The following is a 72089-nucleotide window of genomic DNA, read 5'->3' as shown; positions in this document are numbered from 1 at the left end:
AAAGAAAAGGGAGATGACCCTAATAGATACAATCATGAATGAAAATGGAATTATTACAACCAATCCCTCAGAAATAGAAGCAATTATCAGGGAATACTATGAAAAATTATATGTCAACAAATTGGACAACCTGGAAGAAATGGACAAATTCCTAAACACCCACACACTTCCAAAACTCAAATAGGAGGAAATAGAAAGCTTGAAAAGACCCATAACCAGCGAAGAAATTGAATGAGTCATCAAAAATGTCCCAACAAATAAGAGTCCAGGACCAGATGGCTTCCCAGGGGAGTTCTACCCGACGTTTAAAGCAGAGATAAAGCCTATCCCTCTGAAGCTATTCCAAAAAATAGAAAGGGAAGGAAAACTTCCAGACTCATTCTATGAAGCCAGTATTACTTTGATTCCTAAACCAGACAGAGACCCAGTAAAAAAAGAGAACTACCGGCCAATATCCCTGATGAATATGGATGCAAAAATTCGCAATAAGATACTAGCAAATCGAATTGAACAGCATATAAAAATAATTATTCTAGGGCACCTGGGTGGCTCAGTCGGTTAAGCAGCCGGCTTTGGCTCAGGTCATGATCTCGTGGTCCATGAGTTCGAGCCCCGCGTCGAGCTCTGGGCTGACAGCTCAGAGCCTGGAGCCTGTTTCAGATACTGTGTCTCCCTCTCTCTGACCCTCCCCCGTTCATGCTCTGTCTCTCTCTGTCTCAAAAATAAATAAACGTTAAAAAAGAATTAAAAAAATAAAAAAATAAGAAGAATTATTCACCATGATCAAGTGGGATTCATTCCTGGGCTGCAGGGCTGGTTCAACATTCGCAAATCAATCAACGTGATACATCACATTAATAAAAGAAAAGATAAGAACCATATGATCCTGTTAATCCATGCAGAAAAGGCATTTCACAAAATTCAGTGACTTTCTTAATAAAAACCCTTGAGAAAGTCAGGATAGAAGGAACATACTTAAACATCATAAAAGCCATTTATGAAAAGCCCACAGCTAACATCATCCTCAATGGGGAAAAACTGAGAGCTTTTTCCCTGAGATCAGGAACACGACAGGGATGTCCACTCTCACCGCTGTTGTTTAACATAGTGTTGGAAGTTACAGCATCAGCAATCAGACAACAAAAGGAAATCAAAGGCATCAAAATTGGCAAAGATGAAGTTAAGCTTTCACTTTTTGCAGATGACATGATATTATACATGGAAAATCCTATAGACTCCACCAAAAGTCTGCTAGAACTGATACATGAATTTAGCAAAGTCTCAGGATACAAAATCAATGTACAGAAATCAGTTGCATTCTTATATGCTAATAATGAAGCAACAGAAAGACAAATAAAGAAACTGATCCCATTCACAATTGCACCAAGAAGCATAAAATACCTAGGAATAAATCTAACCAAAGATGTAAAAGATCTGTATGCTGAAAACTATAGAAAGCTTATGAAGGAAATTGAAGAAGATATAAAGAATGGAAAAACATTCCGTGCTCATGGATTGGAAGAATAAATATTGTCAAAATGTCAATACTACCCAAAGCTATCTACACATTCAATGCAATCCCAATCAAAATTGCACCAGCATTCTTCTCAAAACTAGAACAAGCAATCCTAAAATTCGTATGGAACCACAAAAGGCCCCGAATAGCCAAAGTAATTTTGAAGAAGAAGACCAAAGCAGGAGGCATCACAATCCCAGACTTTAGCCTCTACTACAAAGCTGTCATCATCAAGACAGCATGATATTGGCACAAAAACAGACACATAGACCAATGGAATAGAATAGAAACCCCAGAACTAGACCCACAAACGTATGGCCAACTCATCTTTGACAAAGCAGGAAAGAATATCCAATGGAAAAAAGACAGTCTCTGTAACAAATGGTGCTGGGAGAACTGGACAGCAACATGCAGAAGGTTGAAACTAGACCACTTTCTCACACCATTCACAAAAATAAACTCAAAATGGATAAAGGACCTGAATGTGAGACAGGAAACCATCAAAACCCTAGAGGAGAAAGCAGGAAAAGACCTCTCTGACCTCAGTCGTAGCAATGTCTTACTTGACACATCCCCAAAGGCAAGGGAATTAAAAGCAAAAATGAACTGCTGGGACCTCATGAAGATAAAAAGCTTCTGCACAGCAAATGAAACAATCAACAAAACTAAAAGGCAACCAGCGGAATGGGAAAAGATATTTGCAAATGACATATCAGACAAAGGGCTAGTATCCACAATCTATAAAGAGCTCACCAAACTTCACACCCAAAAAACAAATAATCCAGTGAAATAATGGGCAGAAAATATGAATAGACACTTCTCTAAAGAAGACATCCGGATGTCCAACAGGCACATGAAAAGATGCTCAACGTCGCTCCTCATCAGGGAAATACAAATCAAAAGCACACTCAGATATCACCTCATGCCAGTCAGAGTGGCCAAAATGAACAAATCAGGAGACTATAGATGCTGGAGAGGATGTGGAGAAATGGGAACCCTCTTGCACTGTTGGTGGGAATGCAAATTGGTACAGCTGCTCTGGAAAACAGTGTGGAGGTTCCTCAGAAAATTAAAAATAGACCTACCCTATGACCCAGCAGTAGCACTGCTAGGAATTTACCCAAGGGATATAGGAGTACTGATGCATAGGGGCACTTGTACCCCAATGTTTATAGCAGCACTCTCAACAATAGCCAAATTATGGAAAGAGCCTAAATGTCCATCAACTGATGAATGGATAAAGAAATTGTGGTTTATATACACAATGGAGTACTAAGTGGCAATGAGAAAGAATGAAATATGGCCCTTTGTAGCAACGTGGATGGAACTGGAGAGTGTTATGCTAAGTGAAATAAGCCATACAGAGAAAGACAGATATCATATGGTTTCACTCTTATGTGGATCCTGAGAAACTTAACAGAAACCCATGGGGGAGGGGAAGGAGAAAAAAAAAGAAAGAGGTTAGAGTGGGAGAGAGTCAAAGCATAAGAGACTGTTAAAAACTGAGAACAAACTGAGGGTTGATGGGGGTGGGAGGGAGGGAAGGTGGGTGATGGGTATTGAGGAGGGCACCTTTTGGGATGAGCACTGGGTGTTGTATGGGAACCAATTTGACAATAAATTTCATATATTGAAAAAAAATAAGAGCAAAGCCTGATACTTAGAATGCCGACTACCTATCAACCAAAGATTTCCTTTCGTTTCTATTAGGCTGGTTATGTTATGAGGGGCATATATGGTTATGTCTGCCCCTAAGCTTATTTTGGTGGCCTCAGGCATTAGAAGGGCAGCAGCGGCTATGACCAGCAGGCATGCTGGCCACCCCTTGTCATCATATCTAGCTCCTTGCTAAGATATCCCACAGATTGTTGAGTGGGTCCCCTGGTTTGGGTTACAACTCCAAGAGCTAGTTCTTTTTTTCAGTAACATACAAATTAAATTTTTTTCTTACTGGGAGGCTTAGGGCTGGGGTTTTTAACAAGGCATGTTTGAGTTTATAAAAAGCCTGTTGGGCTTCCAGTTCCCATTGTAGAATGGACATAGCGGGTGACATAGCTATTGACATAGCTATTTCCCTGAACCTGGTTTCTATAGCCTAAAATATCCAATAATTCCTAAAAACCTATGCAATTATTTATCTGTCCTGGAGCTAGTAACACTGTAGTCTCTCATTCAGTTATAATGTCCCTTCCTCACAAGGCAGTGAGGCTCTCTGGCATTATTAAAAAAGAAGGAGAAAAAAAATCAGGTTTTCCCATATGTATCCCAGGGGCTGAGAGAAAAATTAGGCATAAGTTTTCCAAAGATGCCTCTAATCATTATGCTGCATTTGGATAATTGGATGGAGTGGAAAGGAGGACACAAAAGGTGGCTCTGGTATAAAGAAGGAAATCAACTGGTTCTCCTTCTATTCCCAGAGTTACCAGAGGCTCTGGGTTTCCAATAGACAATTGGTCAGGGGAGCCAACCTGAAGAGCCCCAGGCCCCATCAGTCACTTTCAGGGACACTGGTTATCTAGCCCTCATAGATGGAGGTCCCTGAGATCATTCAGATATTCCAGGGTCTCCACACAAGGGGTGTGTCTTATGGGGTTTCGACTTCTGTTGTCCCTTCTGGGGACAGTCTCGTTTCCAGTGACCTGACCTGCCACATAGTGGCACTTGGTGCCAGGACCTGGGCAAGTCTGGTCTGATACAGTTCGGAAGGCCATGAATAAGGCCTCAGATTTTTCTTAAGCCTCCTTTTCTGTTCTTGACTCTCCTCTTGATCTTGGTTGTAATATACCCAATCAGAAGCTCATTGTAAGAGCTCTTCCAGGGTCACTTCTGGGACAACAGTCAATATTTACAGCTACCTCCAAATATCTAGGGCTGATTGAGTGACAAATTTGTCCTTTAAAATCATTTCAGGGGCGCCTGGGTGGCGCAGTCGGTTAAGCGTCCGACTTCAGCCAGGTCACGATCTTGCGGTCCGTGAGTTCGAGCCCCGTGTCGGGCTCTGGGCTGATGGCTCAGAGCCTGGAGCCTGTTTCCGATTCTGTGTCTCCCTCTCTCTCTGCCCCTCCCCCGTTCATGCTCTGTCTCTCTCTGTCCCAAAAATAAATAAACGTTGAAAAAAATAAAATAAAATAAAATCATTTCAGTCTCAGGGCTTCAGGGGAGATTACCATATATCTAATGAGAACCTTCCTCAACCTTTCCAAGAAGGCCACCAGGCTCTCATTCTGTGTTTGTAAAGTAGTGGCTAAAACAGAATTTTAATCTTGTACCAGTGTACTTTTAAAATTAATTTATTTTAACCTTAGTTTTGACCACACATAAAATTTTTTTTAAAGCTTTCCCTTTATAAACCTTCTACAACTTTCTTATGCTTTCAGATTTTGACCTAAGCCCTTTTTCTCCAAACAACCAGTCTCATCTAGGATGAAATTACTTTCTTTTACTTTTAACAAAAATGTGTTCCCCTTTCTTAGATCTTTCTTGTATACCTCCTGCTTTTCTATATACAGAATTGCTTTCCTTATTTCCATCAGTCTTAATTATATTTAGCAGAATTTTAACTCTTAGAAACCTAGTCTCCAGTGAAAACTAAGTAGTAACAAATTGTGAACTGTTATACCAGAATTTTTTTAGATGGAAATTTTATGAATAAGTTAAGGACAAAGCATGATTTTTAACATATTTAAATATCCTTAGTTCTTCTGTCATAAGAAGCCAAAAGCACAAACCTATGTTTAGTAAGCAGTGCTTTAGCATTCCATCTGATTTGGAAAAGGCCTAAATGTCCAATGAATTTAATCCAGTTTAGCACCCAAACAAAACTGTAAAGTTTCAGGTTACCAAAGACCCTGAAAGCTATCTTAACAATTACCCATGAAACTTTGAGACAGACAAAATTAACCATCATTTTAAGTTTTCTTTTGCTGAAAAATTGCAACAGAGATATTCATGGGCTTATTTGACCTTCAGTAAACCTAGGTAGAAAAAGTTTCATGTATTTAATGGTGTTAACTCTAAAGACATGTCTATCTTAATTAAACCAACAAACTTAAATTAGTTTAGTGAATATGTTCCACCTGTGTCCACTTAAAAGTCAATCAATTTGTTCCCCATTGTCAATTTTTATCTAGGGCGCCAGTGAGGAAATCTGAAGTGGGCGGTGTAAGTCTAAGGGGGTGTTCTTCACTCCCTGAAAGCAGGGGAGGAGGGAGAACCCATTGTACTGGAGGCACCCAGATAGTATGGAAGCCAGTTATGCAGGCTGCACCCCAGGTGGTGTAGAAACAGGAGGAGGGGGAAGGTAAGGCCAAAGATGTGTGGTATCACCTAGAAGCCTGAAGGCAGATAAAAGGCCAGAGGACAGAGAAAAAGGTCTCCTGGTCCTAAAGCTTGTCAGCTCGGACATATCAGCAGACGCAGATTTTTTTCACCAACAAGTGGAAATGGGTAGTCCAAGTCACGCCATAGAAGACAGGAAATTTCCCTGAAACAAAAGGAGTTTGCTACTTGGGAATATTCCTTAAAGTCCCCATCCCAAGTGGACTAACCAGAGACAGTTGGCTCTAATTATTATAGTCATTAACCCAAGGAATGAATGAGGGAGAAGCCCCACATACAGTTAACCAGAGTTTATTAGGAGAAACATCAAGAGAGGGTGTCAGAGTCCCCTTCATTAGGAAAGGCCTGTATTTTCTTCAGTAACCTGGGTTAGGTTTTGCAACACTTCTATATGTTGATCAGGCTTGTCTGCAAATTTGCCCAGGTCCTTCTTGTTTGCTTAAAATATTGCAAGGAAAATGGAACCTTCATGGGGTCAAATTCACCAGAAGGCTTTTTGGTGAATGGATACATTCAATGTGCCTTGCTTTCAGGGGGAAGATTTTTTTTTTCAACGTTTATTTATTTTTGGGACAGAGAGAGACAGAGCATGAACAGGGGAGGGGCAGAGAGAGAGGGAGACACAGAATCGGAAACAGGCTCCAGGCTCTGAGCCATCAGCCCAGAGCCTGACGCGGGGCTCGAACTCACGGACCGCGAGATCGTGACCTGGCTGAAGTCGGACGCTTAACCGACTGCGCCACCCAGGCGCCCCAGGGGGAAGATTTTTTATCCCTTGAAATCCTGGATAAGGAGGGCATGAGGGTCTAACAGGTGGCTTTTCCTGAGAAGAGGCCTCAAGGAGTGAGTCTGCAAGTACTCGACCTTCCAGATCTCTTGTAGGGGCTGGAAGATTGGTACCTAATTTACAAGACTTACATAAGTCTTCCTGGTCCTATAAAGCAGAGAAGACCTGTACATAGGGAACTTCTGAACATTAACCCTCTCTTCTACAATATAGATCTAACTGTAACATAGTACTGTACTGAATACTTCCCTCAGGAGGCCAGGATTCTCCATCCTCCAGGCCAAGTCTGGGAGAAAACAAAACAAAACAAAACTTCATGCACTTCTTTTTGAGTGTTTGTAGATCAAATCTTTCCTAATTTTTCAGAACACATTACAGAGAAGTCCTGACTGAGAAAGGTTTCCCATCTCATGATCCTGGTAGGAGTCAGGAACCTCAAGAACCTCTGTATCTGTTATATTTGAGAGGTAACTATGAAGGCGTCCCAATATATCAGCTCTCCCTTTTAGAATCAAGGTGTCCTTTGATCTGCCTTCCCCAAAGTGGGAGGATGGCCGAACACCTTGGGTCAAAGAAGGATTGGGCCAGTGGGAGTAGCCATTCTGACCCACTGCTTTAGCCCCCTTCCCTCCTCTGGATCCTTCTCAATCTCTTAAATCTTAAGGAGTTTGGCGAGGTTAGTGATTCAAGCCTTGTTATTTATAAAAGTTATGGGTGCAAGCAAACAACTGGGGCGATTACGGGGAGGCATGTGCTGCTTATGAACGCTTCCCGGGACCGTGACCTCCAGGGCCAGTTTCCATCCTTTTACCTGTCTTGGGTGCTCAATGGGAACCATAGGGAAGATTCAGAGTGCTGGATTGCCAGTCCTTATGTGCATCCCCTGGATGAACTTTTCATGTAACAGAGAAAGTCCCTCATGACCTCATTCTTCAGAGCCCCCTTGATTGGGTCCTCATTTCTTGGTCATACTAATTTGCTTGCAACCCCAACCCATGGAATCTAGTCCACACAGTCAATTATTTCCTTACCTAACCTCCAAGCATCCTTCCTTCCTGCATGCCTGATGTCCTATCAGCAGATGGGTCCCGATTCAAGGGTGTAATCCTTGAGACCTAGCAGCACTGTAGTTCCTAATTTTTTGTTCTTGAAACAAGAAAGCTTTCACAAGGTATCCTATTAAGGTTCCCACTGCTATTGCACACAGAGAAGGCACTGGTGGTATATCTGTTCTCCCATTCTTAATGTTCAAAACTCAGGGGATACAAAGGGATGACTCTAATATTGTCTGCTGATATTTGAAGCCTAGAGTGCTGGCCACATTTATGTCTGAGTTGTATCTGACAAAAGAAACATGTTTCACCAAATAAGTCCCTAATTGCTGGAGCATATTGATCAGCAGGGGTTGGAAAGGTTTTAAAAGCCATTTAAGGATAGGTGAAGAAAGAATAAGGGAAGAGCAGAAAGTGGAACTGGTTAGAGGTAGGCCAAAGTTCCCTTTTCACAATGGGGGATTGACCAAACCTTTACCCAGAAGCCTATCACCTGAGACTTGAGACAGGTGGCCATGCTACCTGCTTTTAACTGGCCAGCAGGTGCTTGATTTTGAGAGTCTTAGTAAGGCAATCCTCCGTTCAAAAAAGGAGAGGAAAGAGACCGCTGTTACTCACCCTCTGATGGTTCCCGGGTTTTGGCACCAAAACGTTACAGGAGGGTGGAAGAGATGCTGTCCTTGTCTCACCGAGTTGAAGAATGAATCCCATAGACGACAAAAGAGAGTGAGCAAAGCAACAGAATTTATTGAGAGAAAGTATAAAACTTTGAAGAGTCAGAGGGGTCCCGACCGGGTAGTCGCCAAGGATTTTTGTCCCTGATTTTTTATTGGAAGCTTATCGGAAAGTTTGTGAGACTCCATGCATGGCATCTAGCCCAGGCAGGTCTGAAATATGTTTATCCTTTTTTTCTTTCTTTTTTTTTTCCAAACCCCGCTTCTGCTTCAGCCTCTTGCTTGCAGCTGCAGCCTGCCTCCCTGAGGGTCTCCTATCTCTTCCCTGCCTAATGTAAATCCTTTCCCTGTTCAATAGCATCGAGCGTGCTTGGGATTCTCTCTCTCCTTCTCCCTCCCCTTTTTAATTTTTTTTTAATTATTGTCTTCTTAAGGACAGAGACAATTTTTTTTTTTTTTTTAGTTATTGTCTTCTTAAGGACAGGGACATGTTAACATTTCAGTCAGATGCAGCTGAAAGGACATTAATCTCAATATTACAAGACCAAGATGCTAGTTTCTTTTGTTTAAACTTTAATTCCAATATAGTTAACATATGGTGTTACCTTACTTTCAGGTGTACAATACAATGATTCAACAATTCCATACATCATGTAGTGCTCATAACGACAAGTATCCTCCTTAATCCCCAACACCTCTTTCACCCATCCTCCCACCCACCTCCTTTCTAGTAACCATTAGTTTGTTCTCTAGTTGACAGTCTGTTTCTTGGTTCTTCTCTTTCTCTTTCCTGTGCTCATTTGTTTTGTTTCTTAAATTCCACATATGTGTGAAATCATATGGTGTTTATCTTTCTCTGTCTGACTTATTTTGCTTAGCATTATATTCTCCACTTCCATCCATGTCATTGCGCATGGCAAGATTTCATTCTCTTTTTATGGCTGAGTAATATCCCATTGTATATGTATACCACATCTTCTTCATCCATTCATCAATCAGTGGACACTTGGGCTGCTTTCATAATTTCACTATTGTAGATAATCTAATGCTGTTATAGATATGAGGGTGCATATCCCCTTTCAATTATTGTTTTTGTATTTTGGGGGTAAACACCCAGTAGTGAGATTACTGGATCATTGGGTAGGTGTATTTTTAATGTTGTGTGGAACCTCCATACCATTTTCCACAGTGGCTGCACCAGTTTTCATTCCCAGCAATAGCGCATGAGGGTTCCTTTTTCTCCACACCCTCACCAACACTTGTTGTTTTTGACTTTCGCCATTCTGACAGATGTGAGGTGATAGCTCATTGTAGTTCTGATTTGCATTTCCCTGATGATAAGTGATGCTGAGAATCTTGTCATGTGTCTATTGGCCATCTGGATGTCTTATTTGGAGAAATATCTGTCTACGTCTTTTGCCTATTTTTTAATTGGGTTATTTGTTTTTTGTGTTTTGAGTTGTATCAGTTCTTAATAGATTTTGGATACTAACTTTTATCTGATGGGTCATTTGCAAATAGCTTCTCCCATTCACTAGGTCGCCTTTTAGCTTTCCAAGACACTAGTTTCAACTTCGCTATGGTGAGATACTTAAAGAGTTTCTTAACTTTTCTGAGACTTAGATTCTTTTTATAACATACCAAAAGAAAAATATAATATATAATTTATGCTTTCCTAATAGTGCAATGATTGAATAAGATACATGGAAAATAACTTTTTCTCTAAAGTATCATGAAAAGAAATCTTGTTTGGTTATTATGTTTTCACTAACACTTCCTAAAAAGAAAGCAAAAAAGGACAGGGAGATGAGATATATATAGAGAGAAAGAGAGACAGCAAGAAGATGCAACTTATTCCCTTTTATAAAATAAGAGACCATCATAATCCTCTAAATCAGTATTCTAAATTGTCTCCTAAATGGAGAATAGGAGGGTATTGAGGAGGTTGAATACATGGGAGTGTTTTGGTTGTCACATTGTCTGGAAAGTGCTACTGTGTCTCTGGGGGGTGGGTAGCTGGGAGCCTAAACTTTCTATATCTTGCAAGAAAAGAATTATCCTGCTGAAAACCTATACCAAGAAAATATTTTTAAGAAGCTTTTTTCATATTGGGGTGCCTGGGTGGCTCAGTCGGTTAAGCAGCTGATTCTTAATTTTGGCTCAGGTCATGATCTCATGGTTTGTGAGTCTGAGCCCCACATTGGGCTCATTGCTGTCAGCATAGAGCCTGCTTTGGATCCTCTGTCTCCCTCTCTCTGCCCCTCTCCCACTTGTGCTCGCTTGCTCTCTCAAAAATAAATAAACATTAAAAAAAATTTTAAGATTTTGTTTTCATATTTGAGCTAAATAAATTAAATCATATATCAGTACCTATATTTTAAAATTCTGAATCAAAAATCAGCATTTATATTAAACCAACTATAGTAGTACTCATGCTATGTAATAAAATATTTTATGAAATCCAACAAAACCTATTATATATGTATATAATGTAAGAGCTTTTATAAACATTTAATTAATTATTGATGGTGTTATATAGACCTAACTTTATAATTTCAATTATTTCTATTCCATGTTAATTTTTGATATACTGTAGGAATATTTTAACATCAACGTAGTACAAAGTTTTGGGACAAAAGAAATATGTTATTAGTAATGAAGCTTGGTGCCTAAAAAAAAAATTAAGTTTTCTCATATTATTTAGCCCTAGGCAATTGTAAAATTTTCTGTAAAATTAAGAAACAAGCCTATTATCCCCAACCCCAATTCTTTGTTGAGGCAACTTTTAAACAGTGCAATGAATCCAATGACTTGTCTTCACACTGGAAGGATATCTTTGCAAGGAGAATTTAATCCCTCCTCCCTCCAAATTAAAAAGTACCTTCCATGGCTCAGTGCTAAAATCAATGCATTCATTATACATCATCAAGTCATTCACACTCCCTTGCATTTGGACAGTGTAAGATGCTTTCCAAATACCTTTATGGGGATGGTGTTCAGCTTTTGTGATTCTTTAGATAAGAATGGTCTTTAATCCTCTTTCTTGCCATTAACGTGCGTTCTCCCCATGCTGTAAGCAAGTTAAGATCCATACACTCCATTTTATCAAGCTCCATGTTTTCTGGAGACAATTTATTTTGAAAATTTGTGGCTAATGTTGTAGCTCTCTAGCTTCATCCTAATGAAATGTTGATAATAAGATTTCCACTTACAGTTTCCACTACTTTTATGAAAGCAAACCACTAGGCTAATTGGTTTTCTTCTTGGATTTCATTAATGATTTAGGGTTTTTTCCCTACCAGCCACCTTGGAGACAGATACTATTTTTTTGTTTTTCCATTTGTTCACCTAATATTTACTTCAAGGAAAGTACTGCTCATTTCCATACAATTCATACCTACTTATACAATGATTCAGTCCAGAAAGTTAAGGAGTGGAATATAAATATTAAAGGAATATTAGTAATGGTAGAATATGGTAATGTCATCAATCAGGAAAAACTATACTTAGCTTGGCCCTTATGTGCTCTGGAAAAGTTCAATTTAATTGAAAAGGGGGAAATGAATAAAAATTGTAAGCCTTCTGAACAAATACAAGTAGTTTGTTCTTTTATTATGTGACATCTTGGTTAAAATACTTTTATTTCTCCCAACTCCAGCATTACCTAGAGCCAAGTTTAATTTTTTTGTAAGATTTGCTAAATCAATCTTCTTCATTCTGTTCCCTTTTTATGTACAAATCATGAGGAGATAAAATTCAAACAAAATGTTTCTTGACATAGGGACTTGGTCATTTCCTCTTTGTGTTGGGTAAATTAATCTTTCATCTCTCATCACAGAATACAAAATTTCCAGGAAAATGTATAAGAAAATACAACTAAAATTTTATTAAGCTGACTAAATACTGTATGTAGCAAATACATTGAATTATTTTAAAATAATACTCATTCCACCATTTCTGTTGTTGTATCTACATTGCAAGTGCTTGCTACATTTATTTTCCAAATTGTTTCTTGCAATGTGTTTGCCTTATTTGCTGCTTCTCCACTCTGTAAATTCAAAGTCTCCATGTGCAAGAAACACAGTTTCTGAGATGTGGATAGCCCATTCATGGACAGATAAACAACTTTTTAAGATGATACATAACTTCTTGGTGGACATTTTCTTAAAACCATGTCTACTTTCTAAGATTACAAGTTCTCCATCTAAATGGAATTTCCTTAGTATATTCAAGGTATACTAAAGGCATCAACTATAATCTTTGATCTGACAGTTTTATTTTCTCGTTCTGGATCCACCACTAAATGAGTGACCCTGAGAATTTACTTGTCTTGATTGCAGTCACTCCCCTTGTTTCTAAAATGTAGGGATTAGCCCTTGTCTTTCCAGTTTATTTATGTACTTTGTGAGTATGGTTTTGTTTTCTGTTGTTGTTTTTTCTTTTTTTTATTATTGACAATTAGAGACATACACAACAGAAGAAAACAATACACCACCTCCAACCAACTAATAATAGAGAACATATTAAAATACTTAAAGCCCCCTGTGTACCCTTCCTCAACTACATTCCTTCTCTATTCACCATAAGATTTATTCTCTTGAATTGGATGCTTTCCTCCTTGCATTCTTAATACATGGATGTATATCACAAAGCAATATATTGATGCTCATTTTAATTACAATTTCTTCATATCTTCCAAATGCAAGTACTAGAGCTGTTACATAATCAAATATATATCCTTTGCTTCATATCTTCCCAAATTTCCACTTATAAGATTCTTTGTATTATGAGGCTACAGCATATCAGGGATTATCTCTACTGCACTTACTACTAGCAGTATGATCCTTGCTTCTATCTAGCCAGCCTTTGATATGATTCCAAAATTCACTCTTAGAGTCAGCTTCCTAAAACCACTGTCATTATCAAGTATCTTAGTTTTCCCCGACAATAGATTCTGTGATGAGAATTTGAATGAAAGTAGTTTGAATGAAAGTAGGTGAGCCAAAATCTTGGAAACCCTGGTAGGGGAATGAAAATGTGAGAGATGGAAGAAAACAAACCAATAAACAATTTGTTACTGAGCAGCTAACTCATGAGGTTAAGTTGGGCTCAATCTGTATGGGGAACCAGGCCCCACAGTCATCTACTCAAGGATAAAGGAGGCTGTGGTATTTATCCTTTCGCTCTCCACCATCATTGGCAGAGGGAAGATACTACTCTCTGGCACTTTGGACCTGCCCCATGGATGCACTGGGAGAAAACCCTCGGTAGAGAGCTGCTGATGCTTCCTGGAGGATGCCATTGGCATGTACTGAAATGGTGAGTACAAAATGGACACGGGCAAGGCACTGACAGCACCTGCTGCTATCTTCCACTGTCCGTGGACTTCTCTTTCTATACACAGGTCTGATGACATCATAGCCCTGATTAAAAATGCTAAATGGCTTCCCAATTCCTGTAAGAAAAATAAATCCAAACATTCATATGTGAAACTTAAGAAACAAAAGAAAAGAACAAAGGGGCGGGGGAGAGAAACAAAAAAACTCAGACTCTTAATTTATAGAGAACTGATGGTTACCAGAAGGGAGGTGGGTGAGGGGATGGGTGAAATAGGTGTTGGGGATTAAGTACACTTATCTTAGGGTGGCTGGGTGTCTCAGTCGGTGGAGCGTCGGACTTCGGCTCAGGTCATAATCTCATGGTTTCTGAGTTCAAGCCTCTCATCAGGCTTGCTACTGTCAGCACAGAGTCTGCTTCAGATCCTCTGTCCCCCTTTCTCTCTGCCCCTCTCCCATTCACACACACTCTCTCTCTCAAAAATAAACAAACTTAAAAAAAAGAGTACACTTACCTTGATGAGCATTGAGTAATATATGGAATTGTTGAATCACTGTATTGTACACCTGAAACAAATATAACACTGTACGTCAATTACCCTGGAATTAAAGTTTAAAAAAAAACCTAAAAAAAAGAAGAAAAAGAAAAAGAAATCCAAATACTAAAATAAAATGAAGCATAAAGAGATTCTTCAAAATCATTAATCTAAAAAACAAATGAACAAACAAAAATAAACAGAAACAGAATCATAAATACAGAGAAAACTGGTAGTTGCCAGAGGGGAAGGGCATTGGGGGATGAGCAAAATAGGTGAAAGAGATTAAGAAGTACAAATTTCCAGTTACAAAATAAGTAAGTCGTGGGGATGATAAGTACGGCATAGGGAATATAGTCAATAATATTGTAATACATTTTTATGGTGTCAGATGGTGACTACGCTTACCATAGTGAACATTTTCTAATGTATATGTTGTACACCTGAAACTAATATTATCTATCAATTATATTTCATTTAAAAGGTTTTAAAAATCATTTCTAAATCTACTTAAGGAGCTATATTCTAGATGTGCCATTTTTCTCGTCCCTATCCACTTTGGAGTGTGGTATTTTATTTAACTTTTAACTTATTTTTTATTCCAATTACCCAGGAAATTTATAGGCCTTTTTCATGGAGAGAGTTAGAGAAGAACCCCTTATAACAATACTAGCGCAAGAAGATGTGCTTTTACCTGTCAGAGATGGTGTGGGTCCGACAGATTCTCTACACTCTTATCTAATGACCACAAGTAATCTGTGTATACTATATTCAAAAAATTAGAATGTTGCAGGAATCTCAATTTCCACAGTAAATCCAGATATAATATATGATGTGTTTTATATTATATCAGTCATTTCTATAACTTATTTGAATAAAATAGTTTTCAGTTTGTATAAAGGAGAATCACTGGTTCCAGTTCTCCAGAAGCTGGGGATGGGAGTGGGATGGGGAGTGAATGCAGTAAACTCGTCTTCTCTACCCTCATTTACTTCCTCGAATCAGTTTATATGTCATGGTGTGTGAGTTGCTCTTTCAGTTGGTTTAAAATAGTACTTCTCCTAATGTTTTTCTGTACTGGTAGTAGGCACTACTCAGTAAGTCCCTTTGATGACAAGATAGTTCGTGTTTCTTAGATTCTCTCAGAGCACAGAGCCTGCTGGCTAATCATATGATTAAGTGCGCTTAGGCCATTCTGGATGAGTGTGGAAAGGAATAGACCTCATATTGTCCAAATTCATTTACTGCCTGCCCTTAGTACTATTTTATGGAGGTAGAGGTTTCAAATTACTTCTTACTTTCATCTGTGGTTTTGACCACAGTAAAAAAAAGCAATACACTTAAGTCCCTTTGGGAAAGTTGTTTTGTCAATGCACTAACTAGCTTCTTGTTACACATTCTTTTGCATTTTACTTCAACTTTGGATTCCTGAATGCAAGTTTTCTAACAATATTTTGTGCTCTAATAAAATGGAAATAGTCTACATCATTTACATTTTCTTTTATGCATACATTTTTAAAACTACAATATTTCAATTTATATTTGGTAGTGTACAAATGAACTGAATTGAAAATACACAAGAGAAATATTCCAAAAGTGATACTAAATGTTTAGGAGGGAGAGTGTAGTAGAAACCACCCCTTGGGCCTCCTAGTTCTTCAGAAGCTAAACCAAACATTCTCTTTTATGATTTTATCTTTATTGTTGCTACATTACAAACCACAGCACCTTGCATTTCACCTCTTATATTTTCTCTAAAATAAGATCAATAAACACAGTAAAAAGGAACTTCTTGTATAGTTCTTTTGTTGACAATTTTCTATGGATTTTGCAAGTGTATGCTAGCCATTTCTTTAAATGTAACTATATATCTCAATATAGGAAAAACATGTGGAAGATAGGTTATTATTAAAAATCCTTCAGAAATATTTTGGTAACAGTATATTGAAAAATGCTTTTGTGTTTTTCTGTTGGAAAGACATTTTTAAAGGCTTAATACAGGGTTTTATGGTGTGAAGATAAGTACATGTTTATATCTATGTAATATAATTATGTTTTGGAAAAAAATGAAAATAAAAAAATTCTATAGATGCAGGACTTTAAAAACATGGGGATAAAAATAATCTTTCTAAAAGCTCAAAGACAAGGTGCCTGGATGGCGCAGTTGGTTGAGCATCTGACTCTTGATTTCGGCTCAGGTCACAATCTCATGGTTTGTGAGATGGAACTCCACACTGGGCTCTGCACTGATAGTGTGGGGCCTGCTTGGGATTCTCTCTCTTCCTCTCTCTCTGCCCTCTCCTGCTCACATGCATGCATAAGCACATTCTCTCTCAGTCTCCTCAAAATAAATGGATAAGCTTCAAAATAAATAAATAAATTAATTAATTAATTAAAGCTCAAAGAGTATGTAATGGAAAATTTGAATGTTATGGCCAGGAAATAGCAATTAAAAGATGGACAGGCTATTGTATTACTAAGCTGTCTAAAAACAAACTCCCCATGATCTATCTTGTTTCTGATTATAAAGATTTTTTTTAGTCAGTAACTATCTGAAACTTGATTTTTTTTTTCAGTTCTTTGTCTTTAGAAACTAGAGAAGACAGAGAGTGGGAATAAAACTGCAAATAATTATAATACCCCCGTCTTCAGGGACAGACAATATACAGAGATATATAATTTAACAATCATTTCAGTAAAAATGTTAAATATGGAAGAATACAACAGAGGTAGTAATGCCAGCCAGGACAGGAGGATGATATGACACATCAGAAAAGCTAGTCCTGGAAGAAACATGAAGTAGATATTGTGGGAGTGAATAAACCACACTGCTGTGAACACTCTTATCCATGCCTCTTGGTGAATAGATGTAAGAATTGGTGTTGGATAGATATAGATATAGATATAGATATAGATATAGATATAGGTAAATATATAGATATATAGATATATAGATATCTATGGAGAGAGAGAGAGCAACTGAGTCATAGATATGCATATCTTCAGGCTTAGTAGATACTGCCTAAAAGATTTCCAATGTGTTTGTCACAATCCACACTTGAATCAGCAGTATATGAGAGTGTCACTTGTTTTATAAACATGTCACTACTTGGAAGGTAAAAGGAAGACAGGGGCTGTTGGAGGTAGAGTTTGGAGGTGAATAGAATGATCCAGGCTGAGGTACAGAATATACAAAGGCCTAAGGAGAAAGGAAAACACAGCTCATTTGAAGTTATCATGGTGTGTATGTTTGTGGATGAGCAATGATAGAAAATGAGACTAAAAAAAAAGAAAGAAAATGAGACTAAATAGGAATAAGCAAGGCATGAGATCATAAGAGGTTTTGCATGCCATATGCAAAGATTTGAAATTTATCTTTTGTAAGAGACAATTTTATATTTATATAATATTCATTTTATAATTCATATATATATTAATATTTATTTATAAGTCTACTCTAGAAAGCTCATTCCTTTTTTGCTTTTAATTGAAGCATAGTTGACACATTATGTTTCAAGTGTACAACATAGTGATTCCACAAGTCTATATGTTACGCTATGCTCACCATAAGTGTAGCTACCATCTGTCACCATACAATGCTATTAGAATAGCATTGACTATCTTCCCTATGTTGTACCTTTCATTCCCATGACTTTTTTATCGCATAACTGGAAGCCTGTACCTCCCACTCCCCTTCATCCGTTTTGCCGATCCTTCCACCCACCATACTCCCCACCCCAGCGATCATTAGTTTGTTCTCTGTATTTATAAGTTTGTTTCTCGTTTTGTTTGTTCATTTGTTTTGTTCCTTAGATTCCACATGAAATCATATGAAATCATGTGAAATCATATGGTATTTGTCTTTCTCTGGCTTATTTCAGTTAGCATAATACCTTCTAGGTCCATCCATGTTGTTAAGTATAAATGACTAAGTTTAAATCTCTTCTGCTTGTAAGGCCCTTATCATGGAAGGGCCAAGCAGTGTCATATGAAAAGCAACAAAAGAGGATTGGTTAACCAGGACTGTCTGTGGTCTGGATTTCAAAAGAGAAAAATAAAAGAGAGTTTTTGAGATGGGTGTGAGCTGTGTCTTCTTTATCCATTCATCTATCATTGGACACTTGGGTTGCTTTCATATCTTGGCTATTGTAAATAGTGTTGCAGTAAACATAGGGGTGCATATATCTTTTCAAATTAGTGTTTTCATTTTATTTGGCTAAATTGCCAATGGTGGAATTACTGGGTCATATGGTAGTTCTGTTTTTAATTTTTTGAGGAACGTCAATACTGTTTTCCATAGTAGCAATTTACATTCCCAAGGAACATTGCACTAGGGTTCCTTTTTCTCCACATCCTCACCAACACTTGTTATATCTTGTCTCTTTTAAAAAAAAATTTTTTAATGCTGTTATTCATTTTTGAGAGAGAGAGAGACAGAGCATGAGCAGGGGAGGGGCAGAGAGAGAGAGAGAGGGAGGCACAGGATCCAAAGCAGGTTCCAGGCTCTGAGCTGTCATTACAGCACCCCACGAGGGGCTGGAATCCACGAACCATGAGATCATGACCTGAGCCAAAGTCAGACACTTAACCAACTGAGCCACCCAGGTGCCCCCTTGTCTTTTTGATACTAGACATTCTAACAAGTGTAAGGTGACATCTCATTGTGGTTTTGATTTGCATTTCCCTGATAATGAGTGATGGTGAGCATCTTTTCATGTGTCGGCCATCTGTATGTCTTCTTTGGAAAAATGTTTATTTAGGTCTTCTGCCCATTTTTAATTGGATTATTTATGGGATTTTTTTTTTATGTCGAGTTGTACAAGTTCTTTATACATTTTGGATATTAACCCTTTTTTGGATATGTCATTTGCACATATCCTCTCCATTCAGTATGTGTTCTTTTAGTTTTATTGATGGTTTTCTTCACTGTGTAAAAGCTTTTTATTTTGGTGTAGTCCCAATAGTTTATTTTTGCTTTTGTCTCCCTTGGCTGAGGAGAACATATCTAGAAAAATGATGCTAAGGCTAACGTCAAAAAAATTACTGCCTATGTTTTCTTCTAGGAGTTTTATTATTTCAGGTATCACATTTAGGTTTTTAATCCATTTTGAGTATTTTTTGTGTATGGTGTAAGAAAGTGGTCCAGTCTCATTCTTTTGCATGTAGTTGTCTAGTTTTCCCAGCACCATTTACTGAAGAGACTGTCTTTTCAAGAGATTTAACTTTTATCTTAAAAGTAACAAGAAACCAATAAATATGTACAGATTTTCAAATGTTAATTAAACTTCAATAAAGCAATTTAGAATAAAAAGGAATGAAGGATTTTTGAAAGACCACAGTAGCCAACCTTAAGGAGTTCCTAACAATCAAAGCTGGACTATTTTGTGGGAAAAAAAGAAAGATGGCATTGGATTTAAACCCATAGGATAAAACCCATAGAAAAATATAAAAATATCCTTAAGTCCATACGGATATAGATAAATCACCAGATAAATAAGTAGAGAAGAAGGGACAGCTCTTTCTTTGAGCAGAATTCCAAACGACACATGTAGGAAGAAAGAGGGAAATAGAAAAATTTACTAGTAAGCGTTCACGATGGTAATAATTGATGCAGACTAGCTCCACTGCTGGAATCTAAAAATGGTGGGTAAACGTTTGTTGAGAAATAGAATTTGCATAGTGTCAAACTATCTCTTCAGAAATATTGTCAGCTACAAATGGAAAGATAGTAAATTTACAGTGGAAAAACCTGGAAACAACTATCTTATTGGTAACATGGGTAACAGAACCAGTAATAAGACATGCTGACATAATGAAGGCTTTGATGTAATGCACAAAGGGCCCAAGATCATGTCTGTGGTATTCTTGACAAAAATGTATAACCTCATTCAAATCATGAAAAAACATCAGACAAGCCCAAATTGAGGACCATCTACAAAGTAACTGATTGGTACATGTCAACAGTATCAAGATCATAAAAGACAAAGAAAGACCCAGAAATCATCAGAGATTGGAAGAGACTAAGGAGACACAGCAACCTAATGCAATATGGAATATGACATTGGATCCTGCAACAGAAAGATGGGAATTAGTGGAAAACTTGGTGAAATGTGAATAAGATTTATAGTTCAGGGAATAGTACTGAATCAATATTAATGTACTGATTATGATAGTTGGTACATAAAATGTTAACTTTAGGAGAAGCTGGATGAGGGATATATGAGAACTCTTCACTATTTTTGCAAATTTTCTGTAAGTATAAATTAATTCCATATTAGTAATTTAAAAAATATAACTGATCCTTCATGGTAGGGAAGGAAGTAGAGATGGTCATTACCTGAAACACAGTGACTTCAGTGAATAGCTGTGAAAAGAATGAATATATGAAATGATAACAGATAAGTTACCTAACTCCCAAAAGGTGAGCAGTGGCCGAAAATGCCATAATAAAAGGGACCTAAATGCTTCCTCATCATTTATTTCAGAACAGAACATCTAAGTCAAACATTAAATTTCAAAATGTATTAAAACCCACAGCACTTAGTTCTCTTAGAACAATAACAACAAAATACAAAGAACAAATGGAATAGAAGTTTTATGTTGGAGAAAGACAGAAGCATCTTACCAAGTAGGCCTCAAACAGAAACAAAAACAAGTTTCTGTTTTTAAAACAAAACAACAACAACAAAAAAAACCAGAATGTACTAACAGAGGGAGCAGTGATACATTTAATCCCTGAGTTAAGATACATTACAAAAAGGCATTTTAATACCTATATTTAAACACTTCATAGAAACAGAGAGATTGAAATCCAAAAACCAGTACATGTACCAACTTAAAATACCCAGTAGAAAGGAAAGTGAGAATTGTGACACCTATGTGTTTTGTTAGCACAGTGAAAAGAAGGAAAATAAAAGCAATAAAAATCATGAAGACGACATTTAGGACCTCAAGTTAAAGCTGCTTATGGAAGCAAAATTATTACTGCATAGAATGAGTTGCCTAGTATGTTCGCCACAAGGCTTATGTGGTTATTGAGCACTCCAACTATAGGTAGTCCAATTCGAGTTGTGTTGTAAGTGTACAATATGTACCCTATTTTGAAGACTTAGTATGAAGCAAATAATGTACATTATCTTATGAATTTTTATACTGATTACATATTGGAATAGTACTCTAGACAGAGTTGGTTAATAAAATTAGTAAATTAATATCATGTAATTATTTTACTTTTTGAATGTGACTACTAGAAAATTCAAAATCACTTCCGTGACATACACTTTATTTCTGCTCGCATTATATTTCGTTTGGATAGCACTCATACAGAAGATGAAAGAGAGCTGAGTAGGGAAGCAATATTTTCAGCAGCATAGAGCCTAATCAGTAAAATTCTAGCATTTCTTTTTAATATTTATTATTTATTCTTACATTCATACTCTTTTAAATTTCCGCTGGCACCACCTTTTCACTTCAGAAATGAAATATTCATCAACTATTTAGTAAGGCCTTAATTCCGAGACATGGTGTTCTGGAGGAACATGATGACAGTGTTGCTAAAGTATCTGATGCTGTAGCCTGGCAAGCCTTCGGGGTATAGGCGGACCTGGCTCCTAGGGATGGACCTCATGTGGCATGCTGTAATTTATGTCTTTCAGTATCCAGCATAGAATTTGCTTTCAATGTCTCTTAAAAGATCCTGTCACTTTTTTCTAGACTTACCCAGTTTCTGGGGGCTAAAGGACAAAAGGGACACGAGGGAAAAAATAATTTTGTTCCTCTTTGGGTTTATACCCTATCTTCCTTTCTGCTCTGAAATCCTAATGAGATACAGCACACATCCAATAATATCAAAGCCTCTCTTCTATTTTTCTCTGTTGAAATTCAGACCATGGACAGTCCTGGTTAACCAACTGTCTTTTATTGCTGTTCACTTGATACTGCTTGGCCCTTCCATGACAAGGGCCATATAAGAAAAGGAGATTTAAACTTAGCCATTCCTACTTGATATGTCTCACTTGAGTCCTCTATTAATTATTATCAAACTCTTTGGTCTCATGAACCCTGAACTCTGATCAAAGAGATCTGATCAACTCTGATCATTGAGGGCCCAAAAGAGATTTTATTAACATGCATTATAACTATCCACAGTTGCCATATGAGAAATTAAAAAACCACGACGTTTTTAAAAAAACATTTATCAATTCGTTTAAAATGACAATAGGGGCACCTGGTTGGCTCAGTCGGTTAAGCATCCAACTTTGGCTCAGGTTATGATCTTGCACTTTGTGAGTTCGGGCCCCACATCAGTGCTGATAGCTCAGAGCCTGGAGCTTGCTTCTGATTCTGTGTCTCCCTCTCTCTCTCTCTGCTCCTATCCCGCTTCTGCTCTCTCTCAGAAATAATAAATGAATAAATTTTTAAAAAATAATAAAAAATGAAAATGACAATAATAAACCTATTAATATGTTTATAACATTTTTATGAAAAATAACAACTACATTTTTTAAACAAAAATTAGTGAGAAGAATGAGATTGTTTTACATTTTTTTGAAATCTCTAAGTCTGGCTTAATAGAAGACAAGTGAATATCATATCTGTTTCTGCATTTAAGCTGGTGTAATGTATAGTTTTGGCTGATGTGTATGGATAAAATCTGGCCCCATACAGGTATAGAGGCTGAAAAGGGAGGAATATGTTAACCATTTTCTCAGGTAATTGTATGTATACCTCTTCATCACTATACTCAAATGGGCAAGTGGCAATTTCTTAAAGGTTGGTGATAATGTGGGATTTGAAACTATTACCAATGATCTTTTTGTTCTTTGTTACAGTATAATCTTGCATACCAGATTTTTTGACCTCGCAGATTTCCTTTAAGTAGTGTCATGGACTCCATGGACTGTTGTTCGAGACAAAAATGTAGGCCTAAATAACCTCCTCAGTTCCTTTCTCCCAGAATGACACTCTTGTTATGCCTGTGTGTTCATTGTAAAGGACATTTCCTTCAGTACAGACATAGGTTAGAAAGGTCTTGGTCAAAAGCAGAAATTTTTTAGCATATCACTTTTCCCATGTAAATCTTCCTTCTCAGAGCCCTAGGTGAGATAGATAGAGAACAAAGCCCTAGGTCATCTCCTGATGACCCTTTCTTTTTTTTTTTTTTTTTTTTTTTAATTTATGTCAGAGAACCAACTCCATGACACTGATCAAGGAGCACAGGAGTGAGTTGTCAAGATTATAAATATTAGTATAAGTAGTCAATAAAAAGTTACTAAATATGTAAATGTGATATCACACATTTGTAGTTTTCGCTAATTTCCTATCTCTGGATTGTAGATGTTAGCAAGTGAAAATATTGACTTAATTAGGTTTCCTGGTGTGAAAAATAATGAGTTAAAATTCAGACATACACAAGAAATGCAAGTACAAGAGAATTTTACTTGCTGATGAATTTTATTAAAGATGGCCATATCTTATTTATATTTAAGTCCCTTCTCACACCTAGAACTTTGATTTATAGGTAGTCTTCTGTCACAATCAGTTCATCCATAAATTAAGTCCTTTAATGAAATGGTGAATCCCTAATTTATGAATTTACTCATTACCCTTCCTCAATTTCTATGGTGTATCTTTAATATTGACATATAAATCTTGCTTTTAATTATTTTACTACTTTATATTATATAGTAACCTTAACATCTACAAGTCAGCATTCTTTCTCCATACTTTCTAGGAGACAGAAGAGTACAGATATAACACTTTTTTCTCTCTGTTCATTGTGCCATGCGCAACTGTTAGTAAATTTTTTCTTTGGTTTGCCTAAGATTTATGTAAGGTCCACTCCGATCCTGCTATGGGGTGACTGTACCAACAGACACAGCTGCTTTAGGCTATCATATTTGAGTCATTCAGTTGACTCCCTCACTAAGCTTTTCTAACTATACTTGACTTCCTTTGGCATTTTTCCACAGGGAGAGAATGTGCTGGTCTGGCTGACCTAACTCTCCAATCAAATAGACAGTTGTGTTTCTCATTGTAAATTAATAGATTGTCATTCAGTTTTATTCTAAAGTATCCTGAGAGTTGGTTGGCGTGGGCCAACCTCCCGAAGTCTCATCAACACTAAACCACTGAAAACATGGACTTTCTAGACCTGGGTCATGAGAAATACATTAACGAATTTCTACTGGGTGAGAGCCCTTAGCAGCTTTTTTTCTCTGTCAATGCACTTATATGTCAGAATGCTATTTGTTGCTTTCCACATATCTCTGAGATAATATCCATAGGTGAGATATAACAGATGTCTTGAGTTCAGTATTAGGTAGAAAAGTTACTATTTCCTTATAAGGGACAGCATTTTTCTTTAGATAAAGCCGCTTTAAATAGGCTTACCGTATCTTCCATATAAACCAGGAAGTAGACTTAATTGCTATACCCCAGGAAGAATTTCAAAAAAAATCATACTCAATGCATTATTTTTTTTAGTTTTTTTTTCTATATTTTGTACTGGTTGAGTTGAGATAAATTTAACATTTTTTGTCTTAAAAAGGAGAAGGAAACAAGCCACAGGAGACTCTTAACGATAGAGAACAAAGTGAGAGTTAATGGAGGGAGGTAGGTGGGGGGTGGGCTAGATGGCTGATGGGTACTAAGGAGGGCACTTATAGTGATGAGCACCAGGTGTTGTATGTAAGTGATGAATCACGAAATTCTACTCCTGAAACCAATATTTTACTGTACGTTAACTAAAATTTAAATTTGAAAAAAAGGAGAAAAAAATTGTCTTGAGAAATAAACCTATTTGCACTGAGACAAAATATAGTCAGGTTGTCCAGAAGTGGGGAATAATCCTGGAGGTAAATAGAATGAAGTTCCATTTTCCTTTTCAAACCAAATCCACTAAAGCCTTTTGGTTAACACTGGAAAATACTTTGCAGTACACACATACCTGTAATATTTAATGTGCCAGATTTCTCTTGATACAGCCTGACAGAGGAGGAGAATAAATGCTATTTCCATTTTAGAGATAAGGAAACAGAGGCCCAGGTGGTTCCATGACTTGTCCAAATTCACATAGCTAGTAAGATCCAGGTTGAACGGTGTCCATATTTGTCAAGCAAGAAGACACAGATAAAGAATTCAAATGCATTATAAATTACTGCTACTCGGTAGTGAGTTAAACTAACATACAGCGAGATTGCTCTTCCTGCACATACTTTGGAAGAAGTGTTAGGTGAATTGCTATTAGAATACTTATTTTTTTCTTACTTTGCTGAATGCGTTGTTTTGCTAAACTGTTTCATCTAGGTCTCTCAGAATTTGTTCCAACAAAGTGGGGATGCTTTGTTGTCTCATCAAATGGATCTATTAAGACACCATCCAGTGCTTTGGGTGTGCAAAGCATGCAACATCCCAAACATTACTTGGTATTGGTAATAACACTACAAGTTCTTCCCCCCTCCTTCCATGTGTACCGATGAGAATTCAGATTGATTCCTTTTCGTAGGACTCTCATCAAAACAGAAAAAAAAAATGTATGGCACAGTTATAATAGCATATACTGTATTATCAAATATAGTCTGCTTTGACAAACATCACTGGAAACCAAATCCTCCCTTTATGGTGTTATATGACTGATGAGTAGACAAATTTCCCATAGACCAGCTCCTAGCTTCATACATTTCCTTGTTTCTCCTCCCCTGTCTGCAAACCTTCAATGTGGAGTTTCTTAGAGCATGTTCATGTAATAGTTATACCTCTGGTCCTGTGTATCCCTATCACAACACTGGGGCAGACAGAATGGTGAACTATAGGAGTTTTTGTGGAAGCCATTGCTGTGTGGATGATTAGAAATAACTTTTCTTGGACATGTCTGAAAACCACACAGATATCTCCCAGTAAATTCAAAGTAAATCTTTCCCACCTGACCTTCACCTTAGTCATATCCCAGAAGTTTCTTTGGCTATGCAAGTGGCAATGACAGAAGGAAAATGTGACAGAAGGCATGTCACAATGCAAAGAAACTGGACTACAAAAATTAAACTTAAAGTGCAAATTTTACAAAACACAGTATCATGTGAACACATTGCTCGAGGCCTTTGGAAAAATCACCAGCACATATAGGACCTTGATGCTACAGCATCCTTAGCTTCATGGAGCATCTGCTTTGGCCAGATGCCCATGTCTGTTCTTCCGGCTCTGTTGATGTTCTTCCATGGCTCTCTTTTTCAGAGTCTACCTTATATTTTCTCATAACCTAAAAGTTTCTTTATACCAAACGACTGGCTCCTCAAGTCCATAAAATGCAATAATTAAGTAATCACAAGGTTTAATATATATGTACTCAAGTGACCTAAGCTTCAGAGAACCCTCCCAGGGTAAGGATATTCCAGCCATGCTTGGTTCCTGAAATGCAGTGATTAGTGTCCTTTCCAATTATGTTTCCTTCTGTACAATGTATCTCCTGCATGTTGCATTTTAAAACTTCAAGGGTTGGTGAAAATCTATTGCTCTAGTTTAGAAAAGCCCAAGCTGCCTAATTTTCAACCAGCCTCCAGCCTTTGTCACCAACAATTCAACTCAAGTGCCCTTGTTGACTTTTCTGGTTATTAGATCTGCAGGCCCTGAGCATACTTCTGCACTCTCAGCCATCTGTTTATTCACCGAGGGTCTAAGTATAACAGATTGTCTATGTCTTTGGCTTGCCTTTCTGAATTGGTTCACTTTGGTGCCTCTGACTATGAGAGATTGGTTTCAGATGCGTTCTTCATGCAGGGCTCTTCTTGACCACATACCCCTCAGTAGCCAGAGACTAGAATAAGAGAATAGAATAAAACATTAAAATTTTTACATCAACAGTCCCAGCCACACTAACTGTGTGTGGTGTGTGTGTAGGTCTTTGTGTGAATGTGTGACTTCTTAAATATCCATTATTTTCATACCTTAAGAAATGGGGAAGGAGTGCGGGTATCAACCATGGTTGGCAAAGTAAAAATAATCTTGCACTGGTGACCGCTGATACTGATAGTGAAAGTATGTTGGTAGCTATAATAACATACCCTTAAGTATTTTTTAAAATATTTGGATCCATAGGAACTAAATCTTTTGATTTTCTGACCTTGGACAAGTGAACCAATAGGACATAAGCCCCTACTTTTGATGCAGTAACAGTGAAGGAAATAGGCCAGTGAAGATCATTCCCAGTGAAGGAAGATCATTTTAGCAGAATTGAGTCCTGTTCATTGATTAGAAATAATGCAGTGTGTAATCTACTTGTTCAGATCATATTTTGAGACTTGCAAAAGTTTTCAGAAAATATAAGTGAAAAAGCTCTAAATAGACAGTTTTTCCCTGGAGAAGGAGCATAACATGTCCATAGCACCCTCAATAAATCTGTTTCAAGACCCCAGGATTTAGGAATAAGTATTTATGACTCATACGGATGGACTAAGGAATACTGGGATATATTGCAGTTTTTCCCTTCACCCTCCTATACATGTCTAACCACATTTTCCATAATATTTTATAGCTTTATTCCTGGGACAAAAATAAATCAGATATCAGTCTTCCATGTAAAACTGTGAGACACAACACTTACCTTTTGACTTAGAATAGGTTAGAGTAGAGCTTGTATTAATCCAACGAGGATACAGAAGTTACATTTTATCTTCACATGGTCTCTGTAGCAGAGTGGTCTTGTCACCTGGAAGCTCAGAGCTCCAAGAGGAAAGAAACAGAAAGTGCCATAAAGACAGAAAATTGCCTATCTAACATTTTGGTCTTTCCCAGTGACCCTGAATGAGCTAACTGATAGCCAAGTAACCTAGAAATCCAAATTCTTGGAGAAGTACTTGGAGTGGTTTATATGGTGACAACCAAACACTCTACATTCACCCCAGAGGTCACAGCCACAACTAAAGCCACTTAGCCAGAGTACTCAAAGATATCTACAGGCTAGGGAAATATTGAGAGGCATAGAGAAAAGGAGGTAACGTGAAGAGAGTGAATTGTGTTTCTCTCTTGTTCTGGTTAGGTATTTTATACAATAAATCATTACAAAACTAGTGGCTTGCCAAAACAATTTACTCTTATCTCTTACAATACACTAGCTTGAGAATTTAGGCAGGGCTTGGTGAGACAATGTTTTTGTTCCATGTGGCACTGACATGGCCAATCCATAGTATTTATCTGGTGGTTGAACTGGTCTGGAGGATCCAAGATGGCCTCACTGACATGCTTACCAACTTGGCATGGACTGCTGGAAGGCTTGGCTCAGCTGTGTCTCTCTCCCCACCTATGCTGCTTCTGCACGAGTTCTGTTCAACAGGGTATTTGGATATATTACTTGTCAGCTCTGGGCTCCAAGAGGACAGAAGTGATAACTGCGCATCCTCCAAAATGTTACACCTGTCCTATGGACTGAATGTTTGTGTCCCTCCCCAAAATTCTTATTTTGAAGCCCCAATCCTGAGTGTAAGGGTATTTGGAGGTGGGTCCTTGAGGGAGTAATTAGGGTTGGATTAAGTCATAAGGGTGGAGCCCTTATGATGGAATTAATACCCTTCAAAAAAGAGGAAGAGGGTTGTCTGGGTGGCTCAGTCACTTAATCGTCCGACTTCAGCTCAGGTCATGATCTCAGTGTGTGGGTTCGAGCCCCATGTCAGGGTCTGTGCTGACACCACAGAAGCTGATTCTATGTCCCCCTCTCTCTCTGACCCTCCCCCACTCATGCTCTGTCTCTCTTTCAAGCATAGGGGCACATGTACCCCAATGTTTATAGCAGCACTTTCAACAATAGCCAAATTATGGAAAGAGGCTAAATGTCCATCAACTGACGAATGGATAAAGAAGATGTGGTTTATATATACAATGGAATACTACTTGGCAATGAGAAAAAATGAAATCTGGCCATTTGTAGCAACGTGGATGGAACTGGAGGGTATTATGCTAAGTGAAATAAGTCAGTCAGAGAAGGACAGATACCATATGTTTTCACTCATATGTGGATCTTGAGAAACTTAACAGAAGATCATGGGGGAGGGGAAGGGGAAAAAAGTTACAGAGTGGGAAGGAGTCAAACCATAAGAGAATCTTAAATATAGAGAACAAACTGAGGGTGGATAGGGGGTGGGGGACAAGGGAAAGTGGGTGATGGACATTGAGGAGGGCACTTGTTGGGATGAGCACTGGGTGTTGTATGGAAGCCAATTTGACAATAAATTATATTTAAAAATAAATAAATAATTAAAAAATAAAATAAATTTAAAAAAGAAGAGACAGGAGAAGTCTTTCTACCCACCATGTGAGAATGCAGGGGAAAAGTGACCGTCTACAAACCAGGAAGAGTATCTTCCCCAAGAACTGAATCTGCCAACAGCTTGATCCTAGACTTCCCAGATTTAAGAACTACAAGAGTGTTTATTGTTCAAGCCACCCAGTATATTTTGGTATGGCAGCCCAAACTAAGGCAGCCTAGAACTTCTTCCATATTCACTTGGTCAAAGCAGTCACAGTCCAGCCCAGATTTGAGGGCAGGAATACAGACTCGACCTCTCCGTGGAAACTGCCACCAAGAAAAGTGTGTGTATATCTTTAATTTATTACACCTAAGACATAAAGTTATAGAGTCATGTTAACAGAATCCTTCCAAAGCCAGAATTCTTGAGAATGACTCTCTCACCAAAGACTTTCCAGCTTGAGCACTGACTATAAAAGCCTTATATAAACTGTACCACACCCAAGCACCTATAAACAAAGCCATTGTGTAATAGTTCTGAGGGGAGTTGAACTTTGATTGGTTGGGGAAGGGGGGAGGAGTAGTTAATTATGCAACCTTTACCTGGGAACCTCTAGAGGCAGTTTAAATTTTGCCATTTATAAAAAAAATATATATGGGAGAAACTGGAAAGGATCCAGAGAAGATCAACTGAAAAGATTAAAGGATATGAAATTGCTTCTCTGAACAAAAATGAAGTTCAGGCTATTGAGCCACAACAAAGGAAGCTATCCAAGCTTAATAGATGTCTTCAAGTGTATGAGAGGATGGCCTCAGAAGGAAATGAAGCAGTTGCTCCACTTTGAAAGTGCTTTAGCAAGAGGAAATGACATATCAAAATAGATAAAGCAGGGGTAGGATCTTTCTGTCTATTAGAGAATCAAAGAGCTTGAAACCAGATATTTTAAAAGTATAAGATGCTTTATTGGTTTTGGGAGTTGGTTGAACTCTACTGCTTTAAATGTATGGGAAAAATAAACTAAGTAGCAGGATGAAAGAGGAAGGAGGAAAATACACACAAATCTGATGTGGTCCCTGACAGTCTATTTGGGGAGATGACAAATGTGTGTTAAATGAATAAAGGTAACTGAAAACACTTATAAACATATATAAGCCCCCACCTGGGAGGAGCTGCTCTGAATGGGCTGCCCCAGGCCCATATTTATTCCCCTCCCCCATCTATAGAATATTCATTCTTTCTTCCTTCGGTTACTTCAGAGGCTTCCCTTGCCTTTAGTTGTAGGAAGAGTTATAGAAAGGGGCATAAGGGAAGGCTCTCTTAAATTCTTCACAAGCATTCTCCATTAATTTAATGGACTGCCAAACTCCCATGGGAAAGACAAGAACTGCAGAAGAGAAGGATTGTGTGACCTAATAGTAGCTATAGAAAGAATCAATAGGAAGAAATAGGGATAGAAATAGTCACTGCTGAATTGGTTTCATCTTCACAAATGAAGGAACACCAAACTATACTTCACTCAATACCAGTCTCTTTTTCTTCCTCTTAGCACCCCCCAGCTTGCAGCCTGTTGCTAAGGTTTGATACCACAGAGGTAACCACCTACTTTCCCCTTCACTTTCCCCTAGCCAACCCCCCACCATGGAATACCCTTGAATCACTATCCCAAAATTTGTGCCAAAGAGATCATAACATTTTTAGAAGTAGGGAAGACAACAAAGCAGATTTTCTGTTCCCACACTGAGCTTCTGGAGGTGTAGTGGGAGGCATGGTGGAAGGGGAAAGCTGAACATACCAGCTGTCCCATGAAAACAGCAAGAACTAGAAGTGATTCAGTGCTTTCTGTATACAAAGTGCTCTATATACATTTTTGATTGTGAACCATAAAAATTGCCAATCTTTTAGGTTCCAAAAAGTTGAATCTTGGCAATTTTCATTTGGTTCAACCAAAAAATATTACATTATGCTTTAATCCCTACACTAACTCTCAGGAAGAGGAAATTAGTAACTTTTTTATACATAAGACATTTAACAAGGAAGACCTGAGGGTTTATTTTTTTATTTTATTTTTTAAATTAATTAATTTATTTTGAGAGAGAGAGCCAGTGAGCAAGCGCAAGTGGGGGAGAGGCAGAGAGAGAGAGAGAGAGAGAGAGAGAGAGAGAAAATCCCAAGCAGGCTCTGCTTGACGTAGGACTGTAACTCACAAACTTAGTACTTAGGAACAAAGAGATCATGACCTGAGCCAAAGTGGGACACTTAACCAACTGAACCACCCAGGTGCCCCACCCTGGGAGTTTAAATTCATGAGGTGCTGAATATCACCAAGGTATTAGAAAAGGAGCCAATATATTAACAGTTTTGTTCAATTCCAAAACCCCATCTGCTATCCCCATTATACCTTGTGTCTTGTTAACAGCCATTGGTATTTTAAGTCAAGTAGGTTTTATTTTGCATACTTTGGGAAAGGCTTTCTCCTGTCTTAAGCATAATTTCTACACTGTAGTTTCTAAAGTTTATTTATTTACTTTGAGAGAGAGAGAGAGAGAGAGAGCGAGCATGGGGATGGGGCAGAGAAAGTCGGAAAGAGAGAATCCCAAGCAGGCTCTGCACTGTCAGCGCAGAGCCAGCGCAGAGCCCTATGTGGGGCTTGAACCCACGAACCATGAGGTAAATGACCTGAGCCGAAGTCAGATACTTAACTGACTGAGCTACCCAGGTACCCCTGCACAGTTTTTTTGTTTTAATTGGAGAATCTTGCTGGAGTTAAAAATTTATATTCCAAGCAGTCTTTGTGAATATAACTTCCTGAAGTTAGACTCTGTCTTATACAAGGAAGTATACAGATGCTGACAAATGAGTCGAAACAATAATAACGTCAATGAAAGATGGAAAAAAATACTGGCCACCAATATTGAAAATTTGGACTCCTGCCTGATTGAGGATATATGATTATATAATAGAGATGCATCTTGTCTGCTTGGACTCAGATCATTATCAGTTCATTTGGTTAAAACAGTGTCTGTAGGTGGCTGTGCTCTGGCATTCAGAAAGAGCGGGGGAGATCCAAGCTACAGGCAGCAGAAACAGGCTTCAATGGGTTTCTGAGAAAAGAAGGGGCCCATACAAATATATTTAGTTCTTAATATAAAAGAAGAACATGTGACTGGGGTCGGTGGTGATAAGGGAGCAGTACTAACCGTGGGCAGTATGTAGAAGTCCACTTAGATATTATTTCATTAGGATAAGGCAATGTCCTCTTCATCTCTCAATCCCTAACACAATGGCTTGTTCATAATGGGTGCTTAATACATGGATGATGAATTGAACTGGTTTCTAGGCAGCAAACTATTCCTGACAACAGAGATTAAAAATTAAGTAGCCTGTACATACATTATAAGTTCCAGAAAGCTTTCTTAGTGATACCTGGTTTCGTGTACATATATATATGTGTGTGTGTATATATATATATATATATATATATATATATATACACACACACACACATACATACACACATACACACTCACATATATAATGGTTGTTCATTAAAATAAACATGTTTTGGTAAATAAAAGCAGGGTTAAAATAATAAAACTAATAATAAAAGCAGGGTTTTTTTTTCATAACCAAACATATGTTCCTGAGTTCTCTAGAGGTCCTATTAATAGAAGGAACATAAACCAATAGTTTCTGTTAGCAAGGTTGTTATCTGGTGCTATAACAAACAAACTCAGAGACATGACAACAGAGGAAAAGAAGCAGCACTGATAACTTAACATCTCAATATCTTATACAATATTGATCTAATACGTCCCTATACTAATTTGTCTTAGAAGAGTAATTCTTTCCATTTAAGCTCTGCCCCATGGTTTTTCTCAAGTGAGAGCCGAAAGAAAGAACAGGAAGTCATAACATTTCACTTACCAGAGGTTACCTCTCTTCAGGACTTTGCCAGGATTGAAAAGGCTTTTAAAGAAAGTGTGTCCCCAGGTTACTAGTTCTATGGATGGCTATGTTCCTAAAGAGAAAATTTTACCTTTCTGCTCCTTGGCAACAATTTTGTTCCAGTCTTTTAAGATGAGAGGTAATCCTATTTTTCTGGTGGTTAAGATAGGCCCATCAACCCATTACTAGTCTCTCCCTTATCCACTGTGGTAAATTCTGTACAGGAGAAGAAAAATCACATAGCCCCTAAGGTATCCTGATGTAGCATGGAAACCCATGTTGTGTGTATGGTTGGTGGGGGAGGGGGCGATGTGTGTGCACGTGTTCTTCAACCGTGATAAGAATTTACCCACTGTTTTGCATGCTAAAATTCAATTTCATTTGCCTTTCATTTCAATTCAATGGAATTCAAAATTTTCAGACAATTTACAGACACATTGAAGTTAAAGTGTTGAAAGCACAGACCGGTGTAAATTACTTAGAATAAGAGACAGCCACTGGACTCTCTTTATGTAAATGAATATACAAGCTATGAAAATACAGAAGCCATTAGAGCAAATCGAATGAAATGTCTACTTGTTGAGAAAAAATAAAACACATATTCTACGAGAAAGTCATTGCCTAGAAAGTAATATATAAATGTGTATTAAAAAGATTTGTTCTTGTCATTCACCTCTACATAAGCATATTTGAAACTACTTTGTATTAAGACTAAATGGTAGTGTACTCGCCACTTAAGGTAGGATTTCCAATATGGTTTGCCTCTTACAAGTAAATTTCTTTCTCTGTAGCAAAATTGCCTAAATTGATTCAGGTTCTTCAAAGTGCATATCGTATTACATTTTATTTTAGTCAATTCTACACTAAAGAGTGAATGTCCGAGGCATGAAAGATCAATGCATTTGCAATATAACAATTGAATATTGAAAAAGTCATGTCCTAATATCAAAAGGTCAAATTACAGAAAAGGCTAGAAAAAGATGATAAATGCATCTATGGTTCTCTCTCAGGGCCAGTGGAACTCTGTGCAAGGCAGGGAGGGACAGAGAATTTCATTCAAGACCAGGTAAATCTCTCAGGCTGTACAATTTTATGTGTTTCATCAGAAGAAACTAGTTTGTACTTCTGTATCTACAGAATTATAAATAGGCAGCAAAATATAAATACATGCAAATAAGTAAATAATTAAAAGGAGGAAATTAAATAATTAAATAATTAAAAGGAGGAGATATGTTATCTATCAACTTTATATTCATCCCTTAATTATTTAACATTTGGAGATCATTCACCATGACCAAAAGCTACTTAGCAAAATATAGTTAATTATTAGGAAGGCCTCTAAAGTACGTCCAAGTATAACATTTGTGGTAGACATGGTGATGTGATACACAGATCAGTGAAGAAAGAAATGATTTGATGGTTTTGTCTCATCTGCAGAGACTGGCCTTACTTGAGGTACAGTCTTCTGAGGGCAGCCCACATCTGGTAGCTGAATCAGACAAAGGTATAAAGACTGGACTGTTTTGGCCCCAAATGGGACACTGTAATGAGCAAGAGCTGTTCCAGAGATCCCCACCAGTTTAGCCTCTTCTGTCAGGCCTGCATTTCAGTTCGACTTCATCCTCCACCTGATCCTTCTTTCTCTCTCTGCCTTAACAGATGTTGATTTCTAATATATAGCTTCTACCACAAACTGTCTCACATCTGCTTCTGGAAAACTTTATCGGCCTCAGTTGGTACCAGGAGTAATCTGAGAAAGCTGCAGTAAGATGGTGTTTTAGAACTAGATCACTCACCACCCAACTTGCTATGAAGACTCCTGGTAGCAAGTGTAGCACAGTGAACTCTTGGCATGAGATGGCTGTTGAGTTATTAAAATTTTCACTGGTGGTGAATTAAGCAGGTGTACCAGTGGGAGGAACTGCCCTAGCAGGTGCAATGTACTAGGTATGTGATAATTATGGAGGAAATATCAGATGATAGGATAAAGGAACACAGAAAAGACACTCAGCACCATTAGTCATTAGGTAAATGAAAAGCAAACCCAGTCTGAGATACGACTTCATACCCAGTGGAATGGCTCTAATGAAAAAGACAGACAATAATAACTGTTGGTAGGGATGTGGAGAAACTGAAACCCACATATTTTACTGATAGAAATGTAAAATGGGCCAGGCATTTTGCAAAACAGTTCCTCAAAAATTTACTCACAGAGTTACTATATGACTCTACAATTGTACTTCTAGGTATACACCTGAGAGAAATGAAACAATATGTCCACACAAAAACTTGTACAGAAATTTTCACAGCAGCATTATTTATAGAGCCAAAATTGGAACCAACCTTAATGTCCATCAACAAATGAATGGATAAACAAATGTGATGTGTCCATACAATGGAATATTATTTGAGAATTAAAAGAAATAGAGTACTGACTCATGCCATCACATGGATGAATCTTGAAAAAATTATGCTAAGTGAAAAAGGCTAGTGACCAAAAAACACACACTGTATTATTCCATTTGTATCAAATGTCTAAAATAGGAAATTTATAGAGACAGAAAGCTAATTGTTTCATAAGGCTGAGGGCAGAAGATAGGCATGACTCCTACTCCTAATGGGTATGGGTTTCTTTCAGGGAGACAAAAATATAAAGTTTGATCATCATAATGATTGTGCAACACTGTGAATATACTAAACAATACTGAATGTAGACTTTAAAAGGGTGAATTATATGGTATGTGAATTATGTCTAATAAAGCTGTTTAAAAATTAAACTCACCCTGACATGGGAATGTGAGAGTTTCTCTCATAAAAAAAGAAAACAAAGATAATGGGATTGGGTGGCTATAGCTAAATGCCACTGTTAAACTGCAAAATGTTTTCAAGCAGCCAAGGGAGAGTAGGAAACAAATGAAAGCCAGGTGTGAAAGCCTACAAACTTCTTAAGTAGCATATAAAGAAGCAAGGGATGCCCTTGGGAAAACACACAAGCTCCAGAGATAAGAGATAAACCCTACCAAGATGCAGAACCAGCCACATCCTTAACATTTTGGAAATCCTCTAGTCAGGGTATGCTAGGATATTCCCTCCAATATTCCACACTTGGCAATACTGCTCCCACCCAAAGACTGTGTGGCATGAAGGACTGCCAGCTTTGAACAGGAACCAGAGATTAATAGGGCTCTGCAGCAATTGCATGCTGCAGTACAAGCAGCCTTTCTGCTTAGGCCATAAGATTTGGCAGACATTATCATGCTGGAAATACCAATAATGGGAAAAGATGCTGTGTGAAAATTGTGGCAAGCCCTAGTAAGAGAATCCCAATACAGGCTCCTGGGGTTCTGGAACAAAGCCTTGCCATCAGCAACAAATAATTATATTCCTTTTGAAAAACAACTTCTGGTGTGCTACTGGCCCCTGATGGACATGGAATGATTCCCGTAGGACACTAAGTGACCATATGGCCAGAACAGCTCATCATGAGTTAGAGCCTATGAAAGTCACCAAATCATAAGGTTGGAAAAATCCAGCAAAAATCCAAAGTCAGATGGCAGTGGTACATCCAGGATGGAACATGAATAGAAACAGGTCCATAAGCAAGCTGCATGAGAGGTAACCCAACCCCTCAGGATACTTATCCCTGTCAGTATCACTCTCTCAGCTCACTCCTATGGCTACATAATAGAATTCTATATTATCTGCAGAAGGAAGAGAAAAAACCCACAATTGACTTACACATAGATTGGCTTAGTGTGTGGGCACAAGTTGAAAAGAGGATGGTAGCTGAATCATAGCCTAAGTGACCTTTTCACATGGTGGTAAAGAAAAATGCTCCCAGTAAACAGAGCTTCAGGAAGTTCATCTGGTCATCCTTTTCATGTAGAAAAGGAGTATCCCATGTTTAAAGTATATACAGACTCATGGGCAGAAGCAAATAGTCTGGCCAACTCATTAGGGGTCTAGAAGGAGAAAGATTAGAAGGTTGGGAAAAAGAAGTTCTTTGGTAGAGAATGTACATACAAGAGCAGGTATGGAGTGTGAATAGAAGGTCTTTGTATCACATGTTAACACTCATCAGTAATTATCCACCATGGTAGAGGAACTAAACAGCAAAGCAGACAATGACCTGTCCAGCCAGTAATGTTGACAAGCCTTGTCATCAACCATCCTAGTGCTGAAAGGATATAGCCATGGTGACAGGGGTAGTGGTTATGCATTTTCCTAACAACACAGACTCCCAATGACCAAGAATGATATGGCTACTGCAACCAATGATTATTCAGTATGGCAGCACCAAAATACAATTACTATCCTTAAAACGATCCCATTCGTCAAGGAGCACAACTGAATATCTAGTGGCATGTTGACCACATTGGGTTCCTTGTAGCCTGGAAAGGCCAGTGGCTCATTTTCATGGCAATAGATACTTATTATGGATGGGGATTTGCCTTCACTGCCTGTAGGTCCTCAGCTAGCACCAGTGTCCAAGAGTTTATAGTGTTTGATCTCCTGGCATTTGACTCCACCTAACAAAGTGGCTGACCAGGGATCTCTTTACAGCAGAGGTGATGTGGGAATGTCACCCTTGATCATGGGATCCCTGGTCATATAACATATTTTACGACTCAGAATCTGTGGGCCTGATAGAGTTGGAATAGGCTGCTGAAGGCACAGCTGAAGCACCAGGTAGGAAGCAATATTCCATCCCCCACTATTCTGTATACACCCAGAATTAACCATCTTTCTATGATACTGTGTTCCCAGTAGGTAGACTACCTAGGAAGCAAACACTGGAATCAGGAATTTCCATTCACTTGCCATTATTCCCAGTGACCCACTGGGGACTTTTGTTCTCACCATTTCTAAAACTCGGGGCTCAGCATGGTTAGACATCCTTTTCTCAAAAAGGGCACAATTTCTCCAGAAACAGGGTCTCACTGAATTATAAGTTTTACAGGAAAAGGAGTCACTGAGTCACAGGGTAGGAGTCACTGACTCTGATCATGAGGAGAAAGTAGGGGTGCTTATACAATGGGAGCATAAAGGATTATGTGTGGAATCCAAGTGATCCACTTGTGTGCTTCTTGGTATCCCCTGGCCCAATTGTGAAAGAAATAGGTATGGCCACCATGTCATGAGAACAGCAGAATGACCAGGTACTCAGGGACCTCAAGGGTAAGGATTCGGGCCATGTCAACAGGTAACCCGCTAAGGAAGACCAACATTTGTGGTAGCTGTTGATGAAGTTATGAGAAAGAACCTGGAGGAAGGAGATGAATAGCAATTGTGGTACAGAGCCCCACTGCAGCACCAGGGACTATAGTTTGTCTCACTAACCTCCTTCTTATAAGTTTCCCTCAGGGACAGATGATCCCGGGATTTTGTAGGAGCTGTTCCCAAACATGCATAAAGATATGAATCTGAGTGGCATAACGTGTGGACTGGCAGACATGGAAATGCACTGCCCAGATCCACTTTCAAGGAAGGACTTGCTGCTCAGCTGTGGGGAGTGTCAGCAGGCAGCCTCTAGCCCCCAGCCTCTTCACGGTCTCTCTCAACTACAGAGAACTTCCTCATCAGAGGGCACATCCTCCTCAGAATAGCCCACATCTCCCACTGAGCACAGCAGGAATATAAAGGCCCAGCCACTACAACCTGGCATGAGACATTCTGAAAGGCTTTACTCATTCTTGATCTTTCTGACTCACAGTTCAATTGCTTTCCCTCCTTGTCTCTAATAAACATCCTGTCTCCAAACTCTGCCTCAGAAATCACTTCTGGAGAATTCCACCTCCAGAACGATAAAATTACTAGTCTAAATTAACCTTTAAAAGGCATTTTTAATAATAGCAATATTACCAAAGCTAAACACTTCAATTTTCACATATTTACTGTCTTTAAGGTACCAGGAAGGACACTGAAAATTGTTTGATAATAAGATAATCTAACAAAAAAACCCTATAATATTTTGGCTATTCAAATTGATAGAAAGAGCTTTGGTTCAGAGGAACTTATATTTGAGTTTTTGACTGTTTGTATTCTTTTCTATTCCTTTTAATTGAATACTTAAAAATATTTCAAAATCACTTGCACAGTTCAAGCAGCAAGGTTTACATTTCAGTTGACTGATTCTATTTTAATTTTTTCCTATGCTACCAATTTGAATGCTTTTGAAGCCATTTACCTACCAAGTGAAAAACAACACAAATATGTTTATGTGTTATTTAGATCTGAGTATTTTCAGAGGTAAGACAAAATTACTATTGGTGTTTAAATTCTCCCTGTTCCTTTTCTCACCAAAGTTTATCATGCACCGCCTTTAGAGGATGCATTTGGCAGATGAAAAGCACAGATGACCTGTCCCACAGCACATTCCTAATAGCGGCATCTGGAGCTGATGTTATTTTTCTGGACGCATTGGTATTCAGCTGTGTGATAAATATCAACTGTCTGGGATTTCTAAGCTTTATAAACTTGCTTGGGTGATTTTGCACTTCTAGTCTTTGGCTCTTTATCATGTTCTGATGGCACTTCAGTCAGAATTCTTCCTCTAAGTGAAATTTTATGATAGGAAAGGGGATGTTTTATCTTATCACAGCTTGCATTTTCAACTTTTCTGCATGAGTGGGAATGATAATTTTGAAATAATCCACAAACAACTAGACCATTTTTCAGAATCAGGAATGGTGGTGGCATCATAACCAAACATTTGTATCAATAATCAAATATTGCATTTACGAAGTCAATCATAACCAAACATTTGTATCAATAATCAAATATTACATTTATGAAGTCAATAATCTAACATCATTAATACAAAAATAAAATATCTTGCATTTAAGTTTCACATTACACTTACCAAAATGCTTGTACCTGCATCATATCAATTGAGCATTAGAAACAGCATGTGATCTTGTTTGGGCAGGTTTTAGTATTCGCTTTATAGACAGGAGTACTAGGGGCCAGAGCAACTAAATTTGAAACAGGGAAAGTTTAATATAAAGGAGTATTAAGCTATGATACAAGAATAACATATAAGAGAACTTCATATAATAACCTGGGGCCAAGGAGACTACCCAAGAAGGTGCAAACTTAGGAGAGACCCTCCTTCCCAAGGCAGGCACACAGACTTCGTTGGAGAAGCTGGGGTTGCAGCTCACCATTTGGCACAAAAGTCTGCTGGTTCCTCTGGGCCACAGCTGGGGCTATAATCACTGGTGAAGCAGGTGAACAACATCTGATGGAGGGGTGCACAGGTCTGCAGAAAAGACAGGGGCATCAGTGCCGACAGGAGGCCTCGAGCTCATGATGTTAGTGTCACATGGGCCAGGGAAGGTGATCCCCAGGCACGGCCAGAGCTGTGAGGTCACCACCAAGAGAGCACACATTCTTGGCACATGGCTGAGGCAGAACACCACAGGACATTTTGGAACTCACACCTCTGACCAATGGCAGAGCAGCCGGAATCAAAGTTTCTTCCTCCTGCAACGTCACTACAATGACCTCTAGTGAGAAAGCTTAACATCATGTTCCCTGTATGGGAGAAATGCTTATCTGTACATTATTCCAGAGTAGGGACTGAAGGGTAAAGTTGGAGCTGAGAAATAATAAATTAATAAGGTCACAACCTTGGGTGAGGTGGCTGTTTTTGGCACAAGGTAATTCTTGGAGAGGGACCCGGATGTCTCTAGATGACACTTCCAGCTCTGGGGGCAAAGCGCGCGTCAGTTCTGAAAAGAGAGTCTGAGCAGCTCACCGCAGTGGCCATTACAACCATTTATAAATCACTGCTTGGAAGCTGTCGCAACTGTACTACGTGAATATCCTCTTTCACTAAAATACGTCAACGGGCCTTTAATTATTGCCTTCAGTGATGTTTTCTCAAGCCTTCTTTTATTTATTGGTGTTACATTGAAATCTGCGGCCTGAATATGGAACGTATTAAACTTCAACAATAATAACTAATACTTACCAAACAGAATATTCTTTTTCTTTGGCAATCCCTATATTTCATAATAAACTTTCTCCAACATTGCCTTCTTTTAAGTTATCTTTCCTCAGAACGCTTGGTATGGCTATCGTGCTGCTATGGACCATGACTTTCAAAGGACTGGTATGAATGGCAGTTACCAAATATCATCGTGTATACATTTTCAAGATGCTTGTGATCAATGATTTTTTTTCACAAACTGAAAAGGCAGTCACTTCATATGTCTTGGTTACCGAAAGTGCCCTGTTTCATCTACTTTTCAGATTAAGGGGAAAAAAAATTGTAAAGGGTGATTTATTTCAGAATTTGAAGGGGATAAAATAGAAGGATATTTCTCTTATATACAAATTAATGTAATTTCCACTAATTAATGCTGCCTCCCACTGGTTATGTAATAAAAATGATTACTTGTATTCACTCCTGGAACTTCTTCTGCAGTCATCCAGATGATTAAGGATTCTTCCTACACCGCAGACACGGAACTATGGCCTTGTGTTTTGCTTCTGTTCTGGATCTCTTTTGGTGTAGGCACATGCATAATAGATTTCTCTTTGTATTTTGTTTTTATAATTACTCTTCTTTGGCTAAAATACTTAATGGTTCCACACCACTCTGAAGGAAGAGTCCAAATACCTAGCCATAATAGTAATAAAAAGACTCATTTTACTTAGGGCAACCTTTCCAGTTTTAGCTCATCAAATGCTTCATTTCAGTGACTGGTAGGCCCTGAATATTCCCTCACTGCTTGAGGGAGTAACTCTACACAAGTTATTGCTTTGGTTTGGAATGACTCTTCCCATCTGATATATCCATGCACATATTCAACAGTCAGCTTCATTCCTACATCCTTCAAGAAGTCTTTGCCAGTCCCTCCTTAGTTACTGCATACGACCCACTGTTCCCATAACATGTAGAACACATCTGGGTTATAGCATTCCTCATGCGTTTTTGTATACTTGATTGTCTCCATTGATTTCTAATCTTTTTGAACAAAGGATGTAACATATTCTGTCCTTGTCCAGATTGCTTCTACTGAGCCAGGCACACAGCTATGCTGTTGGTACTGGCTTCCCTTACTCTTGGCTGGAAGATTGCTCTTGGCTAACTGGAGCCATCACAACAGAAGATACTATGTATTCCTCCTTGCAGCAGCTCCAGTGCTGATCCAGGTATACAAGAGCCTACCCTCTCCTTTTGTCTGGAAAACCCCTGTGTTGCAACTTATACTCCTCATGGGGTCAAGTTGAGGCTAAATTTCTGAAACCATGTCTTTGACTAGCTTCTTCATCTGACATATCTGCTTCCCTCTCTTTCTTACAACTTTTCTCCCTCCGTAAATCATCGTGCTTAAGAGTCCCCATTCATGGGGCGCCTGGGTGGCGCAGTCGGTTAAGCGTCCGACTTCAGCCAGGTCACGATCTCGCGGTCCGTGAGTTCGAGCCCCGCGTCAGGCTCTGGGCTGATGGCTCGGAGCCTGGAGCCTGTTTCCGATTCTGTGTCTCCCTCTCTCTCTGCACCTCCCCCATTCATGCTCTGTCTCTCTCTGTCCCAAAAATAAATAAACGTTAAAAAAAAAATTAAAAAAAAAAAAAAAGAGTCCCCATTCATATTGTGCCGAGACACAGAGGGTCTAATATTTGTAAATCCTGGACTTAGCATAGTGCTGCTATGACATAGGATACTCAAGAAATGTTTACTTAGTGGATGGGATTGAGTAATTATATTGAATATATTTGTTAACTCATGCTTTTCCTGCTTCACTGCCACTGCTGTCTGGCTTCTCTCTCAATCTCTGCCTCAATGAGGTCCTGGAAAGTACTTAGTTTCAGTTGAGGTTACTTTATCAATCTTGAGATCCTAAGCCATATTTTTGCTTCTTAGGTTTTACATTCATGATTTTCTTAACTCTTTTTCTATAAATTAGGGCCAGAGCTATCTGGATTATATAATCAACATGTAGATCACACAGAAGCGAAAAATTTTTTTAGGAAGTGCAGAAAAGTTAAAAAAAAAGTTACATTGTAAATGGCTTATGTCAAAAGTCAACTTTGGTGGTCTTAAGGTTTCATTCAATCCACACATATGTCTTATGGGATTCATACAGTGTTTAAAATTTTTTAGACCAATTGCCAACACTTAAACATTCCAAATTCAAGATTTTGACTCACACTTAAATTAGAAGATCTCTGATTATTTACTCTCATACAGCAATGGATAGGTGTCCTTTGATTCGCCGTAGTCCTACTTAATTCTATTATCTTACATCCAACCTGCTTATTTTTTTAAGGGACTTCCTTAACTACTTTAGGTCTTTTGGTTTGGGCCCATAAGAGGTACGTGGGTGCATATAAGCAAGAACCATACCCAATCCATTTCTGAATCCCTAGCATTTAGCATAGTATCTGCCAAAATAGGCGCCCTGTAAATGTTTATTACATTTACTGTTTAAAGAGGAGGGGGAAAAGCCTGGTTTTCAACCCAAAGTAAGAATCCCTGAATCTTACAAAATATTTTAGAAAAAGGGAAGCAGTAAAAAGGTAGGAGTAACTGAGAGATGTAACAGAGAAGAGGTGTTTGGTTTCCAGTGACAGTGGCAGTGGCAGTTCCAGAATCATCCAGATGAACGCAACAGCAATTAGGGAAAGAAGTAGTAACACTGATTGACCTAGTAGTACAGCTGATTAATTCTGTATCCAGGAAGAAAGATTTCAGGACAGAAAGGAAAGCAACTGCAGGCAGAGGGACACTGATAAATTACCACAATTACCATTTCTGATAGCCTAAAGCAAGTAGCACAGCATGATAAAATGTGGAACATAGAAGCTACAACAGGTGAGAGATACAGACCTCAAGTGAAGATTGAGGCCTCTATCTAGATAAAGACTGTAATGCCTTCTGGATAAGGCAGCACCAACATCCTGTTAAGAAACAAAAAAGGGGAATTGGTTTAAGCTTTACATCAGACATAGATTGCATATTTTCTGCCGTTAACTGTGACTAACTTTATTAAACTCTATATGTGTGTATGCTCACAGATATACACACACTATTTGTCATAGATTCTCTCAGCCAAAGTTTTACTAATTTAATTTCCAAGCAAATATTGAAAGCTTTGCCTTCAGGCATTGTTAGATATATTTAAAGCAGATGAACTCAAAAGTATATAGCATTTAATATCGTGGTGTTAAATAGGATAGACTAGGAAGTACATCACTCACAGAAAGGCACCCTTCTGTTACATTGACTGTGTCCCCTTCCAGTTTTTGTTTTCTATTTTATGTTCCCTCTGCTTCTATTAGATTCCTTTTCTACTGTCCAGTCATCATCTGCCACAGGTCAGTCTTAACTGCTTTTAAGTCATAGCCAAGGCCAAGTTGTCTGTTTAACTATCATGTTCTGAAGCTCTACTTTCAAAAAGAGAAACCCGAGTTTCTTCCTTCTCACACACATACCAAAAAAAAAAAAAAAAAAGTCTACATGAAATATACTTGTAATTAAGGAGGAAGTCCATCAGTAGGAAGAACAGGCATGGGTAGTGTAGAAGTCATCAGTGCAGTTTGCTAAGTATTTCTTTACTTCCAGGTATCTGTTAGGATCACATTTCCCTGACACGGGTTAAGTTTGGCATAGAAAGATAGATTTGTTTGGCCAATAAAATGTGAAATGGAAATGAAATATGACTCTTCTGAGGCAGATTTAAGAGGCAATGAGTGCTTTGCTAAAGTCTCTTTTCTCTGTCAAGACTATCATGGAACAAATTTTTGAGAAAGTACTTTTATCAGTCTGAGTTCCTGAGTGTTTGCAATGAGCAGAGCCTTTACTTACCTATGTCATATAGCGTGAGCAAAAAAGAAATTTTTGTTGTGTTAAGCCGCTGAGGCTTGGGGTTTGTTTGTTACAACAGCATAACCACCCCCCTTCTCCAAACCCACCCCTACCTGATACTGCTGTTAAAGTTCAAACAGCTATGGTAGGAAAACTCCACTGTGATGTACCGGGAATTTTTAAAAATTCTTTGATGTTTCAGCTCAGAATTTGACAAACATGTAAACTAGAGAGAAATTTGGATACAAATAATACAGGGCCAGATGACTTAGGACAGTGAATTTAATACTGTGCTCAGTGATCTCTAGGGATTTCCCTGAATGTCATTAGAGATCACCTGAGGGATTTGAGGTGGGGACTTTTCTGTAGACCCTAATTAAATAAAACATCTGTGTCTGAGATCATCTGAGATAACTTGTTTATAAATGGGATTTCCAAATATTGCGTTTGAGCAGAAGATCACATGGTGAGATAATATTGGGAAAAACATTCTTTTGAGAATAACAGATAACATAAAATGTTACTGATATATATCAAATTCCTCACCAGTTGTTAGCTATACCATATTCATGCATACTTCACCATCTTTGAGAAATCTGAAACACATCCTCTCCTTGTCAATCTCTTTCTCACAAACTGCTGTGCACTCTTTAACATGCACATAAAATGGTGCCTTCTCTGTAAAACCACACTACATGCATGTTTGGGAATGCATACGTGCATGCACACACAAACTAATATATACTGTTCTCTACCGTATTCTTCCATCATTGAATTTACCATGGTGTGGTGTAATCAGTTTGTAAATCACTCTCTTTACTAGAATATAAGTGGCCGACAGAGTCTAGAAAGATATAAGTAGTTTGGAATGAGTAAAATAATATTTAAACAATAAAACTTGATTTTATCTACTTAATTCACTTTGTTGTATTGTTTTAAGCAAAATGTCTAACTTTAAATAAACTTTCTAGGTCTTTCCCATATTCTGTCTTAAACACTTAGGTGAATTCCTCACAGGCTATAAAATTAAATGTTATCCAAATACCTTACTACCACAATTTCATAGCTGTATAATTTTTTTGTCATTTCTGTGCATGAACTATAACTAACAAAAAGGATTAAACAATCTGGAATAAGAGAAACGGAAGGCCTTTGTTCTTCATTATTTCAGATATTCCCTACCCTTCCCTACTGACAGACCTCTAACCAATCCTCTGTACCCTTCTGTTTTGATTTTTTTAAGTTATTGCTCAGACTGTAAATTCTTGTCTTTGTACGTTCAGCAAAAACACTCAGTCTTTTTTTTTTTTTTAATTTTTTTTTTCAATGTTTATTTATTTTTGGGACAGAGAGAGACAGAGCATGAACGGGGGAGGGGCAGAGAGAGAGGGAGACACAGAATCGGAAACAGGCTCCAGGCCCTGAGCCATCAGCCCAGAGCCCGACGCGGGGCTCGAACTCACGGACCGCGAGATCGTGACCTGGCTGAAGTCGGACGCTCAACCGACTGCGCCACCCAGGCTCCCCAAACACTCAGTCTTTAAAACATACCAAGTATACAAACTGTCATACTAGATTCCATTTACAGAGCACCTCTACACGTGAATGAAATGTTTACATTTTACAAATAACAGTGTTTTTAAAAAACTATTATTCGGTAAGTGGTGCAACAAATAACAGTAATTTTAATATGCACCTGTCAAATGAGAAAGGCAAAAAAATAGTTGTGGTTTTTATTTCTAAATACTTATGGAAAGGGAAGGCATGAGAGGACCCTCATTTTATTTTCATTTCAAAATATAACAGAGATATTGTCTGTACTCCATTTTCCTCTTTAGAAGTGATTCTCTCAGTGTTTTTTTTTTTGTTTGTTTGTTTGTTTGTTTGTTTGTTTTTTATTCTACCATAGATGGAAAGAATTAGGAAGTGTTAAGGCGCAGTATTTTAACTCTCAGTGCCAACTGGTAAATACCCATTCCAGAAGACCATCAGAAACCTACCTCACCTTCAAGACTGTATTAGCCTAGAGCCAAGCTTGAAGTACACATCAAAGCAGAGAGTTTAAATACACAATTAATTAATACAGTGATTTACATATTTATTAGGTTTGGCTTTTTCTGTAGTAATAAACAGACTGTCAAATTTGTAAGAATTTGAAAGATGAATAAAAGTACATTTTTGCAGAAGGCAGTGTTCTATTTGGGATGCTGCTTTTTTATAGGGGGAGTATTTTTGCAGATTTTCAATAAGTATGTTTAAATGATGACATTGGACATAAGCAATATATATATTGCTTAAGACATATATCCCTCAAGATACATATATATATATAATTGTGTATATATATATATATATATATATCCCTCAAGACAACGTAATTATTACAAGTAACAACTTGCAATGACTAAATTCTAAAAGTTCAAAATACATTTTGTTTGTTTTATACCTTAAGGGATAATACATAACTCTGCTTTTATTTAATCATTTCAATAAATATTTGTGGATACTATGCATCAAGTATGGTAAGTACTGGAAACTTAAAAGATCAATGTCTTTCTACCTTCAGGAGCTCAGTAAAGAAAGAGATAAATAAAAATCTGCATTTGGGTGACATTCACATTATAGAAGTATGCACCAGATCCAGGGGGTCTCAGCAGAGTATGAAACGATAGAGCACTCTGGCAAAATCAAATTATTCAAGATGGCTCCAGAAAAATGTGAGGAAGGTGGTAGGAGTGAGAATAGGACACACAAGTTAAAAGAACCTTTTGGGTAAGCAGAGGCCAGGGTGTGAAGTGCTGTGAAGCTCTGTCAAGGTGTTCGTAGATTGCCCTAGGCCAGTGGAGGGCTACTCAAGAATTTTAGGCAAAGGATTGGCACGTCATTATCAGGATTGCTTTTTTTTTTTTTTTTTTTTTTTTTTTTAATTTTTTTTTTCAACGTTTATTTATTTTGGGGACAGAGAGAGACAGAGCATGAACGGGGGAGGGGCAGAGAGAGAGGGAGACACAGAATCGGAAACAGGCTCCAGGCTCTGAGCTATCAGCCCAGAGCCCGACGCGGGGCTCGAACTCACGGACCGCGAGATCGTGACCTGGCTGAAGTCGGACGCTTAACCGACTGCGCCACCCAGGCGCCCCCAGGATTGCTTTTTAAAGTGATCACACTGGTGGCAGTTAATGTCATGATATATGATGTCACTGTGACAGGTTGACTTAATTTTTCCTTTTTTTCCTTTACTTTCCAAATTTTTTACACTGGAACTCTATGTTACTTGTTAATACAACTTTCCTTACGTGGTAAAGAGGACTTACATCTAATTGCTTTTTCCAGTAGAAAGCAAGCTTCATCAAACTGAGCTATCCACATATACCTTGTTCACTACTCTAGTTCCAGGGCTGAATACATAGAAAATAAATATTTATTGACTGAATAAATGTCAGTATGAGTGGAGACAAGAGAGATTAAAGTATTTTCTTATAACCAAAAAGTCTGGCCCATACTCAACCATTATACATGGGTGGAACCGAGATAGGTTGTATACAATAAACACTTGTATTTAAAAAATGGAAGAATGGAAGGCTATGCAGTAATCACTTGTCTATTTTAGTTTTGATATCTTACTAGAGAAGACTATACAAGAGACTACCACCCAGTGGGCAGATAATGTTCCTTTGTTAGACTCTACCTCTGCTTCCTAGGCCACTGTTCTCCTGAGCCATTGGTTCTGCCCGAAAGGTCCCTCCTTTTCTGTTCTCCTTAGCCACCTTGGAAAATTGAACTTTGGAGAATATGTTCTCCTTGTCCAATATTTTTCAGTCTTCTTTCTGTTCATATAAAGTTTGAGAGCCAAGTATGTTTTTAAATCTCAAACAGTTAGCCTCTTTTATTCCAGACTTTCTCAAGAACGTGGCCAGGTTCTCACTGATTTCAGTAAGCGCCATGTGCCAACAGTCACACCTACAGTTATTTGCAGAACAAAATCTTCCCATGTGCTATTGTTCTTTGATTCTTTTTCACTTTACTGAGAAATAATTGACATACATCACTGTATAAGTTTAAGGTGTACAGTGTGATGGTCTACTTTATATCTATTGTGATTTCTTTAAATTTTAGACCCTGTTATTACCCTTCTAGATTTAATTGCTGGTACCATGAGAATATGACATTATTTTCTTTTCCTAAGATGTTATGTTTAATGGAAAGGAGTTTCTGGGTACTGTAGTCTTCACTGTGAGGCTCAGATACTCAGAGGTAATTTGATGCAGTCTCATGTTTCAACAATTTGTGTGATGATCAACTCTTGATTTGACACTTCATGAAATTCTGAATTTTAATCAGCCCTGTTTCACTTAAAGCATTTCTTAAACATTTCTATTACTGTTTGGGTTTGAGAATCACTTGCCTTTTTCAACCCTACAGGTCCCTAAATTTGAAGATTTTTCTCTGTGCTTTTTCATTCCTACTTGCAAATCATCCAATTATTTTGTGAGCTCACCTATTTCTTAGTAACACCTTGTAAACAAAACCAGTAGCAGCCAGCAGTTACTACTAACACTTTATTATTCCCTTACCTCCCTGGGGCTACAAGTTCATTACATACCTGACCTAATTTGTTACTGGAGTTGAGAGTTTAACAAATATTTTTTACTACACAGTATGAACCTCTTTGCTTTTACTTTCTAGTAATAATTTCTTAACTCTTCACTGCATTGTGTCTAGTGAGAGTAGGTATCCTTGCCTTGTTCCTGATCTTAGAGGAAAATCTCTCAATCTTTCATCATTGAGTATGATGTTAGCTGTGGGCTTGTTATATATGGCCTTTACTACATTGAGGTGATTTTCTTCTATTCCTAGTTTGTTCAGTATTTTTGTCCTCAAATGGTGTTTCATTTTGTCAAATGCTGATTCTGAATTTGTTGGTGATCATGTGATTTTTATCCTTCATTCTGTGAATGTGGTATATTGCATTGATTGATTTTCATGTGTTCAGTCATCCTTGCAATCTAGAGATCATTTCTACCATATTGTGGTGTATGATTCTTTTTTTTTTTAATTTTTTTTTCAACGTTTATTTATTTTTGGGACAGAGAGAGACAGAGCATGAACGGGGGAGGGGCAGAGAGAGAGGGAGACACAGAATCGGAAACAGGCTCCAGGCTCTGAGCCATCAGCCCAGAGCCTGACGCGGGGCTAGAACTCACAGACCGCGAGATCGTGACCTGGCTGAAGTTGGACGCTTAACCGACTGCGCCACCCAGGCGCCCCTAAGGAGCTTTTAAATTTGGTTTGCTTGCATTTTGTTGAGGAGTTTTACATTTATATTCATCAGCGATGTCAGAAAGGATGCCCATTCCCACCACTTCTATTCACAATAGTACTAAAAATCCTAACCAGAGCAATTAGGCAAGAAAAAACAAACAAAAGGCACCCATATCTGAAAGGAAAACATAAAGTTACCTCCACTCACAGTTGACACAATCTTATATGTAAAACACCCTAAAGATTCCACAAAAATCTGTTAGAACTAATAAAAAAATTTCAGTAATTTTGCAGAATAGGAAATGAACATACAAAAAGCAATTGCTTTTCTATACATGAACAATGAACAATCCAAAAAAGAAATTAAGAAAACAATCCCATTTTCAGTAGCATCAAAAAGAATAAAGCTGTTAGGATAAACTTAACCAATGAGACCAAAGACTTATGCACTGAAACTATAAAACATTGATGAAAGAAATTAAAGAAGACACAAATAAATGGAAAGACATCCATGTCCATGGCTAGGAAGAATTAATATTGTTAAAGATTTCCATACTACCCAAAGCAGTCCACTGATTCAATGTGATGCCTATCAAAATCCCAACGGCATTTTTTATAGAAAGAAAAAACAATCCTAAAATTCATATGGAACCACAAAAGACCCCAAATAGCCAAACCAAATGTTGAGAAGTAAAACAAAGCTGGAGGTATCACACTTCCTGATCTCAAAACATATTACAAAGCTATTATAATCAAAACAGTATGGTAGTGGCATAAAGACAGATATATAGTCCAATGGAATTGAATAGAGAGCATAGAAATAAACCTACACATAGATGGTCACTTGATATTCTACAAGTGTGTTAAGAATACACAGTGGGGAAAGGAAAGTCTCTTCACAAAATGGTCTTGGATATCCACATGCAAAAAAATGAAATTGAACCCTTATATCACTACATACACACAAAAGAACTTAAAATATGTTGAAGACTTGAACATAAGATCTGAAACTATAAAACTCCTAGAAGAAAATATAAGGGAAAGCTCCATGATGTTGGTCTTGGTGATGACTTCTTAGATATGATACCAAAAGCACAAGCCACAAAGGCAAAAAATAAGTAAGTGGGACATCATAAACTAAAAAGCTACTGTGCAGCAAAGGAAACAATCAACTCAGTAAACATCAAGCTACAGAAAAAATATTTTTAAACCATGGATCTCCTAAGGGGTAATTATTCAGAACTTACAAGGAACTCCTAGTACTCAATAGTGAAAACCCCCCCACAAACAATGTAATATAAAAACAGGCAAAAGACCTGAACAGACATTTCTCCACTGAAGATGTACACATAACCAACAAGTAGGTTGGTGCTCAACAACAACAATCATCAGGGAAATGTAAATGAAAACGATATATCATCTCACATCTGTTAGCATGGCTATTATCTAAATCTTGCCATTTGCAACAACATGGATGGAGCTAGACAGTATGATGCTAAGTGAAATAAACCAGTCACACAAAGACAAATACCATATGATTTCACTCATATGTGGAATTTAAGAAACAAAACAAATGAGCAAAAGGGAAAACAGAGAGAGGGGGGTATACCAAGAAACAGACCCAACTATAGAAAATAAACTGATGGTTACCAGAGGGGAGGTGGATGGGGGGGATGGATGAAATAGGTGATGGGGATTAAGAAGGCCACTTGTGATGAGCACCAGATGATGTATGAAGTGGTGAATCATCATATTGTACACGTAAAATTAATATTACACTGTATGTTAACTAACTGGAATTTAAATAAAAACTAAAAAATACCAACTAAACAAAACAGAAAATAACATGAGTTGTTAAGGATGTGGAAAAACTGGAACCCTTCCACATTGTCATTGGGAATGTAAAATGTCGCAGCCACAGTGCAAAAACACTATGGAAGTTCCTAAAAAATTTTAAAGGAAAACTGCCATATGACCCAGCAACTGCACTTCTGGATATTTATCCAAAATAATTGAAATCAAAATCTTGAAGAGATATAATGCCCACAATGTCCATCAACAGATGAATACATGAGGAAAATATGGCACACATTTACAACGGCACACATTTACAATATTCAGCCATAGAACAGGATTCACCAAGTAGGCAATCCGGTTATATGCTGCTACTTGAATGAACTTGGAGGACATTATACTAAGTGAAATAAGCCAGTCACAGAAGGACAAATACTGCTTGATTCCACTTACATGAGGAATCTAAAATAGTCAAACCCATACAAGCAGAGAATAGAAAAGTGGCTTCCAGGGGCCGGGAGGTACAGGGTAAATGGGGAGTTGCTGTTCAATGGGTATAAAGTTTGTAAGATGAAAAAGTTCTAGAGATACGCTGTACACCATTGTGCTTATAGTTAATACTGTACTGTACCCTTAAAATTTTGTTAAGAAGACACATATCATGTTATGTGTTTTTCTTACCACAAAAAAGAATAACAGTCATTGAAACAGCAATGAAATATTACAAAACTAAAAAAGGGTGAAAACAAAACACACACACACACACACACACACAAATACATACTTGGTTCAAAATAGCAATGCTTCTAAAATATTTATTCAGAAAGGAGAAGCGTTATTTTGCAAATTTGCATAAAAATTTCCCAAAGAAATGGCATCCTTTCAGCAAAACAAGAGTTTCCAAAGAGATGTCCTGAAATCTGTTATCCTGCATGTATCAGTATCAACATAATTCCATTTAGGAAAAAGGCAAATATGTTTCATTTATCTTGATTTTTTTCATTCCAGTAACCATAGATGTATTTCCCAATTCTAAAATTTTACTCTTATGACAGATTTTCCCTATGACAAGTATTTTGAAAAGTAGGAGATGTATGTCTAGCTCTATGTCAAAAAGAAGATATTAGTTTTTCATTTCCTATAATTGTGAGATAAAAACAATTTTAGACTTGTACATAACTTCGTAGTTTATCCTGTGAATTTATTTATAAACCTTCACCAAAAACCAATCTTTAACTCAATAGTGAAATCATGCATTTCTACATTTCACTGTGTTTTCCGTAGTTTTCTCTACTGCTGTTGAAGGGCTCCTTCTTTTATTTTCTGTTGAAGTGTTCTATGGGGATTAAAGCTTAACTTCAGGACTTCAGGTTAAGCAACAGAGAGTGAAATAGCCTGGAAGAGATAGAGACGTGCAAAAACATAAGCTGTTCCTACAGGAGTATGGCAAAGCAGTAGGATTGAAAATTGAAGTTGAATGTGGCTTCTTAGCCAACAAGTGGAGTTTTGCTTTGTACACCCAAATCTCTTTTAGAAAATGTTTTTTGAAAGAATTCTGGTGTCAAAAAAATTATTTGAAACTTGGAAATGAGGCAAAAATCTAGATAGCACGTCTGTTCAATGTCACACGGTGGCGAAGGCCATATGAGGATTATGTAAGGGAATGTGCTTAGTTCATTTTTAATCTTTTAAAAAGTAAACTTATGTGTATATATGTGAAGAAATGTGTTGAACAAAATTAAGTTTACAATTATTATTTTAATATTTTCATGAAAGACTTGAATTTACATGGAAATTTATACTTACACTCACAATCATTAAGATATATTGTAGAAATATTCATACAGAAATAAACTCTTGTTTTCTTTCTCCCCAGAGGATGACTTTATATTTTTCCAGATAAACTCTAGATATTCTTTAAAACACACATATTAGTCAGAAAGTACTCAGACTTTGAGAGTAAAATCTAATTGGGTTAAATTGTTAGGAAGAGGGTGGCTTACAATTCTTGTCATCTCTGGCTCTGAGTAGAGATAGAGATAAAGATATATTCAGTTACTGACACAATTTCTAACCACTTGGCTTTATCAAGACAAGAGGTATTTCTTTTTTTATTAAGTTTTTATTTTAGTTCTAGTATCGTAAACACACACCTATATATATTAGTTTCAGGTGTACAAAATAGTGACTCAACAATTCTACATATTATTCAGTGCTCATCAGGATAAGTGGACTCTTAATCCCCTTCACCTATTTCACCCATCCCCCAACCCACTTGCCCTCTGGTAACTATCAGTTTGTTCTCTATAGGTATGAGTCTCCTTTTTGGTTTGTCTCTTTTTTCCTTTGATCGTTTTGTTTCTTAAATTCTGCATATGAGTGAAATCATAAGGTATTTCTTTCTCTGATTGTCTTATTTTGCTTTGTGAAACAGTTGTGCTATTATCCTATAATGACAGAACTTTCTAGTGAATATAACAAAACACATGGAAGAAAGAAATATTATCTAAAAGGAAAGAATATTTTATATAAAAGACATTTATATAAATGGGGCACCTGGGTGGCTCGGTTAGTTAAGCATCTGATTCTTGACTTTGGCTCAGGTCATGATCTCGTGGTTTGTGGGTTCAAGCCCTGCATCAGGCTCCGCACTGACAGTGTGGATCCTGCTTGGGATTTTCTCTCCCTGTGCTTCTGCCCCTCCCCAGCTCATGCGTACTTGTGTATGTGCTCTCACTCTCTCTCAAAAATAAACATAAAAAAACTTTTATAGAAATATGTGAACTTTATATTTCATCTAATTTACCAATATTTTAACATACTGTACAGTTAACAATTTGATTTTAAAATCTTTAACATTCCAATAAAAGTATCTGATTGAACATCACACAAAAAAGAAAGTTATTCACAGAACTTTTATTTTTAACCTTACTCTTGTGCTCACCTCACAGTTGGCAAATTGCTTTCACATTCAATGTCTCTTTAATTTTCATCCCCACAAGCTGCCTATTAGACAGTTTAGACAGATAAAATTATCACCAGCTTTACATTTTAGATAAATAAGCTCAGGCCCCAAATTTGTACATGACTTACCCCAAGGTCACTGCACAATCCAGTGGCAGAGCCAAAACTTATTCTCCAATTCAGATCTTGTATAGAGGGGCGTAGAGCAGACTTTATATTTAGAAATGTTTTATTATCATAGCACATTATCTTCTTCAAAGAATTGGCTATTCATCTTTCCCCTAACATATTAGAGCATGTAATTCTTCTATTTTATTCCTTTTACAAAAAATATTTCATAAGTGATAACTAAGATTGTATATGGAGTCAAACTGTTCTATTCCATTTATGCTTGGAAATGTGAACAGCTGTTTGAATGCACATGTCAAAAATTTCAATTTGTGTGTAAGGTAGTATTCTGGTGATTCTAAGGATAAGAGAATTAAGTCAGTTTACCTTTGCAAAGGGAAACTGCTCTGGGAATTATTTAAGGTGGTTAAATTACATAGCTTTCCCCCCACAAGCTGTCAACAATAAAGAGATTAAGACTTCATTTGCAAGCTTTATCTTTAACGTAAAATGACAGTAATTGACATTTAAAAACTGTATTCTACAATACTCTACATGACACAGGCAGAAACTTGTACAAGCTTTGGAGCCTAGCTCCTGCACATATTTGCTTCATTTGTCTATTACAGGATCTGGAGTGTTTTTAGGAGTTAAATCCTCTAAATATTATCTATGAGAACGCAAAACGTTACCTGAGATAATACTATGGAAAATCAAATTATGGACACAGAGTACATATTACTTTTGACTTCTGGCCCTCCTTTAAGACTGAGAGAATTAGAATTCCCAAAGTATAACATTATATGATTCAGTTACCCTATTTGCATAATTTGCTTTTCAGTGCAAAGTAACAGGCCCTGACCCAGATGATCTCAAAGAGAATTGTCAGCAAGCCAATAAAAAATCGAGCAGATGGATGTCATTTTTCAAAATTAGGCTTTCTTTGACAATAATCATTCTTGATGTTCTAAGATAATAAGAATCAGTGGGAAGAATTCATCAGGCATTTTCTTACATAAGTATGTTTACAGTTTATATAGAAGCAGAGGGATGACTCAGAAAGGAGGAAATTCCCTCCTAATTTCATGAGAGGAGTTTGAATATAAACACGCACGCACGCACACACACATATTATCAGTTGCTTGAAGTTGAAGAATATAATATATTCCTCCTTGCTAAGTATGTTAGAATATCTCTTATTTTTCTCCTGCGTATAAGTTTGGACAATTTTCATGTCCACTCCCAGTTTCTATATATTGTATGACTGAAAGCGTAGAAAAGATAATCATATTTTATAAAGAACAATCTGTCTCTTCAATTAATAGCCAATGCTCAATTTGAAATTTACATCCTACACACCAGTCTGGTTACAAAATAATTAATTTGATTCAGATGTTTAATTAAGCATGACAAGGAGGCTTTAGTTTTAAGTTAAGAGGAAAAAAATGAAAGAGTCGCCTTGGAAAAGCCTGGAGCATATTTTGCAGAGCATCTTGGAACAAACAGTTTTAACTAAAGACTTAGTTAGCCTATTCCTTTGATGACTTCATTAACAAGTCAGTGTTCAGACCCACGAGGCCTATGACAGAGAATAGTGTAGTAGATAGATGTAGGACACATAGAATTTGGATTTTTTGATCAAATTGTAATAAATATCTTTAATTAAGCAGGCTTTTCCTGGGGAGTTAAAGGAAAGAAAAAAGTGCCTCATTATTTATTTTTTGAGCTTCCTCTATGTTAAATGAAAGGATCTTTTATTTATAGATTATTATTATGACTTCTATAAATAATCAACCCGTACACTGTGCACATATTCACTCTGTGTGCTCTATTATGTTGTATAAATTCTCCTCGTTGATGTTCAAAACTATAATTAAAGCCAAATCTTAATGTTTCCCGTTCACTAACAGTTACCTTTTGTTGCAAGCTAAAGAACTAGAGTTGAGCCTATCATGGTGATTTATTTGATTTTCATTTCAGTGATAAATTTACATCCATCCCCACACAGAATGGAGAGAAATCAGTGAACAGTCACAGAACCGACATAAAAGCTAACTTAAATTTGCTAAAATACAATAATCATTAGACAACCTGCAATTGCTTTTCTTTTTTACATATTCAGTTACAAGAATATTTTGTGTAGAATTACAGTCTCTGTTAAGAAGTTAGGAAACGTCAGATTGTCTGACAAATGTTCTTATATCCTAGATTTACAGCAAAATCTATGCTCACAAAGAAGTTTTTAAACAGGCAACAATTTTATACAACTCCTTACAAATTAATCACGGGTACTAAGTCAAGGGCTGAATGTCTTTCAGTAATATTCAACTAAGGGAAGACGGGTGAATACCGTGGGAGATATGGAGGAGCATGACGTGGTGTCAGAATTTCTAGGGGATATGTTTCAAATCTTAGAGTTCCTGAGTTTCTTAGATGCTCTATGTCTCTGCCCAAGAGAAAGGCAGTGAAAAGCCACTGTAGCGAATGGCAGAATGTTGTATCTACCATCTGATACAGATAGGGGGAAAAAAAAAACAACTTACAATTGTTCCATTAGAACAGCTATGCCTGAAATTACAGTGGGTATTGTGGTGATCCTCTATCTTCAAAGATGTCTGAGGATTTGAACGTAGTCCAATCTTCTTTGCAACACTAACTCAAGGAATTTATGGGCACACATTAAATTTTTTTTTAATGTTTATTTTTGAGAGAGATAGAGACAGAATGCGAGTGGGTTAGGGGCAGAGAGAGAGGGAGACACAGAATCTGAAGCAGGCTCCAGGCTCTGAGCTGTCAGCACAGAGCCCGAAGCAGGGCTCGAACTCATGAACTGTAAGATCATGACCTGAGCCGAAGTCGGACGCTCACCAGACAGAGCCACCCAGGTGCCCCTATGGGCACACATTAGATCCAAGAAAGTCCTGAGCACTATGAATCAGAACAAGCACCTATACTTCATCATCAAGGGGCTTTATCAAGTGATGTGCAACTAGTCTTGGTAAGACCCAGTTGCATCAGAGAATAGGAGCTACTTTTTTGTCTTGAAAGAGTTACATGGCTTGCAAGGTACAAAAGTTGAAGAGCAAGCATAAGAGACTCTTTAAAACTGAGAACAAACTGAGGGTTGATGGGGGGTCGGAGGGAGGGGAGGGTGGGTGATGGGCATTGAAGAGGGCACCTTTTGGGATGAGCACTGGTTGTTGTATGGAAACCAATTTGACAATAAATTTCATATATTGAAAAAAAAAAGTTGAAGAGCACTCAGAGCCACTGAATTTCTTGAACTGAAATAGTTTGTGCCAATGCAACCTCAGATAGTGTGATCACACATGTTCTAAGGATGGAGTGACTGGGGCACTAGAAGTTGTGTTTATGAATCATAAAAGCACCACAGTGCTGCTGTGCATGCTGTGTTGCTGTCTATTCAGTATCCCCTCTCACAACAAAGTAAACTTGAATTTGGGGAAAGTGCACTATGTCTCGTAAGCTTGACTGTCAGTCCAAACTTAGACCACTTCCTCTGGTTGATCAGAGTGTACCCTGTACACATCTATTTCATTGAGCTTCCATTTCACGTTCATAGTGTACCTTTGGCTTTCCTCATAAGAGTATGATTCTAGCTTTTCTTCTGCTTCTCTTACTGTACTTGTGGTTTCACTTCAAAAGCCCTTGTCCTTTCGTCCATCCCCTAAGTGTATCAATTTGCCACTGAGGTGGATGGATCAAAACTGTTACACCTATACACATCTGGATTTGCATCCTAGCTCTGAAACACACGGGCTGTTTTATCCTGAGAAAATTAGTCGATTTCTTGGAGCATCAATTTCTTATTGGTATCCTAGGTGTTCTATATCTCACGTTATTTATGACACATACAAAGTTATTTCAAATGTGTAAGTGCGTGGATGAATGAGAACAAATCTAGTAAATATACTTACATGAACTTATATGTTGCAAAATTAAGAATAACTGTCTTCAATCTTAGTATCTTACAACACTTGTGGTGTGGGACCCTAATATGTATTAATGGAATGTACCATGCCATATATTTACATAGATTATATCACCCAAACCATCAATGTAAACACTATATTCATTTTACATAATACCAGAAATTCTGAGGTGTTTTTTTTTGTAATTTGAACTTTATTAAATATAATTGCTAGGAAACAAGGACATTTTATTAATTTCATCAAGAGCATTGTGCTAATGCCATCATATTTAATCTTCAAAACAAGTCCATAAGTACTATTTACCCATTTCATAGATGAAATAAATGGATATTTAGAAGAATTATTAGCATGTTGTGAAGCAAGTGTTGAAACTCAAGCTTGCCTGACTCTAATGTCTATAATCTTTCAATTAATGATGCTCTAATTAGTTCAGTGACTAAAACACAATATGTGAGTAATATATATTTGATGAATGCATACAAATTACTTTGGTACTTTGTTCCTTCGAGGTAATATCATTTTATTGTCTCACACTATAAAAGGGGTGCAATATCAATCAACCTGTGGATGATAGGAAAATATGTGAGTGATATTGCAACAATTTATATTAACATAATCTATGATAGAGAATTTCACTACATCTGGAACACCTAAAATTAGAATAAATTTCAGAATGTTAAAAGAAGGTGTAATAAAGGAAAAAATACTCTTATTTAAAAGATAGAATTTGGGGTGCCTGGGTGGTTCAGTCAGTTAAGCGTCCGACTTCGGCTCAGGTCATGATCTCACGGTCCGTGAGTTCAAGCCCCACGTCAGGCTCTGTGCTGACAGCTCAGAGCCTGGAGCCTGCTTCATATTGTGTCTCCCTCTCTCTCTGACCCTCCCCCATTCATGCCCTGTCTCTCTCTGTCTCAAAAATAAATAAACATTAAAAAAAGAAAGAATTTAATTTTTTTTCATGTTTATTTTGAGAGAGAGAAAGAGTGTGTGTGCTCGTGCACATGAGAGTTGGGGGTGGGGCAGAGAGACAGGAGAGGGAAAATCCCAAGCAAGCTCCACACTGTCTGTGGAGACCGATGTGAGGCTTCATCCCACAAACTGTGAGATCATGACCTCAGCAGAAACCAAGAGTCAGACGCCTAACCAACTGAGTCAACCAGGCACCCCTAAAAGATAGGACTTGTTAAATGCTTCTTTTAGATAGAGCGAGAGCTGTTATTTTATGGAATTATATATAATGACAACTGTACCACAGTATTGCCCACAATCTCTTGAAGAGTGCAACAATTCAAATATTTCAGGGAAAACAGGATAGTAGAAAGGTGTGGGATGATAGAAAGCATAATTTGTTTGACTGGGATAGAAAAAGTTGACTGATGTAACAAAGCCAAGGATAGGTGTTTTTAAAAAAAGACTTTATAAGACAAAGGAAAGAAACAATATTTGTTATGGTTGAAGTGTGTCCCCTCACCAAAAAATATGTTGAAGTCTAAACCCCAGGACCCTTTGAATGTGACATTATTTGGAAATTGGGTCTTTGCAGATGTAATCAAGTTAAGATGAGGTCATTAGGGTAAGTCTTAATCCATTAGGACTAGTACATTTATAAGAAAAGGGAAATTTCAGGCACACACAGAAGAATGCCATCTGAAACCACAGACACATTAAGAGAAGACACCTATGTGCAGACAGAGGCAGAGACTGGAGTTATATTGCCACAAGCCAAGAATACCTAAGGCTACCCAAACCTAGAAGAGGAAAGGAAAGATCTCATAGGGAGACTTCATAGGGAGTAAGGCCCTGTGAAGATGTTGATTTCAAACTTCTATTCTCTAGAACTTAAGAATAAATTTCTATTGTGTAAAGCCCCTAAGACTATGGTACTTTCTTATAGCAGTTCCAGGAAACTAGTAACACTATTTTTGATATTTCATTGGGAAAAAAGAAACCCTAAAAACAAACAAAACAAAAATCTCCACACTTATCTTTTCATAGGCCATAGAGTATACAAAGTTGTTTCAGAGTGAAGAGTTGTGTGAAACCCTCTATTTTCACTCTGTAAATATCTTAACGTAGGTATGTTCTCATTCTTGACAAAGATTCGAAGTGAGAATGAAAGCTTTTTCACTGTTTTATAAATCTGTGATAACATGGTTTTTCTTTGTCTTCAGTGACAAATATGATTGTTTTCCCTCATTGCTCTGTTTGCCAAATCTTGACAAACAAAGAGCAAAGAAAGGTTGAGCCAACTTATATTTTCCTCTGAATTAGCAACGTTTTTTTGAGGCTTGAGTCTCAGTTACTTCATAATTGTTTCAAGGTCACATTTTACTTTGATGTAGGGTACTGATCAAAGCAAACCACCAGAATACAGCAGTATAAAAATGAATAACTTATTTGTATGAGTTATTTATTACTGTGTAACAAATTGCCCCAAAACTTAATGGCTTAAACCAACAGCACTTATTATGTCACAGTCACTTTGAGTCAGGAATCCAAACACAAATTAACTGGGTCCTCTGGCTTTAGGTTTTTCTCAAGTCTGCCTACATCTATAGGCTCAACTGGGAAGAATCTGCTTCCTCCTTTATTCAGGTGGCACTGGCAGGATGAGGTTCCTTATGGGCTGCAGGATTGATGCCTTAGATCCTCATGAGCTGTTGACTAGAGGCCTTCCTCGGTTTCTTAACATGTGGGCCTCTCTTTAGAGCATCTCACAACATGGTGGCTTATTTTATTAGTGAGAGGGCAAGAGAGAGTAGCGGCAAGAAAGAGAACTACAGCACAATAGAAGCCATACACCTTTGTAACCTTATCATACAAATGATACCTCATCACTTTTGCCATATTCTATTCATTAAAATATTCTAACAATTCCAATTATATTCATTAAAAGCAAGTCACTGGGTTCAACCTTTACTTATGGGGAGGGAATTACATAAAAGTATGAATACCAGGAAATTGGATCACTGGGAGCCACACTAGAAACTGCCCACCATATTGTTGTGAGGTCAAATGATAAATATGGCTACTACTATTAAATGATGATATATCTATTTATTGCAATAACAAATTAATAATTAATAACTTCTCATCAGCTGAATCAATAAGTAGGTATAATCTTATTTTTAAAAAAGTCTTTGCAATCAATAATTAAGAAACTACATAAATTTCAATGGAAAAGTAAAAGAATGAATGAGAATTCCAAGTTAGTATTTTGGCAAATTCGGGTATCAATTCCAAACACTTAGCCACCAGTTTTACATATTCTGTACTGGATGAGAGCAAAAACTTTGAAGTCATACACACATGGGTTCAAATCTAGGGTACACCACTTAATAGTTGTGTGACTTTAGACAAATTATTTAAAACTTTTGAGTTCTATTTCGTCATCTATAAAGTGAGCACTAAAGCCTGCATATGAGATATTCAAATCTGATCTTACATATAAGGTACTTAGCAGGAATAAATAGTAGCCATTGTTATTTTATGAGTTTTACTATTTTAGGATGATCATTTGCTCTTCAGTAAAAGAGAGAGTTATAAGAAGGAGTATTTCAGTATCAGTGAGAAGATAATTATTGATGCCAGGAGTAACACTGGGCAGATATATAAGCTTCATGAATGGCAAGCAAGGATACAAAAAAATCATTGAACATGAGAAAAATTCTGCCCATAAACAGAAAAAGAAATGTGGCTCAAAGAAAGTATAGGGAACAAAGTTGGGGAATAGACAGTACATTGAGGTATAAAGAAATAGGATGATGAAATTTGGCAGATTCCTACCAAAGATATCCTTACACCTCAGGGACTAGTTTCATTGATATTCACATGTATCACAGTTTTGTGACCTAAAGATTCAGCTTGAGATCCATGGAAGATTTGTTGCCTCCATCAGTCGGCCCAATTCTTCATTCTTCCTGTATCCACTCCACTGGGTGCTTCTCTCACTAATAAGCAGTGGGGCATCAGGGATGCTGTAAACATTCTGTATGATGAGACAGTGCCAGACAATGATGTCTACACAATTCCCCCTCACAGGTGCCCTTCATTTGGTTTTCCATGGATTCACTGTCCCATGATCATAATACTCTTCAAAAGAACAATAAACACACATGTCCTACTCTTTGCCAGGTATTTTTACACACACACACACACACACACACACACACACACACACACACACACATAACCAGCATGCTATTTCTGAGCTAGTGATTATATCATGTGTATAGAAGAGAAATCTGGATTTTTGAGAAGAGTTAAGAGATATGGCTAAAATCACAGAACTCATAAATGGCTGATGTTCAGTTTAAAAATAGGTCTTCTGACTCCTAGTTAAGTGAGTTTCCACTAAGATTCTTGGGCCAATAAGATGTTAGAATTAGGGTCAGATCAGATTGATCTAAAAGGTAATCAAATAATTTAGGATAATAAAGTTTTTAAATGACTTTGTGTTCATTTGCATTTGATTTATATGTGCTTCCATTTTGCAAAACAAAATATTTTCACAGAGCACAATGTAATGGATATGGCACAGTAATTATTGCAGCTCACATGGTAAAGGAAGAAAATTCCGGTTTATAAGCACAAGCAATGGGTCTATGTTTCCTCATGGATAACAACGAGTAAGAAAATTTCATCAGAAAATTCTGTTTCTGAACTTATAAAACTCTGAAGAAAATAAATTTATACTTTTTCTTCTGTTTTTTAATTTGTTTACTGTGTTCTTTTTGGTAAAGCCAGGAATGAGTAGTTTATACATCTATAAAATGCTGTATAATGGCAGTGTAAATAACCACAAACACATATTTATTAGGGCTGAATAGATAAGCTAAAGTGAACTAGAATAGCTAAAACAATTTTGAAAAAAGAAGACTGTAGTTGGAAGAATCAAACTATTTGATCATACTATTTGATCATAGCTGTATAGCTATAATGTGATATTGCGAGACACATAGATGGATCGATGGAACAGAAGGGAGAACCAAAAAACAGATCCACACAAATATGTCCAGCTTATTTTTCCCCAAAGTGTAAGAGCAATTCAGTGGAAGAAAGATCATTGTTTTCAGCAGTGCATGAATAATTAGACATCCCTAGGCAAAAATAAACAAACTATAACAACAATAAAATACCTCAACCCAAACCTCACACCTTATACCAAAATAAATTCAAAATGGATTACAGACTTAAATATAAAATGATCAAGTTTTTGGAAGGGAACACAGGAAAAAATATTCATGACCTACAGTTAGGCAAAGAGTTCTTATACATGATACCGAGAGCACAATCTATTAAAAATATAAGGATAAGTTGGACATCACCAAATTAATTTTTTTTTTTTGCTTTGGAAAAAAAACTCTAAGAGGATTAAAAGATAAGCCACAGACTAAGAATATTTGGAAATCACGTATCTGAAAAAGGACTCATCTGATATTAAATGTATCAAACCAACATGCTGTATACCTCAAACTTATACAATGTTTTATGTTAAACTCTATTTCAATAAAAAGAGTAAAAAGAGTACATAAAAAACTCTCTAAAGTCAACAGTAAGAAAATGAACAACCCAATTAGAAAATGGACAAAGGCTTGAATAGTCATTCTATCAAAGATGGCCTGCATGGACTTCTCTAATGAAGTAGAAGGTGAAAAAGTTCTGGAAAATATTTGCTTTGCTTATATGGATAGCAGCCTTTTCCTTCTTCTCTTCTTTCATATTCCTGTCTGGAAAATGTATGTAATGTTTGGAAATATGAAATCTATCTTGAAATGAGAAAGATAAAATTCATTTGATCAGTATAGTGGAACAAGGAGATAAAAGAAAACGGATACCTGTATGACATTATTGAGTTACTGTATCAGCCTGTCCCCTATTTCTCTAGATTTCCTCTTTCCTTTGAATATATTCCCATGAAAAAAAATGTAGAAACTAAATACACTGGCAATATGAGTTATCTGTATTGTTTGAGAACATCGATTCTGCTATAGAGGGCAAGAAAATAAATGGGACAGGTAAAACTCATACAAAGTATTAAGCATAAAGAGCAATTTAAGCAAGTAGCTTATGAATTATAGGTGAAGCTCACAGGATTTGTTAAGAATAAGTGGGGTGCCTGGGTGGCTCAGTCGGTTAAGTGTCGGACTTCGGCTCAGGTCATGATCTCACAGTTTGTGGTTCAAGCCCCGCGTCGGGCTCCATGCTGACAGCTCAGAGCCTGGAACCTGCTTCAGATTCTGTGTCTCCCCCTCTCTCTGCCCCTCCCCTGCTCATGCTCTGTCTCTCTCTGTCTCGAAAAGAAATAAAAACATTTAAAAAAAAAAGAATAAGTAATAAGTAAGCAAGTGTCTTGTAAGCCATAGGAACTTCATAAGATGAGTTAAATTTAGATAGTAAGTTAGCAACTGGTGGAAGAGTCCAAGCCCTGGTTAAAAGCCTATGTGTGATTGTTTTTTTAGGCCCGACCATAGGCAGTGGCAGTGACCACAGGCTTTATCTGACAGGCCTCATTGGGGAAAGCTGCACTCCCCACCCCAGAAGTGGTACACAGTCAATACGGTGCAGTCTCTGAAGGGAGTTGCAGCCAAGGACTCAGGCCCCCTGGCTGGTCATGCTATTTCCTGTATTTATATTCCCAGCTCCTGTGCCTTCATTTGTAGGTCTCTTTATCTGAGGCCTCGAGCAGAAGTATTGAGGAGCCTCTGCTGAGGCCTTCTTATGGAGAAGGAGAGGGGGAAAACCTGAAAACACTTTTGTCCACTCTGACTCAGTATTCAGTACTTTTCCATTCCTAGCTCTCCCTCCTTGTCTCCCCCCAGCCCCATCTCCACTTCAGGGTCTATAAAACTATCAGAGCATTTGGTGACTCCGTCAAAAGTGAGACAACCCACACAACTGTGCAGAGCCATTTGACCCTTGACCTGTGAGCCATTCCATGGGGGAAAATGGAACAGAGTTAGCACTTCCTCCTGTTTTAAACTCTCACTTGTATCATCACAGTGAGTGATTAAAGGCTTAATTCTTTCATTTTTAGCTTGCTGTTTTAATCAGCCACTCTGACACCTGACAGCTCAGCTGAACTTCTTAAACTGGTAAGACATATAAATATGTAATATATGATGGAAACAAATATCACTTATAGATAGAAAGGGATAGAAAAACAAAGTAATAAACATGGCAAACTTGGGCATCCATGTGTTTTATATCATACGGGCCCATTCTGACCACACATGACGTCTGCCTAAGTAACACACATGCGCGCGCACGCACACACACACACACACACACACACACCATAGTTCTTCATAAGGCTCATTGGTGAGCTCCAGCTATGGACCAGGCATATTGCTCCCACATACCTCCAAGTGAGCAAGCATGTGTTAGGCACAGAAAATTTATTTTGACCCACTTGCTCAAAACTGAATTATTTTTTAAATTTCCGTCTTTTTTTAATTTTTCAATTTAAATTCTAGTTGGTTAACATATAGTGTAGTATTAGTTTCAGGAGTAGAATTTAGTAATGCATCACTTACATATAATGCCCAGTGTTCATCACAAGTGTCCTCCTTAATACCCATCACCCATTTAGCCCATCCCCCTCCCACCTCCCTCCATCAGCCCTCAGTTTATTATCTATAGTTAAGAATCTCTTATGGTTTGACCCCCTCTCCTTTTTTTCTTTTTTTTTTTTTTTTAAATTTTTTTTTTTTTTCAACGTTTATTTATTTTTGGGACAGAGAGAGACAGAGCATGAACGGGGGAGGGGCAGAGAGAGAGGGAGACACAGAATCGGAAACAGGCTCCAGGCTCTGAGCCATCAGCCCAGAGCCCGACGCGGGGCTTGAACTCCCGGACCGCGAGATCGTGACCTGGCTGAAGTCGGACGCTCAACCGACTGCGCCACCCAGGCGCCCCTCCTTTTTTTCTTTTCCCTATGTTGATCTGTTTTGTTTCTTAAGTTCAACATATGACTAAAATCATATGGTATTTGTCTTTCTCTGACTGATTTATTTCACTTAGCATTATACTCTTTAGTTCCATCCATGTCGTTACAAATGGCAAGATTTCATTCTTTTTCAAAACTCAATTTTTGTCCTTATAATCAACTTTCTTGTCAACAAAGTAGCAGTAGAGAAAGGCATATGAAGTTTGCACAACCCATGATCAAGTAGGACTTGAAGGTGGAAAACAGTCCTTCAACTCCCATCTCGTATTCTGAGTATGTTAACCCATATCTTTTCTCAATCTTTCCTTTTAACTCTGTGATTTAAATGGATTTATTAAACTGTGATTAAAGTACCTTGATCTGGCCTGTTATTTTTGGTTCTATATGACATCTGGTAAAGCTTGCCAGGTAGTATATGTGGAAGCAACTATTGCATCAGAGTTATTTCCCATGTAGTATCAGTTAAGACTATATACATTTTTCTTTGGGACCTACTTTGTTTTTATATGTAGAATATTAATGGCCATTCATTTAAAATGTTTCTGTGGTTACAGTTATAATTGACTTTTTAGCCCAAAAATAAATTAAAAGACTGTGTTTCTCAACTAATTTCTAGGCCAATACATTGGATTTTTTTTTTTAATGTTCAGTTTTTAGTTAATCATGATCATAGAAAATGACACATCTACCCCTTTGAATTTATTTCAAAGCTCTGTATGACGTATTACATGACCAACCTGTGAAAAATTCCAACACTGTATGAAAATTATTTCTTTTTAAAAATCCTGTTTTCCCTTTCCCTTCCTCTCTTTCTCATTTACCAAGTGATATGTTAGCTTCTAATTATTAAAGTTTCCAGTAGGAGTGTTTAATTTTAAATTTCTTGCTGTATTTGTAACAGACTAGAGGTTGAAGTATTTTATCTTTGAATGGACTATGCAGTTTTAATATGTTATTTGGAGGGCGCCTGGGTGGCTCAGTCGGTTGAGCGTCTGGCTTCGGCTCAGGTCATGATCTCACAGTTTGTGGGTTCGAGCCCCTCATTGGGCTCTGAGGGCTCAGAGCCTGCTTCAAATTCTGTGTCTCCCTCTCTCTCTGCTCCTCCCTCACTCATGCTCTGTCTCTCTCTTCCAAAAATAAATAAAAACATTAAATTTTTTTTAAAAAATAATATGTTATTTGGATATAATCATAGATACACATGCAGAGATAAAAAATAATAGAGACATCTTATGTACCCTTTACTCACTTTCCCTCAATGGTAACATCTTACGAAACTATATATAGTACATTAGAAGAAAACTATATAGTGTATATTAGAAAACATAGGGGAGAAGATTCATGAAAATTTTTACAGTGATTTCCTCAATTTGACACCAAAAGCATAGAAAAAAAAGTAGAAATAGACAAACCGGACTACATTAAAACTTAAAACTTCTTTGCATTAAAGCACATAATCAACAGAGTGAAAAGGCAGCCTACAGAATGGGAGAAAATATTTGCAGATCATATACCTGATAAGGAGTTAATAACAAAATATATAAAGAACTCCTTCAACTCAACAACAACAAAACAAGTAACCCAATTAAAAAAATTTTTTTTAATGTTTATCTATTTTTTGTAAGAGAGAGAGAGAGAGAGAGAGCGCAAGCAGGAAGGAGCAGAGAGAGAGAGAGAGAAAATTCTAAGCAGGCTGTCAGTGCAGAGCCCAGCGCAGGGGATCCATCTCACGAATCGTGAGATCATGACTTGAGCCGAAACCAAGAGTTGGATGTTTAACTGACTGAGCCACCCAGACGCCCCCAAGTAACCCAATTTAAAAATGGGCAAAAGGGGGCGCCTGGGTGGCGCAGTCGGTTAAGCGTCCGACTTCAGCCAGGTCACGATCTCGCGGTCCGTGGGTTCGAGCCCCGCGTCAGGCTCTGGGCTGATGGCTCAGAGCCTGGAGCCTGTTTCTGATTCTGTGTCTCCCTCTCTCTCTGCCCCTCTCCCGTTCATGCTCTGTCTCTCTCTGTCCCAAAATAAATAAACGTTGAAAAAAAAAAATTTAAAAATGGGCAAAAGATCTAAATAGACATTTTACCAGAGAAGACATACAGAAGGCCCACAAGCATATGAAAAGATGCTCAAAATCACTAATCATTAGGGAAATAAAAATCAAAACCACAATGATGTATCACCTCACACCCATTAGGAAGGATGCCACCAAATATCAGAAAATAGCAAGTGTTGGTGAAGATATGGGGAAATTGGAACTCTTGTGCACTGTTGGCAAGAATGTAAATGCAGCAGTCACTGAGGAAAACAATATGGTGGTTTCTCAGAAACATTAAAAATAGAATCACTATCAGATCTGGCAATTCCACTTCAAGGTATATACCCAGAAGAATTGAAAGCAGGATCTTGAAGAGATATTTGCATACCCACACTCATAGTACCACTATTCACAGCAGCCAAGGCATGGAAGCAACCCAAGTGTCCACCAATGGGTGAATGGCTAAAGAAAATGTGGCATATACATAAAATGGAATATAGTTCAGCCTTAAAAAGAAAGGAAACTCTGATATATGCTACAACATGGATGGATCTTGAGCACATTATGTTAAGTGAAATAAGCCATTCATAAAAAAAAAAGGCAAATACTGTATGATTCCACTTATATGAGATATCTAGGATAGTCACGGTCATAGAAACAAAACACAGTGGTAGTTTCCAGGGGCTAGGGAAGGGGAAAATGGGGAGTTTCTGTTTAATGGGTATAGATTTTGTTTTGCAAGATGAAAAAGTTCTGGAAATTGGTTGCACAACAATGTGAGTATACTTAACACCACTGAACTGTATACTTAGAAATGGTTAAGATGGTAAATACTATGTTATATGTTCTTTTTATCACAAAAAAACCACACCTATAGTAACATCACCACCAGGATGTTAGAATTTTGACATTGTTACAGTCCATAGTCTTACTTGTATTCCTGTGTGTGTGTGTGTGTGTGTGTGTGTAAATTTATTTAATTCTACAAAATTTTACTATGTTTAAGTTTGTGCATCTACCAAAAAAGTAAGGCACAGAACAAAACCATCACCAAAAGGATCACTCATTTGGCTTTTTTTATAACCCCATCTACCTCCCTCTGGAAGTTTCCTCACCCCTGCCTAAATCCTAGAAATCACTAATCTATTTTCCATTTCTGACATTCTGTCTTTCCACAATTTTAGAAATGAAATCATATAGAATATAACATTCTGGCACTGACTTTTTTTCACTAAACATAATTCTCTAGATATCCATCCAAGTTGTATCAATAGATCTTTCCTTTTTATAAACAGGAATTCTCAAAATTTTCTGGTGAGAATGAAAACAGTTGCAGCCACTTTGACAAGCAGTTTGTCAGTTTCTCAAGATGTTAAACATTGACTTATCATAGTGTTCACCAATTGAAAACTAGGTTTCTACAGAAGAAAAGTGAAACACAGGACTCTCCAAGACTCGTAAGTGAAGGTGTTTAGAAGCAGTATATATAATAACCAAAAAAATAGGAAAATGGGAATATCCTTCAGCTAGTGAATAGTCAAAAGGTTTTGCATCCATACAAAGGGATATGATTCTATATCGGTGAGAAACAACATTGTGCTACTTACTACAGGGCTGACGATCCTCAAGCACATCCTGATACATGAAAGAAGCCAGCAACAAAAGACCACACATGGCATGATTTCCATTTATAAGAATTGTCGAGAAAAGCCAAATCAATAGAGACAGAAAGCAGATTAGTAGTTTCCCAGAGGTAGGTAGGAAGGAAGAGTGGCAGCAAATAGGTTCAAGCTTTCCCTATGCGATAATTTCTAAGATTTAGATTTTTCTGAGGGTTTTACAACTTGGTATATTTACAGAAAACCATGAAATTATACACTTAACATGGGTGCATATTATATAAACTACCCTCTGTAAAGTTGCTTAAAAACATCAATTGCATTTCTATATAATAGCAGTGTATAATCTGAAATTGAAATTTAGAACACAATGCCATTATCAATAGCATGAAAGAGAATGATTTCTTGTAAAATTATTATCAGTTGACCAAAGCACCGAAAATTATAAAATATAACTGAAAGTAACAAAAGATATGATAAATACATGTAGTAACATTCCAGACTCATGGATTTGAAGAATCAATATGGATTACATGTCAGTATACCCAAATAGATCTACAGATTCAAGGTCATCATTCTCAAAATGCCAGGAGTGTTATGCATAAATGGATATGCTAATATTGATGGAAATGCAGAGTAGGCAACATGGACTATACTTCAGAAAATTTAAAACCATCACTATCCAAAAGACTCCATCAAGAAACAGCAAAGGCAAGAACCAACTAGAAAAATATTTTTAACTCATATAACAGATAATAAATGTGATTAAAGAACATATAATGACCACTTTTACTCAAGAGGAGGAACACAAATAACCCAAGATGTGAAAACAGTATCACCTTCATAAAATAGTGATGGTGGGAAAAAATGATGCAACCACTTTGGAAAACAAATTGGCAATTTTTAATAATATTAACAATTTTCTTTCCTACAGGAAACAGCAAGGGCACAACCAATAATCTAAAAGAAATGAAAACAATCCACATGATAACATGTACATGAAGGTCATAGCAACATTTTTCATATTATCAGTAAAGAGGAACCACCACATGTCCTTCAACTGAGGTCAGATGAAAAATAAAACACATATATACCCACACAGTGTAGTACAATCCCATGAAATACAAATCCATGTTAATGTATTAGAAGATTCAACATTGTTAAGATG

Source organism: Leopardus geoffroyi, chromosome X, assembly GCF_018350155.1.
Source record: "Leopardus geoffroyi isolate Oge1 chromosome X, O.geoffroyi_Oge1_pat1.0, whole genome shotgun sequence".
Lineage (NCBI taxonomy): Eukaryota > Metazoa > Chordata > Mammalia > Carnivora > Felidae > Leopardus > Leopardus geoffroyi.
Note: the sequence above shows the minus strand (reverse complement) of the source record.